This window comes from Gavia stellata, chromosome 26 (assembly GCF_030936135.1).
Source record: "Gavia stellata isolate bGavSte3 chromosome 26, bGavSte3.hap2, whole genome shotgun sequence".
NCBI lineage: Eukaryota > Metazoa > Chordata > Aves > Gaviiformes > Gaviidae > Gavia > Gavia stellata.
Window position 1 is genome coordinate 6521194 of NC_082619.1, and position 64798 is coordinate 6585991.

The window sequence follows — 64798 nt, forward strand, 5'->3', positions numbered from 1 at the left end:
AGACGAGCCCGGTTTGCTCTTGCTACCGCTAAAGGGGTGCACGGGAAAGGCTTTGCATCTCCTGCCACGCTCTGCCTTCGGGGTCCTGCCTCCCACTTCCGATGCTCTGCCATCGAGTGCCGGTGTAGTTTATCACGACTAATTAAAAACCTCATCTCAAGAGCTCTAAGCCACAGCGGGGAAGAAGTTTCCATGCCCGCCACGGCCTCATTTATCGTCCGAGCTGCTTTCCGGCAGCAGGGTGCCCCTGGAGCTCTTGTTGCCTTTGCGAATGCACATGCCACAGTCCAGCTCCACGTCGATGTCCCCAAATTTCAGCTGGCAGGACTCGTTGCAGCTGCGGGAGGGACAGTGACACCGGTCAGGGATTTGCAGGCAGCGAGAGCCATCAGCTCACCCCAAGACCCTCGGGAAGGCTGCCAAGGACCGTCTGGTCCGTGGTGGCACCGAGCCGATCCTTTCCAGCCAAGCCATGGACTAGTCCATGCTTGGACATGCATAGACACCCACTTCTCTTCTCCCATGATAGCATTGGGTCTAGGTATTGCTCTTGGTCACCCCAGCTCGTGCATGGTGCCGGCACCCCCCGGGACCCCTCTCCCCCACGTACCAGCGAGATGCAGCGGAGTTTGCTGCCAGGACGGCGAGAGCACCCGCGTAGTGCCAGCAGAAGCACATGGTAAGGAACATGAAGTTGCTGCGGTCAGTCTGATCCCAGCCCGGTCCTCCCCACGGAGGGGACAGCACAAACCCGATCTGGTTGCAGATAGAAGAGATGTTAGGCATCAGCACACATCAAGCTTTAGCATGTCCCTCCTCGCTTTTCACCAAGCTACTGCAGCCAACTATGGACTAGAGGCACAATAATCCCTAGTAACACGTGGGCCACTGCCCTCAGCACCCCCAAGCATCCTTGTCTCCCCAGACTGACACAGGGGTGCATTGCAGGAGGAGAAGGACGCTCTGCAGACCAGCCTTAGGGCTCGCAGTGCAGCCCAGCATCCCCAGAGAAAGCTGACAACCCAAAGGCTACTTTGCCAGGCTGTGCATTTCTCCCTAGACCCAAAGCTGGGTGATTATGTGAGAGGTTCCCAGATATTTCCAGCTACTTGGAACAAATAGAGGAAGAAATTGGACCTAATAAAAAGAACAAAACTCATAACTGTGGTTTCCTGTTCTTGTGGGGTCTAATTCCCATTTAGCATGCAGGTTTGTCCATGCTGCATACACTACACGTACATATCTCCACGATGACAGCTCTGGCACTAAGCCTCATTTCTTCCTAAGATATTCCAGCCAGCCTACAAGTTTATCCCCAACAGACGAGCCGTAAAGGGCAGAGCAGTCCCCCCTCCACTTGCCTCCCTGGGTGCGAAGCCCACTGCTCGGAGGAGAGCGCTGGGTACGCACTGACCTGCCAAAGCCAAGAGCCCTGGAGAAGGAAGGAGCTGGTCCTGAAGGTCTCCAGAATGATGTGGTCTCGGATGAACACCTCTAGGAGGGCACAGAGAGCTCCAGCAAAGATAGCCATGGCCAGCAGGGAATGGAGGTGCTGGTCCAGCACAGCATCGCTGTAGTCATGGAAACAGAAGAGCAAACCTGCCAAGATTCACGCTGCATTAGAAAAGGATGCTCTGGGATTTGATTATTTTTTTTCTTTTTAAAAAAAACCACATCTGAAAACTGAGGCTATGCTCCAGGTCTTGCTATGACCTGCCTGGTGGGAAGAGCCAGAGAGCAAACAGCCTGCTGTCATCACCTTCGTCTGCCCGGACCACGCAGCCCCCAGCGCCGGGGTCTGCTCTGCCTATAGATTAGCCCCATAGCTGCCGGGATCCCTGTGCCCCAGCCAGGGCCGTAGGGCTCTCGGGAGGAGCACAGCGATGGGGACCTTCAGCGCAGAAGGTGGCAGGGACCTTTGTATCAGGGTTTGTCCCTCTGTGCATCCGACCTAGATGGGGGGGACAACAACTTTTTGCAATTCCAGAGAGTGCCAGCTGCTTGTTACCAGGAGACGTGCACATCCCCAGGGCCTTGTGCATCCCCTGTGCACCTGGGGCATCCAGCCACGGCCGGATGCATATTCGGAGAGGAACAGGGAGGGGGTGACTTCGGCACGCAGCCAGCACCATTGCGCATCTGCACACCCTCCAGCTCTGTCTGCTTGCACGGCACCTCGCCAGCCTCAAAACAGCCCAGGGATTTGGGGCTGCTGCACATCGGTGGCCCTCCCAGCACTTCCCCTAACCCGTACTCCATACTCTCCCAGGCACCGCGCATGATTCACCTTCGAGGAACAGAGCCACAGACAGCGAGAGCCGATCTAAGCCAAGCGGCAGCTTGAGCGGGGAGTGCGAGACGACGTCCACGATGCCGGAAAGAAGGAAGAAGAGGTACATGGTGGTGTAGTGCCAGTGGGTGAGGTCCGCCCAGCTGTGCGTCTTGGGGCTGTACAGCTGCAGGTGGGGACCAGCAGGAACAAACTGCTCGACCAATATCCCTGGGCGGAGAGCAGAAAGGTCACCCTTTTCCTTTTACACAGGGGAAGAGACAAGCCTGCAGGAAACCTTTCTTTGCAATGGTGAAGTCGTAGTGGTATTTGCCCAGAGGAACAGCAGCAAGGTCCCATCACAGAGCGTGCCACAAGCATGTCCCCAAGCCCTCCCACACCAGCTGCAGCTGTTTCCCACTACAAAGAGCCCCAGTCCCGTGGGAGAGAGCGGCTCCAATGCCCGTAGATATCAGGGCAGAGACTCATCATCATCTCTTACCTGCTAGAGCGAAGAAAGCTTTGACTGCCCCTTCGAAGACTTCCACGCGCTGGACGCCATAGCTTGGCTGGCTCTCGGCATTGGCTTTCCGCCTGAGATACTTCAGGGGGTATCTCACAGACCACCAGAGACCAAAAATGAAGAAGAAGGTGCCCCGGAGGGCACTGCCGAGGAAACTTGTTGGCATGGGGCTTGCTTGTGGGACCTGCAAGGACAAACAGTGCCTGGGGACCGACTCAAATTATCCCCACAAGAGATGTCAGGCTGCTCACTTGCTCAGTGTCCTCGGGGAGCCGCATCCCAAAAGACCAGGTGTGCACAGCTCCGCCATCAACTGCAAACAGGTAGTACCAGAGATGCGACATCACCTTGGAGAAGCTGCCAGCATGTGCCACTCTATATATGTATACGCATATATACGTATGTGGTTGCACACATGTGATCCTCAGGACTTCATCGTGCCAGAGAAAAATACATTAGCGCCCAAGAAAGCATAACAGCTACATGCTATTAGAAGATGAACCATAACAAAGTTTTTGCTAATAAAAAGCAACATGACAATTATTTCCTCGGAACATAAACTCCCTCCAAACTAGATAATTACCAGGGCGTGAATCCAGCCGGCGTGTTCAGCAGCTCCAGCCAGCCAAGACTTTGCTGGGCCCTACCGGCTGCGCAACAGGAGGAGGAAGCAAACCAGGAACCATTACCATTTCCAAAAGGAGTCTCATGCATATTCCACACAAGCTTCGTGTCGCACGCAAGTGGTGATTTGACACAAGGGAAAGAGATTTCATCTCCAGCAGGAAGGGCTCGAAGATTAAAGGTATGAAAATTGCCTTCTTGCTAAGCCAGACCAATGCCACCGAGTACCAGAAAGGATGGAGAGGAGCAGAGGTATGGCAGCGCGACCGGCTGCCACATGCAAAGTTACGTCCTGCAAAGTATTTGAGCCCATACTCAAACTGTTGAAAAAATCCCAGAGCAGCAAGCACCGAAGGGAATAAGTGATGATCTAATTGCCTATAGCAGTGAGCTTTTGATATTACCTTGGGATGATCTTGTTTCCTCCAGCAAGACCTCTCTCCTTGCTCTCTGTATGCATCTACCACCTAAGGAGGTCTCACTCTTTCCCTCCGTACAGGCTTTCCGGTCCTTTTCTACAGCTCGGATGTGCACGGAAGAAGGCATTACTCATCCTGAAGCTACCACACCGACTTGCCCTTGCATCACAAATCACATCCTCGCTGTGTTTATAAATACCAAAGTAAATTGCAGAGGCTGGATGAACAACTCCAGCACGTTCTTCGAGTCCTCCCACACTAGAAAGTAATTAGGTACTGCAAAATAAGGGTAGGATGTGGCTTGGCAAGCGCCTTAGGTGAGGGAGAGCTCTGCAAGACGTCCCCGGTCAGGTTTTGGCTGCAGAGCTGGAGTCGGTCAAACTGGCTCAGCCCTGCGTGGGCAAGCGTGGTGTTTGGGTTTAGACACTATCGTCATCCATTGCATCTCCCAGACACAGGTAATCTGGGGAAGGCTCAAAACTGTTTACACCATGTTAAGGTTGCCTTTCAGGAGGGATGTTACTAAACAGCCTTTCAGGTAGATGAGAAACGCCCCATCCCAGGAGCTGGTTCGGGGATCGGTGATGGCTTTCTGCTCGATTTTGGATGCCTACATCAGGCTGAGACGGCTCATGCCCTGGGAGGGCCCACGTCTTTCCTTATTATAGCCTGGACACCCAGTCCAGGGCACATATCTTCCCTGCAGAGACATCCACATAAGTGACTAAGAACAAACGCTATTAAAGCACATTTAAGCAGTGCACAATTGCACGATATATAACCAAATTTTACCATTGTCCTACAGGGACTGTGACTGCAAGGGCAACAGCCTGAAGCTGGAGTCAGGCGCGAACCCTGATCAAGATACCTAGCAGGAGTGTTAATTTGACATGTTTAATTGGAGGAGAGGAGAAGAGCAGAGATATCCCGGTGCCCAGGCATCAGAAACGACAACTGACACGTCCCACCCGCAGCTCCTGAAGCTGCCCCGAGCCGTACCAGCATCCAGCTTTCCCCCAGGGATTTATCACGCCCCATCCGCTGGGCATTCCCCCTTCACCTTCGTTAGCAGCAGACCCCAACCCACTCTGTTTCAGAGCTGTTCCTGGGGTCTCCTGTCCCAACCATCCCTCTCCTCAGTGGAGTAGCCTCACTCTTCCTCTTTTTGGTGCTGGGGACCCTTTTGCTTTGTAACCTCTCGGCAGCCCAATTCAGCAAGGCTTTTGGCAGCTGTCACGAGTCCCCTTTGCTTCCCATCACCCGGACGCAGCTCTTCAGCAGCCATCACGTATATTGGGGCACCTCTCGCTTAGCAGAGGCGTCCCAAACCCACCCTTCAGTGAGGCAGAAGCTTGGATGTAGCCCACTCAAAAAACCCACCTTCTGTTATAAAACAGCCGCTATTTTGCAGAGCAACCAGACGTGTTTCCAAGCAACAGTCCACTTTGCCCAGCTCACATATTCGAGGCGCAGAAAAACAACCCCCCCACATCCACACAGCCCTTCGACCAGCCTGCCAAGCCCAAACCCGATACCTCTCACCCGCCGGCTTCCCCCAGCCCCGGCATTTGAGCCCACGTTCGCATAAAAGCTGATGAAGCTCTAAGTGAGCTGCAGCCGGGGAAGAGAGCACCGGTTGAGGAGAGGCACCCGGGTAATTTATTTTTCCTGTGAGCTAGTTTGTCTGTCAGAGGACTTGAAATACGGCTGCAGTCAGAAGTTATTACCTGAGCTGCCCTTCTCCCTCCGCAGCTTCCAGGCTGCAATGCTTTTGCTTAATCGCCATATGGGAGTTGCCTGCTCTCCTTACAGTGCCTCGCACTGACTGCTCGCAGCCTTCCCGGGCTCAGCTCGGGACGGACGGCATTTCTGCCCCATTTCCAGGCACTCTCCTCAGAGCCGTCGCAGCTCTGGGTCCGTCACCATCGATGATTTCGGCACCACGTAGGGACTTGTTCCCGCTGATGCGGGGGGATCGATGCCACCGGGAGGATGCTGTCCATGTGGACGCATGAGTATCCCCTACAAGCACCCATGGGTGCAAGCGTCAGCCTGGCAGGGACAGCAGCATCCCAGGTCAGGCAGCCTGAATGCACAGGGCAAGCTCAGCATCTGGCCATGGTCATTTGGAGGGTCTTCTCTTTGTGGATCCTCCTCCATCCTTGTTAACCAGGCACATCTCTGTTCCGCCAACAGACCTCACCCCACAGAAGAGGCACAAGCCCCCTCTCCTGCCAATCCTCTGCCACGATGCACCTCCAAAACCTGACAACCCCGCCAAAAAAGAGCTAAAGCCACAGATTGCTGGCACCACTTCCACCAGCCTCATCGGTGGCCATCATCACACTGTTTAGTGATGCCTTGCAGAGATGGACTCTCCCCACGTCCCTTCTTCCCAAGCTCAAGCAGCCACGTCCATCCCATGCACAGATGCTCACCAACGTATTTCTCTCTATGGGTAGGAGAGTTTACCTGCGACTCCTGCCTGTCCTTCTCCCAGCTCCAGATGTGGCAGCAAGGAGCGGTTATTACTCAGAAGAGGCAGATAAAGGGAGAAGCCACCACGGGGAGGTGGCCCTCAGACAGGATGTTTAGAGCCGAACATCCTGCGGGCCAGTTCAAGGCATGCTGAGTCAACCGGCTTTCACAACCTGGAACACCTCATGTCTGCTATTAAACACAAAAAAAACCCAGTGTCCTGGAGTTTGCCACAAAAATCAGGATGAGCAGCAAATTCCCGTTCCCATGGCAACCACGTGTATTCAATTATTATGTTGGGTTTTTTGGACGACTGGGGAAGGAGCCAAGAAAAGACAAGGCTGCGGTATCACCCGGCATGGCCAGGCTCTGCTGGAAGGGCTCTGAAGTCTCTGAACTGGGCTGCCAGGTACACAATAACCCTTTTAGGGGGGGTCTGACCTTATAAAAGGTGCCTGAAGGCAGGAGATTTTGGGCCAAGAGCTCCCAAACCAGAGCGGAGCCCTTCCGAGATCCATCTACCAGCCCACAGCAGCCAAGAGGAGGAGGAGGATGGCCCTCTCTCCCACAAAAGACGGGTTGGCAGGACACAGGAGCCTGTTCCCACTCCTTTTCACCTATCTAATACTCGATGCTGCCCAACACCAAGCATCCACAGACACAAGCCGCCACCAACCTGCCGCACGGCCGATGGCTGCACTCTCAGCCTTAGCACCTCGCCAGCTGCGTAGATGAGCAACACGAGCGCCTCAAGGCAAATAAATACCACGGGCCGCCCCAGTGTCCCCATCTCCTTCCAAAGCACCGAGTTGATGGTGCAGAAACACTCAGCACCGCACTCAGGAGCGCCATCCGAGCCTCCGAGGACTGCTGACAACCACTCAGTGCATTCCCAACCCGGTATTTCTCCAGGTTGCAACCACACGTACCTAACTCCTCGTGCAACCAAAAAAAACCCAGCTGGGCTGCAGGATGAGCCATGCCCAGCCCTGCCAAGAGCCACACACATGAGCCCGCGCCCCAGGGAAGCCCCAAGGCTGGAACAGCACGGAAGCAAACCAGCCTGCACAACCCTCCCCAAGGCAATGGGCTGTTCTCCAGCACAGCCCTAAAAGCCACCAAGCCATAGCCAGGAGCTCTTTTATACCCATTATCTCCGTATCAGCGGTAGCAAGTAGGAGGAAGGAGGGAAAACAAGAAGCTGGTGGTGGTGGCACGCAGCCGTGCCGTACGCCCATCGCTGCTCACCTCCAACGGTGCTCGGGGAGCAGGACGCATCGCAGAAGGCTGAGCACACACGCAAAAGGGTCCTGTAACGTCAGGGAAGCCCACGGCAGCAGAGGGGCTCCCATAAACACAGGCAGCTAAAGCTTCAGGGCCTTCCTACCACGTTAAGCCCAAGCACAGAGAGAAATGCAACCCCCATAGGCGCTCTCCCTTACAGACCTACCCCTAAAAATAATACTGCAGGAAAAGTATACCTTACTTGCTGGAAAAAGAGCAGCGGCACTGTCAGGGACCTCCTCGCAGCTCAGATTTCCTTTCTGCAGCCGCACAGCTCGACAAACCACTACCCCAAAAGGCAGCTTCGCACAAAACCGCTTCCCAAGCAGGACGAGTCAAGTCCTTGGAGAAAGTGGGAAAACACAAGCTGGGAGGGCAGCAGCTGGAGGGAGAGGGGAGGGAACGAGGTCCAGCTGAAAAGGATCAGCTCAGAGGCTGAAGGTGCCTTTTTCCACGGAGTTTAAAGGGCCGGCAAAGAGGAAAGCCCATAGAGAAAGGTTTCTATGAAGAGGGCAACTCCTATTAAAGCACCTATCAGCCAGACAGGGGAAAAAGCGGTAGGCACACAAAACGGTTGAGGAAAGGGGGTTTCTCACCTTTTACACCATCCCCACGATAAAACCAAGGACGAAACTGTGACAAGTGGTTGGGAACAACAGCCCAATGGGGGGGTACCCAGAGAAAGGATGGCAACACCCCCCCCCGGATCACAGAGCGGGTCGCTCACACCCCGTGCGTGCTAAAATCACTGCCGGCACAAATGGATGCAACTCCATTACCGATCCTTAGCTGCAAACCGCTGAGGCGTGGAGGAGTATTATGGGATTGTACCAGCACACGTCTGCCCTCCTCTTCCTCCCGGGGAGAGACTGGGGGAGGCAGATCTGTGTCCGATCCGCTCCAGCCGCTCTAATGTTCTCAAGCTAAACCCCAAACTGAATTTGATTTTTTTTTTTTCTTCTTTTTCTTTTTTCTCGGCTGTAACTGCAACATCCTCTCCCTGAAGGTTCATCATCGGCCTCAGTGCTAATGAAAAAATGCGATAATGTTTGCCTACTTCCTGGGGGTGGTGGGAGGCACAATCTAATTAAAGGTTTGCCAGCAGCTCGAGCGCTGCAGATGGATGGTTGTTCGGGAAGTGCAAAGTGTTATTATTATTATTATTATTATTATGACGAATGCTAACACCGGCTTTCATAAACAGGCAACAGAGGAGGTGAGGCAGGTGGTAGAAGCATGGGCAGGGCTTGTTCTGCTGCCTACACCATCATTTCAGCCTTACATAAAGGTGGCGGTGAAGGGTGGCAGCGGTAGATGCTATCTCTGCCCGAGAAATGAGCGGCTCGTGGACGGGCTGTGCTAGGGCTCTTGACGAAGGACTTGTCTTTCTAGCTGGAGGAAGAGCCAGCCGCCAAGATATTTGGCTGCTGGGGGGGGTGTTGCCCAGGTTCCCTCGTAAGAGGAGGTTAGATATCACCGTCGGGAGCATCAGCAGCTCCTTCCTGCCTTGGATGAGCCGGTCACTTATTTCAGGAACACCAGCAGCCCCCACCCTTGATCAACACCATCCAACAACATCAGGCTGCAGTTACACAAGACAAAAACCACCCCGGAGACATCGCCCAGGGCATTGCAGTCCTTTAAAAGCCAGCTGTGGATAAGGCTCAAATACAGCCCAGGTCCGCTGCAGCTGTACGGCCAATGGGTCCGGTACAAAGTTTCAAGCCGCTAGCTGATAATTCAATTTATATGGTGAAAAACATAATCCAGGCTTAGTGGTTGATATTAAGGTTGTGTTAAAAGCAATACTCTGTTTAGGACTGTCCTGGTATATCTATCACGTAAGAAATAAAGGTGAGGATGGCTCATGATCGCACCTCACTATGTAATAAACCATCTCTGGACCACTCAGCGTGCACCCAGCAGCCTTCGTGCCCTTGTTTGGGTACCTAAGCTGTTTGCAAATGTGGTTTTTAGCTAAAACAAAAATCCTTAATTCTCATCCAGAAATGAATACCACCCGTATTTTCTTTCATAATCACAGGCTATATCTCTCCTCCTTTCCTGACCTTCATACCTCGGGAAAGAATGTGCTCCAGAGTTGGAAAACAAATTAGCGAGCGCTCTATTGACAGTCCTGGGATGTTTGTAGGAGCGGGGAGTTAATGAGGCAGACAGAAACTATTCCAGACACCGGGTGCGACAGAGGGGAAAAGTGTTTTGTGGCCACGATGTGACAAGGGACAAAGAAAACCTCGAGGTGAAAGGAGATGGTGACTTGATTAAGGGCAGCAAAGAGAGCCGTAAAAAATTAAATCAACCCTCTCCCACCTTCAAAAGCAAGGAGTGCTTTTAAAAACCAAGGTCAGCTTTAATCTGCGTGCCCTCGGATGGCAATGACCTCGGACTTTTGGGGGTGGCAAGGAGAAGGGTGGCTGCAAGGTGACTGCAACCTCAGCCAGCCTGGAGCGTGTTCCTGCACCTCCAGCCCCAGCTTTGCCACTGCTGCTGCCCTCGTGTGGCTCTTTAATGGGAATAGGGATGTTTGGTCTGTTTGCTAAAAGAAAATAATTCAGAGCAGACCACAAATAATTCCGAGCACCACGCAAGGCCTTTTTGCTGTTCAATTAAGCTGATTTCTGTCCTGCAGCACTCGGGGTAACTCGGTTTGTCACCTTGCAAACAGGGTTTTCTCTGTGCATTAGGAAAACGCTCTCCCCGGGTTGCGTCTCATCGTAGCAGCAAGAGGAATTTGTGCAGTTTAGAAAAGCTGTTCCACTCGTCAGAAAAAAAAAAAGTACCTGCAAAATGCTCGTCGTGTTCAGCGCTTACAACTCATGAGACTTAATTGCACGGCGTTTATCAGATGGATTTAGGGAGATGCGGTACTCCGCTGCTTAATTCTCTTCACACCGAGCCTGTTTGCACCTCCCGATATCCAGCCCTGCAAAATAAACCGGCTCCGCGGTGGAAATATAGGAAAGCTGGCATTCGAGGAAAGCTGGTTAGTCTTTATAGCGCTGTTAATAAGCAATAAAGCCCAGGCTGTAGCCCCCTTAGTCTGCAACAGGCTCTTTGCACAAGGGGAACGGGTGTTAAAAGACGAGCTTTGCCTTCCCTGGGTGTGCACACACAGTCGCAGACGCTTGGACCCGCCAGCAGCTGCTTTTCTGTTCAGTCATGAGCATGAAGGCAAAAATCAGCTGCCATCCATCGCCCTCCCCGTTACGCAGCAGCGAGAAGACTCCAGTGCAGAGCATCCTTCCAGCCCCAGGGTTTGAGACATGAACAGTTGCAGTTCAGCTTGCGCTGGTGTTTATTTTTTTATATATATATGTGTATATATATTTTTAATCCTCGTACTCACTACAGGCACATTTTCCTCCTACCTAGGAGGTGACATTTCCAGTCACTTTTTTTCAAGAAATTAGCTGGCAAAGGCAGGCTAAAAACTAAATGTGTGCCTGTTTCATCCCACTTTCTAAGCTGAGGGGTTTATTTGCAATGGAAAACTGGGATGGTTTATGAATCCCCGCTGCTTAGCCATGTATCTTACAGCCCTTCAGGCTTTACAGGTCTGAGGGATGGATTTGTCTAAGCTATTATTACACACTATAATTTATCAGACTTAAATTTAAGGATATCAGCTCAGTGAGGATTTTTATTTCACATTTATTCACACTTTCAGCCTTTAAGTGAACATGAAACCTATTAACAAAACCCCCCTTTAGTTCAAGGCTTCGGTAATAAAATTTGTATTATGTACAATCAAGCCACGATGCTGCAAATTTGACATAATCTCGCATTTAACGCTCTTTTACTCTTCTTCCTTGGGATGATGCCTTGGTCCAGAGGTACGTGACCTCAGCTCGGAGGTTTCCCTGACTGCAATCGCGGCAGGTCAAAGCCTGGCTGGGCAAAGGATACTGTCCATCACTATGGGAACACCCACGGGAACCCATAGGACGAAGTGACCTCGTCACATTGAATTTCTGCACTTAATTTTGTTGCTAAAAACCACTGCAAACAGTGCTCATTTCAGAGGTGGCGATATGTGGGTACGGACGGAGGGCAGCTACCACCCATGCGCTCAATGTGCTTCCCAATAGCAGAACGGTGGCACCTCTCTTTGCTCTTCCAAAACATAAATATTTCATTCAATTATTTTTTTTTCTTCTAGAAAATGGATTTTTCACATATTTGGAGAAGGAGATTGTGCCCTCTTCACTCTTCATCAGAACCATTTAAGAAGGCGGCTTGGGAGCTCGTGTCACACTTTTGCTGCCGGACTCCGAGCCCGATGTAGGGCTCTCCGCTGCCTCTCCTGCACCTCTGGATGCAGCTGGAACACAGGAGCAACAAATCACCGTTAGCAAAACCCCCAAACTAATGCCACTAGAATGCTCAGGGGAGCCACGTGCACTTGTAAGGAATACACAGAGGGGAAGAAACTATTATAGAGGTCCTAAAACGCTGAATTTTGGGGGTTTGGGGTTTTTTTATTCTGTATAAAGTCTATTTTCTTGCATAGACCGGACCATCCCTTCTGTAGCCCATGTCTCAGCAAGCCAAGCAGCATCCCTTAGAGGCTTGCAGGCCGTAGGAGCACCCCTGAAAGTGGGATAATATTCCCTTTCCATCCCCTTGGAAAAGCCATGTCGGGGGCTGGCGATGCCTTAGCGATCAGATGGTGCTGTTGTACCTCTAATAACTCAGTGACTGTCAACGGCTTCGAAATCCTTGTGAGGGAGGGGACAAAGCGTCAGGCGGGCCTGGTAATGCTTTGCTTTCTCTATCGAATTAAAGTTTGACTTCCAGCACTCGGTGCAGAGCACAAAAAAAAAAGCGGTGTGAGTTCCAGGAGCAGCTTCGGGGACTCGGTGATTTGACTTCTCTGCTTTTAATGCCAGTGCCTCTTGCTGACACTGTTTTGCATTCTGTGCACTCGACAAATAACGTGCACCCTTGTCGCCGTGCCCTAAAACTTGCAGTGGTCACGGGCTGCTTATTCAGCTGTGACTTTGTACTCCAGGATCGGCTGGACTACATCTGTGTCTCACTCCAGCCGTCCCCAGCCCTGTCTGCCCCCACCCCGCTCCTGCCCAAATTCATGCCCCAGCCGTACCAGTAAGTGAGAGTGTAGTTTATAGCCAGGACGGCCACAGCGGCTGCCCAGTGCCAGAAGAAGCACATGGTGAGGAACATCATGTTGCTGTGGTCCTTCTCATCCCACATCGGACCTCCCCACGGCTGGAACAGCACGACCCCGATCTGGGTGGAACAAGCAATTTATTACCTTGGGGGAAAAAAAAAAAATCAAGGTCCTGAAGCCCTCCAGCACCCCTCTGTCCATCTCGGTTATCTCCATGATGCACGTGGTGACGGAGGGACTTGAGCCCTGACCAGGAGAGTGGGTTTTGCTGAGACAGTGCTGGTCTCATTAAAGTCCAGCCTTGCAGCGAGAGGCCACGCAAAGCAAGCCTGCGCCTGCTGTCTCTCTTTTTCTGTGCAATATCCAGATACATTTGTCCCTCTGCATTGCAGACTCCAGGCCATTCTTTAAAAACTCCAAATTTAGTATTTTACAAGCTTAGCACAGATTTTAATCTCTGAATTTGTGTTTGAGTTAGCGCAGCAGCCCTGGGGCTGAAAGAGAGGAGGGGAACTCGCGTTTCTCTTCGGCAGCCTAGTTTTGGGAGCGGTTATCTCCAGCTGATGTCTTTGCTTCTCCAACTACTACCAAAGCAAGCAGCTGGCCGTATTTTTACTCAGCCATTTTATTGCTTGGTGGGGTTTGCATCTTCCCACTAAACCAGAGGGAGTGCTGCAGGGTGCATTAGACACATTAAGCAATTAGTACTTGGTTGTTAGATACTGTAAAATGCTGCTCGCTCACTGCGAGCGCTCGCTTTTGCTGTTCCCCCCAGAGAAGCAATAAGCCAAGACAAACAGCTATTTCAGCAGGAGCAGTCATCAGAGATGACCTGTGATAAGTAAATTTTCATTCTGGGTTATGATCTATTTATGAAGCGAGCCAGGCAAAATTATCCTTCAGAGACGTGCGATTGATACGTGACACGTGGCTTCTTTTCCTCTTTTCCCATTGCTCTCCTACCTCAGTGCTCTGCTCCACAACGGGAGGCAGAACTGACCTGCCAGAACCACGTTCCCTGGACGATGGTGACACCGGCTCTGAACATCTCCAGGACAATGTTGTCGCGGAGGAAGACCTCCAGCATGATGCTGCAGGCCCCTGAAAAGATGGCGATGAGCAGCAGGGAGTGGATATGCTGATCCAGCATCGGGCGGTGAAGGACGTGGTAATAGAAGAGACAACCTGCCAAAATACGTACCACCCTTAGAGGAGCATTAACACCACCAACCACGACCACAGAGCCCTGGTAGAGTAAATTGCCTGCCCGCTTGCTGAATTGAGACCGGTCACCACAAAAACAAGGGACTCCACATAGCATCATCCCTCCAGGTCTCCTGGCATCCCACCATCCTGGAGGGATGAGATGCCCAACCTTGGGGCAGGAGGATCTGAGCAAGATGGGGACCAAAGGCAGAGGACAACGGAAGGGTGGTTTTCTTCCCGTGTCGGTGCCATCATCTCTTCAGATCTCCCTCCCCGCGTAGCCAGGCTCCCGCTGTGTCCTGCTTTTCTATTGCTAAACTTCACCATTTTCTTGGGAGCTGGAAAAAATAGATTTCCTTTTCTTACACGCCAAACTGTGCCTGTTGAGCTGCCCCTGCTGCTGCTTCAAAAACCACTGGGATTGGGGAAGGGAAAATAACAAGAGTTGTGCCTTCATTAAGGGGTTTTCTATACAAGCAAGACCTTCATCTCCTAGTGTCTTTTCCCTGCGTGATCCAAGAGGGGGCTGAAATCTTGGCTCGCGACTTGCAAGACAGCCTGAAGACAAAATGATATTCACGATGTGCTGAAGCTCGAATAAGTCACTTGAATTTGCCACGTGCAATGCACGTGGATGAGGATGACGATGCCTGCAATGCAATTAATGGCTCTCGGGGGGGAACACGGGGCACGAGAGCCGCTCTGTAGGTGTAAGAGAAATGCAGCATCCACCATCCATTTATCATAACGAGGAAACTCAGCCTGCTGCTTTGTACTGGGGCTGTCACCCCACAAATTCCACACCAGGCAGAGCCAGGACCAGTTCATGAGGCCCGTATTTCCCATCTTGCTACAGACTGCCCTTCCATAATACATCACCTACAACGTGTCCTATCTTCAGGGGTGTTCAGAGCAACATCTCAGACTGGCAAATTTCGGTCCCTCTCCAACTGACCCTCCAATACCCCTCCCTGAATTAAGCGCCACCTTCTACCCACCTTCAACGAACACGGCCACGGACAGCATGAGGCGATCCAGACCCCGCGGCACCGCCTGGGAGGTGTAGGTGAAGACGTCCACCACCCCGGAGAGGCCGTAGAAGAGGTACATGGTGGTGTGCTGCCAGTTCATCAGCTTCACCCAGTCGTGGTTCTCCCCACTGTAGAGGTACAAGTGTGGACCGTCCGGGACGAACTGCTCCGCCAGCATCCCTGCACGGACACGCAAACGCATGCCGTTTCTGGTGGTTTATTTGCAATGATGGCTGATGCTACTCATTGCTGCGTGGGGTTTCTGAAGCAAGAGCTGATGGTTTTGCGTTAGGGAGAAAGGACTGGATGTCACTGGAGGTGTTCAAAAAACGTGTGGACATGGCAGTTCGGGACATGGTTTAGTGGGCATGGTGGTGGTGTTGGGTTAATGGTTGGTCTTGATGATCTTACAGGTCTTTTCCAACCTTAATGATTCTGTGATTCTGTGATAAAAATCAGGCCTGCATTAATGGTAGCTCAGCTTTGGGAAGGGGTACGAGACTTGGTCTTTTCACATCAAACCCTATTAGAGATCAAGATAGGATGAACATCAAGGATGCATCCTTCCACATCTGGACTGGTTTCTCTGGAGTAAGGGCTCCAGTACAGTCATCACTACAGGCTGGGAAGTTCCCAGCATAGCTAGCAAAATATAACCCTTACCTATTAGAGCAAAGATGATTTTGATTCCCCCTTCGATGGCATCCACACGCTGGAAACAATAAATCCTGTGGGATTGCTTATTTACTTTCTGGCTGAGATACTGCAGCGGGTATTTCACAGACCACCAGAGCCCAAAGAGCAGGAAGAAACTGCCTGGAAGCGCGTGACCCTTGAAGTTCGCCATCCCGAAAACGTCCTCCGACTACAAGGCAAAGAAAAACAATGGCATTATACAACTTACACCAGTGATTTGACATAACACTGGAGAAAATGGGATTTCCCTTTCAGGGAGGACTGGAAAAGGCTTGACCAGGCACATGGGAATAGGAAAGAGCACTGGGAAACCCTCCAAGGGTGAGAGGTGGGAAAATCTGGGACTTCTCTGAGACCTTTGCCCCAAGATTAGGAAATGTCCAAAAAAGCCGGAGCCCAGACCAGTTTAGCAGAGGCCTCACACCTGCTGCAATCTGAGACACATCCCAGCCCGAACCTTGCATCCCCAGGATCCCTCCCAGCAGTAGCTCCTGCTTTTCCTACCCTTCTGCAGGTATGAGCGAGAGCATCCACTGCAGACCAGGGCAGGGTGGGCTTTTTGGGGCCAGGCAGGAGAGATAATACACAGGGAAAACAGTAAGGTCTAGGGGTAAACATCAGTGGGTTTCTTTAGCTCCTTGACCAGCCACAGAAGTGGTGTGCTATGTCCAAAATTTTTTAAATACCTGGAATTTTTTCAGCCCCTGGAGGGGGGAAAAAAAACCACCTCGCATCTATTTCGCAAAGCCAAAGCATTTTGTTAAAAATGTAGTTTCAAAAATACCCCAAAAACTGCTGGAAACAAAACATTTTGGTTCTGGGCAAAGAAACCAACTCGCTCCCTGCATCACCGCCTCCTCCCACCCCTTCTTCTCTCTCCGGAGCATCACTAAGCCGGATTTGCGCCGCGCAGAGCCCGGGGATCCCAGCCGAGCTGCTAGAGTCTCTGTGCCCCTTTGTGCCGGAGCGCACACATGGACGGTTAGTAGGAGAGCCGGGGGGACCCGTTTCCTAGGAGAATTACAGCAATTAAAGCCCAGCCGGCTCCTGTTTGCCATTTGCTGGTTTGCTTAATTAGGTGGAGAAACGATTAGCTCTTTGATGTGGGCTTGAGCATATGTTCGGGGGACTGCCTTCGTCGGTTGTGTCAGGCTGGTCAATTAGGATTTTTTTAATTGATAGCAAAGGCTGCGCCGCCGGCGCCCAGGACTTGCTCCTCCGTTCTGCAACGCTCCTCTCCGTGCCGAGCTGCGCTTCACAATGGGCAGAAACCAGCTCTCTCCTGCCGTGGATGCCGCCCATCCACACAGCAAGGGGCTGCGTAGTTTGGCGCTGGACCTGACCTCCCCATCCCAGATGCCCGCGACCCGGTTATCCTTAAACCGCCTTCCCCAGATGCATTTTGGGCTTCAGTCCCCACTCGCTGGAAATATAAACCAAAAAATGCTCTTATTCTGCTGTTGCCTGCCTTCTGCATAAAGGATAATTTGGGCGTGAGGTTGAACGTGGCTTGCTGCTGCCAGCCTTTGAGAGGGGAGAGCGGTTGCTTTGGCTTTATTAATACCTGATTTCAGGTCGGTTTGTCCCAGGGACACCTTGTTTTGCCCCGTGAAGTCCATGCCCCCGGAGCTTGGCTGTGTGCAGATACCATCTCCCAGAGGCGGCTGTCCCGGGGCAGGAAAATCCGCCGGGTTAGATCAGACCTGCTAAAGCCCTGTAGCCGCCCTGCCCGATTTGAACTGGTTTAACCAAACCAGCTAATCCAACACCTCGAAGTAAGCAAACATTGCCTCCTCGGGCAAACACCACCCCGGTGCGTGCAGCTACATGCAGCAAGGCTGACGTCCTTGCAGCTTACACCGGGTTGGTCCCGCAGTTCCTGCCTTCACCAGATACCTGTGAGCTATCGCGGTGGGTTTCACGCAAACGAATTTAGGAGGGGATTTAATCCCAGGGTGGAAAAGCTGTGCGTGGAAATATTTTCTACCACGTTGGTGAGCAGCTTTGCAGGCAGCTGTTAGCAGCACTGCAAGGCTCTGCCTTATTTCATGACTTAAAAGGAGAGATTTATTGACAGTGGGTGCATTGGGTAATTAAACACAAACCCAAAGCAAGACGCCGTTTACCAGCAACGCTAGCACAGTCCAGTGGCTTAATACAATAGTCCTTTGAAAGAGACAACCAGGGAATCAGAGCATCCACCTGTATCCCTCTCATTAAGGGAGCAGCATACCTGAGCCAGGGAGATGGCTGAGAAATCTGCATTTTCTGGGTGATCAGCGAACCCCATCGCATACACGTGAGGGTATAATACCAGGATAACGACTGAGCACAGAACTAAACCGATCCTGGAATACCACAACAAGAAGCACTGCAGCCATATCGTGCCATACTAATGCTATAACACTACCACAGCAATATATAATCACATATATAACTCCATGACCTAGCTCCAACAGTTACATTTTAAAGGCAGACGGTTAATGGGACCTGATGGTTTCCCACATGAGAGCGATGCAGTCAAAATGGGATGACCTAAAGGGTACACTGATCAATCAAAGCGGGGAAACTTAAAGGTCACTTAAATGGAGTACGTGCAACCTGGCTGGCCAGCACGTCCACCTTACAGCGCTTACGTGAGACAGGGTGAGCTCGGCAGGGCGACGGGGACTGTTTCAGGGTTGCTGCCGTCCGTACCTGCCCGATCGCTCGCTAGCAGGAAGCAGGGCGGCTTATCGGGGACGCATGACCAGCGAAACTATTTCTCCTGCTTCTCTTCCTCCTCTGAAAACATGCAAGAGGTGAGCACGGGGAGGGGGGGGGGGGAAACCAATTATGTTTTCAACTGTGAGCGCCCTGGAGCAAACAGCTCTTGTTTATCCCCAGAGCTCCAAATGCAGCGAGACTTTGCCTGCAATCAACCACACTGGGGAAAAGAAAAAGCTGACGGTCCAGCTGACGTTGGGGTTGGCAGCAACAACTGTTGTTACAGGGCATCCCTGCAAAGCATGACTTTGCCCCGATCCCTCGCCGTCTAACCTGCATGTTCGATAACGCACCCGCGTCCCTTGTAATTAACGCACTTTGCCCCCTGTTTATTACAATGCCATGCGCAGCGCCCGGCTTAATGATTTACTGTTTCATCTGCTCTTATCCCCTCCCAAAGGAGCTGGTTTCTTCTTGGTTTATAGCTAATGCACCCGACCACCCCGGGAGGCATCCGGAGGATGGCGAGGAGCCCGACCAGGCTTTCGCCTCCTCCTCTCGCCCTACCATGGCAGGCACAGATAATCTCTTTTCAGCCAAACCCTGGGCCCTTTGAGTTTTCCAAAGGTCTCGTTTGCTTTACCGAGGTGTTTTTTTGCAGAGGTTTTATCAGTGCTTCGATAACATCTCGGTCAGAGCATCACTTCCATTTTCCCCAGCTTAGAAATTACGGTCTAAAGTTCGCCGTTGGGAGCAGGTCGCAGCCATCACCCCTGCAATTAACTTTGCCCTTCGACCTCTGCAAATCAGGCAGTTCAGACACACCAGAGCTGGTTTGCTCGCCGTGGGACCTGCCGCCTGGCTCTCGGAGCGTCTGCGGGTGACGGGGACGGTCCCCGGGGAAAGGCTGACTCAGCGAAGAAGAGAAATGTCTTGGCTTGCAAAAACAACAAATAAAAGGCTGAGCTCAGGCTGAGCTGGGGAATGCCACCGAGGCGCGTATCTGGAAATAACGAAGCTATTTCCAACCCTTTTTGAGGTGGTTTGGGTCTCCTCGTGCTGAATCCGAGACAGCAGGAGAGCATCAAACCCAGACCTACGGACTGACAGCAGCTGAGGTGCGTCATCCAAAAACGCATCCTCCATCAGCCCATCTCCAACCCTCCCGCTCTCCCTGTGCATCACATCTCCCTCTGAACACCGCATCACCAACCCCACAGCCCAAACACCCCTCCAGGGATTAAAAAAGGCTGGGAGGGAAGGCAGCGTGCTCCAGCAACGGGGCGACTGGAGGAGAAGACACAGAAGTGAGATAACTGCACCTTTGCGGACAGAAAGATGGCAAAGGAGACATCCAAGAGATGTCAGAAGAAGCATCTCCTACAAATACAAGCTCTCCTGTTGCCCGCTGCCTGCCTGCACTGCCTCACTCCATTACCAGCACTGTCTTACTTGTCTGTAGAGGCACTTCTAATCATAGCAGCACTTCCATTAGCTCCCCTAGGAGTTGGATCCCTAATGCATTAATGTCAGACTAAAACCCCACTCTGAACCATTTCAGCCCATTATCGCCGGTTTTTCTTCCATCTCTGCCTCCATCTGCACCGGGGAGCGTTAATGGTGACACCGAGCAATCATGTTATTTGTTACTAATACTCGCGAGCACAGCTGTGTCTGCAAAACCAGGACAGCAACTTTTCTGCCTCTAAAGGATCCTTAGGGGTTTCAGGCTTAGGTTAAAAATTATCATCTTCACTGGAACCTATTAGGCTCAATTGCCGGGCAATATCTGAAGGACCCTCAGGTGCTGCAGGAGCTTGTACAGTGGCTGCTGACGGACAGACGCGATAGACTGAGCTAATCCAAAAAGGAAGGCCCTCTGCAATGGGAAAATTCAACGTGGAAGCTCAAACTGGGATGAAAGCTTCAAATTCGGGATGCTGGACCTGAGGTCTATTGAAGAGACACAATGGACCCACCTGAAAAGAGACACTGGGGGAGAGAGAGACCGAAATGCTGGTGATGGGGAGGTTATATTGCTCTCTGCCTGCTCCCGCTCTTCCTTATTCTGCCTCTTTTTGCCTTCTGTTTTATGTCTCTCCATCCTTGCGCTAAGCCCCGCCGTCAGGGAAGCAGCAAGAAGCAGCTCCGAGTTACAGCCCAGCAGAGAAAACTGAGAAATAAAACAAATTAGCCAAAGCCATCTTAATTACAGGGGCTCTGAGCGGGTGCTTCGTCATCTTTTCGCTTCTCTTTACAACCTGTGTTTGTTTATTTGTGGCTTTAAGGCAATGAGGTCTGACTTTAAAAATGATCTGTTTTGGGAAATGCGCGTTACCATCTTAGAAGCCATTTTTCTTCGCCTCTGCATGATGCCCAAGAGATTAAAATGCTTTCTAAAGGCAGTGGTTGCCTTTGGACTCGGCGAGCCGAGGTCTGTGCACCAAACTGCCTCCCCAGCTCTGCGCGATGGTGGAATAGTCCTGACTCCACCAACCCCTATTACCTCGCACTACCGGCACAAAAGTGACGCAAAACCCGCATTAACGCCACCAGCAATGCCGCAAAAATGGGTATTTTCCGAAGACAAGACGATTGCTCATCCTAAAATTGTCCTGATTGCCCCTCAACATGAGGCTAAGCGCTCCTCCCAGCTGCCTTTGATATCCCTCAAAGAAAACTCTCAAAGACAAGCTACTGAAGAAACCGTTTCCATTGCAATATATCCCAGATATATCCAGGTATTCACCTTAAACGTATACACCTAAGCCTGTTGAGTAACGCAAATGCACCTCCATTTCTTAGACAGCTGTGGCTGCCCCACACAAACCTCTGCAAGCGCCCTGTGCCTTGGGGATTGTCCCCTCTGCTGCAAAAGTGAGATGTCATTAGTTTTTTGATGACAGGCTGGTAGGAAGAAGGAAGAAACCCTTCCCCAGCAGTGCGCCGCTAAGGGAGACACACCATCCCGTGAGCAGGGCAGTCCCTGGGGCTCTGGTTTTCCTCCTAATCTGCACATTTTTGGGCACTGAAAGAGACTTTTTGGGGTAATTCTGCGGGGAGGGGAGGGTGGGGAGAGACTTTTCGGTTCAGCGCGCGCAGCAGCGATTTCGGTCTAGCTGGTAGGCAGAGCTTTTTGGTTTAATTTGGCGGGGAGCAGAGCAGGGAGCTGGCGAGGGCTTCTTGCAGGTGGCCCAACAAGGGGCTCAGGGGGTTTGGGGGGGGACCGCTTGTCCTCAGGCTGCCCCGCTCTCACCTCTGCCAGCCTTCAGGTCCCACCTATTGTGTTTATTTTTCAACTTCCTCCTCGGAAAGCCCCATCGCATCCCACCGCCGCAGCCCAGTCTGGCAGGGACAGCAGCAAACCCTCCTCCGCCCCATCCCACCGGGACCCCAGGACACCCCGGTGGGTTGAGGAAGGCAGAGCCCACCACCCCCAGTTTGCCCCCCACCCCCCCAGTTTGCTTTCCCAAGGGGACTGGGTCCAGGCTCGCCCACCCCAACCCCTCTCCTCCATTCCTATGGGACTGATTCAGATGCCAAATTTAGGGGTCCTCCATCCCTTCCCACCCAAAGGGTGGGCAGAGGGGGTCCCTTCCCCTCCCAGCTTTGGGGAGGGGGTTGTGTGTGAGTCCCACGCCTCGGAGTGACTTTCCCCCACCTTCCCCAGCCCCTTCCCAACACGAAGCCCCCTCCCCACACCGGCCCAGGCCAGCGGGACCTTACCTGTCCCGGCGATCCCACTGCCGTACCTGCGCCCAGGTGAGCCGGGCTCCTCCCTGCCTGCGGCACCTGCCTCCTCCCTGCCTGCCCTGCTGCTCCCAGCCTCTCCCAAACCCCGGCCGGAGGGGAGAGATGGCCCAGGACACACAAAATCCCCCCACCCCTGAGCACAGCAGCTGCTTTAATTTGCAGTTTTCTCCCCCAAAACTCATCTGCAACTTCCTGACTTGAAAACGTGGCTGTCTCAAGGCTTTTCCCCCCCAAATCCTTATTTTCTCACATTTCATTGCAATGATTAAACTTCTTTCTACCGGACTCCCCCATCACCCAGCTCGTGTGGGGACAGGGGGGCTGCCTGGGGCATTACCCCCCACCCCAGCTCCCCGCACCCCTCTGCGCAGCCCCGGCCACGAAACACCGCAGAACGGATTAATTTCTTCGAAGCACTTTATTTTCCATGCTTCCCAGGTCGTGATGGATGCCCCTCCAGGGATCCCTGCTCATAACCCATATTTCAACTCTGAACTCAAATTTTCTGACCAGGCCTCCTCTAAAACGTAGTTTATTCTTAATAATACTTTCCACTTTCATCTCCAGCCCTGCGAGTGCTTTACAAATGTTAAATAATTAAACGCCACGACACCCTTGGGAGAGAGGTAAGCGTTATTATCACTATTTGTAAGAGAAGCACTGACAGAGCCTTCTGTGCAACGTAACCCCGGGTTTAACTCACTTCTCTGGAGCAGCACAGGTACTTACATCACTGAGAGCAAATACACCTGCCACAGGGAAGTTGTAGTAAGAAAGCCGAATTTTAATGCTTTAAATATATCCACCCTGTTTTATAAATTACTTCATGGTTAGAAGTGCTGTCTGGCAATCCCCTGTCTTTTTCTTTTTTAATTATTATTTTGATTTATTAAAATCAAATCTATTCCCCTCACCCTGTCCCGCAATGTTGTTTAAACAGGTGGCTTCTTGTAAAAATAATTATCCATTAATTCATCCTCTCTCAGCACTCGGAGAGGTGGGCGCTACTGGAAGGGTGGAAGCATCCCGCAGGCATCCTGATTTTTATCGGCGATGGGGTTGGATGCCCAAACCCTGTGTGTTGTTTCAGGTGGGGCGATTCAGATTTTCCAGAGGCAAAAGCCAAGCTGCAGGCATTTCTTTTCTCTAGTTAGGCAGCTCCTCCATGAAATTGTTTCATGAACGTCCTAGGAGCCTGCTGCTATTTTAATACGTGTCCCGCAAGCCCTGGAATAAATCAGAATAAATAGGGGTGCTGCAGGCATATGGAAGGCTTTACCCCAAAAAAACCCTACACCTGAAACCGAGGTTGGGAAATAAATGAGAGGAAAATGAGTGGTGAGATGGAGGGCCTGGAAACATGAAGAATTATTTAGCTGGGGAGTTGCTGCCTCTCTGTGCAAGCTCATGACAAAAAACAGGGGATGTCCAAAAACACAACTGAAGCACCGAAAATGCCATGCAGAAATCTTGGTTAGTAGTGACGAAGTTGCTGGAGCTGGTACATAAATTCCACAGCTCCTCTCATCTTGAAAGGCTGAGTTTAGCTAAAAACCTCAACCTTTAGCTAAACCTGTCGCTGAAATGGAAATCTGCCCCTACTAAATGCTCTGCTGTGGCGTGTTGGTGTTTCTTGGCTACCAGGAAATTTGCACTGTCAAATATTTGCAGAATGAAACCATAGGGTGTGTGTGTGGGGGGGTGGATCTTACTATAAGGAAACAAAGAACCTCTCCATGTGTATTTATTGTTGTAAAGACCATCCCGGAGCTGGGGGTTAAACAGAATCTGACCTCAGCAGAACTTCTCATGTCCACGTGGTCCAGAGCAACTATTCCCCAATAAAACGTATTAAAAAAAAAAGTCCTAATTTATAACTACATTTTCACTGGGGCTCAGCCACGCCTTAAAACCCTCATAGTTCCTTAAACATCCTTGAAATCACAGGTAAAGGCTATAACTCATCTGACCTGTGTTGGGATTTTGCCCTCTCACCAGCCACGGGCCCTGGGCTACCGCTGGAGGTGGGAGTCCTGCTCCGCACACCGCACCGTGCACCCAGCCAAAAAAACAAAAAAGCCAGGGCTCAAGTCCTGATTAGCAGCTTTTCTAAGTCTTATTGCCTTCACATGAAATTGGTCCTGGAAAAAAGTCATAACCCCTGTTCTAGGAATTTTTGGGGCCCATCTCTAATTTTCCACCTCCTGATGTCTATTTTCTCCCTGCCTATCCCACGCAGAACTGCAGCCCCTAAACATATCCATAGGACCTCTGAGAGCAAACAGCAGCCTGCCGGTCTCTTTACACCAACATGCAAATCTGACCAGGAAAACAGGAGTTTGCTGCTCTGGGGAACATCTCAGGATGCCCTCTGGGAAGATATGCTCTTCGGTACCTGCAGTCTCCAAGGATGCAGTGTTAGGTACAGGCTGGAGCACGCAGTCGGAAGAGGAGGGAGCAATGAGTAAATTTGCTCGGGAAGAGCTCAGAATTAATGGGGGCAATGATGGAGTGTCAGAGCCAGGAAATTAGTTCCCTCGTTTTCGTGTGCTGGCAGAGGGGACGGGTGAAAGAGTCATCCGCCGCGGAGAGATGAGCTGCACTGGTTGCCCGCAATTTTAGAATGCAGGAAAATTGGAAAGCAAGCTGGAGAGTTGCCTGGCACACTCACCCAGACACAGATATTTATGTGGTCCCTCCCTGGGGTATCGACGCGTTTTCCAACGGAGATAATTACCCCTTGTTTTCCTTTCCCCCCTCCTGCACCTATGCGTGTGAAACCTGCCCGAAGGAGCAGTGCTGCGCAATGTAGCACTTGCCGCAGGCAATATAGCTGCGGGAAAACAGTTGCATACCTACATCCTCCCATTTTTAAATGGGCCACCTCCTACAGATGCAACAGCAAGCAGCTCTGTCCCATCAGCCTTCCCGCGACCCCTTCGAAGCATCCTCCCATCTCGGCGTTGTTCGGCGGCTGAGCACGTACCCGTCGCATGCAACCCAGCTCTGCAGCGATGCTGAAGTACCCTGCAAGAGGGGAAGGGGCCAAGACCCGCAGCTGCCTCCAAACTGCCATCAGCACGATTTACTCCTCACTGTGGGCAGCTTTAGTCCCCGCGCCGGCTGCCGTGGGGAGCAAAAAGAGCCCCGGGGCAGCGCAAACTGGGAATTATCAAAGGAGATGGTGAGGGACTCATTGAGCTCTGCTTGAAACGTGACCTAATTCTTGCAAACGCCCTGTTCCCTCGCGAAGACGTCTAGGAAGGAGTTTGCCAGATGGCAAATGGAGAAGATGAATAAATCCGCTACGGCACATCTGCAGCTGCAGAGCAAACAGTGCCCGTGCACGGCCGGACCGAAAGGGGATTGCTTTGGGGCAGAGCCTGGCAAAGAAAGCAGACAGAACTGAAAAAAAACCCCAAAGGTTTCTATTACAGCCTCCCCGCAAACAGATCTGAGACCCCGGCTGGGTAAAAACAGGCGAGAGGGGACTGGAATTAAATAAAAGCAGGGAGAGCTCAGCCACGATGTGATTCAAACTGCATCAGTCCCAGCTGGATGCCAGCACTGCAGCGTGCCTGGACAAGGCAAAAGCCTTAACAAGGGACAGAAGATCATTAAAAAGAAAATTGTGTAGCCAGATAAAAGAAATGTAAGAGAAAGCGAAGGCGGAGAGCAAGAAAACAGTGAAAGGCAGCAGAAGGGGAGATGCAGGGAGAGGTGGTGAAGGCTGGAGGTTAAAGCGATTGTACCGAAAAGGGAGCACAAAGTGGGCAAAACTCCGTGGGAAATTTTAACAGGGGCAAGCAGGGTAAAAAATAAAATAACTCACAGCTGATGCGGAGCAAAAAAAGCAGGCAGGCAAGGAAATGCTCCGTGAAACCACCTCCATCCCCGCATCGGAGAGGGGTGACACCCGCACGACCCAGCCCGGAGGGAGGTACAGGCAGCCGGTGGGCAGCTGGGCTAGGGCTGTGCCCTTGGTGTTGGCCCCTGGGAGCCAGGCAAAATTAAGTCTTCAAATCCTGGGAGCTGCCCCTTTTTATTCCCCCAGCGACCATTCTTGGCGCAACTGCAGCGCTTCTCGGCTCAATAAATTGCTGTTTTTTTCCCCCCAGGCCCTTATAGAGGGAGCTGGTGCAGGCGGAAGAAGGGCACAGCAAAAATTCTTCCCAGAGGTTTGATTTTGGGGTTTTTCCCCCCCTCCTTCAAGCTGCCATTCAGCAGGGAGTGGAGCAAGGGCACATCTCGGTGGCAGAGGGAGGAATGTCACCTCCCCAGCCCCGCAGCTGGGCTGGCCCTTGCTGTCCATACCCACCTCGCCGATTAAAGCCAACGGCATTTATGTGGGGAGTGGTTGATCTTCAACCCCCGGAGCTGGAAGAAACGTCTCTGGCTGATGGCGAGGTTATGGGGGACGTGCGGCTGCGAGAGACGGGCAGGATCGGATGTGGTGGGTAGTTTCATCTGCAAAGAGAGAGGGGAAAATTAGCTCGTGGTCTTGACATGTTAACGCTTTTTAAATCGGGTTTGGGAAGCATCATCGTTAATACTGATATTTACTTTTTCTTCTTCCCCATATTTACCATCAGTTACAATTTTTACCCGCTGTTACTCCCAGCACTCCAGCTCCAACTCTCTTTCCTGAGCAAACATTCACAATTTCTGCTAATTTTCAGCATCCTGATGGATCCTAAAAGTTACATTTCATCAAAACCCATACCTTGGGCTAGGGGACAAGAGCAAATTCAAAACCTGCTATTTATTGACCTTTAATAATAGAAATACAGCCCCAATGCGCTACAAGCCAGCATCTCCCCAAGCTCTGCAGAAGCGACCTTGGATGGGGAAGCATTTCAGCCTGCCCCGTAAATCCATGCCCATGAAGGAGGATGCTTTGGGAGGGCTGCGGGGAAAGCGGGTGCTGGGATTTTGGGGAGCACCCTTCACACCTGCCAGCTTGCAGCAGGGATTTGTGTTGTTAAATGGGAGAAGAGAGGCAGCGAGTGGCGGGGAGGGGTCCTTGTGGATGCGGGGACGAGGGGTGCGGGATGCTGCTGCTGTCCCGGCCTTGGGGACCGGCTGCCGCGCGGCGTGGCCGTACATGTTTCGGGTGTGCAGAAATGAACCCCAGGAAAATCTGGGAACACTAGGTGGAGCTGAGGGCTCGCAGAAAGGCTCCCACACCACCGCCAAGGGATGCTCAGGGGTGCCAGGGGCTGCATCCCCATTTCGGGGTTGGCTTTCCGCTCATGGAGCCCAGCTCCCAGCGAGAAACTCCTTGTGTCCCCTTGTCACAGCCCTCCCTCTGCTAAAGGCACTTTGCAGCAGGTGGGCTGCAGCACTGGTTTTAGGAAGACTAGCTCTAACCTGGTCCCTTCCCCACCTTTTCTAGGGTTGTAACCAGACATCACATCCCTGTTTTACCAATGGGGAAACTGAGGCACAAGGCGAGGCATAACCCAGGACAGTTTCCATCCCCACCCGCTGCCCCAACCCACCCGGCAGCATTGCTTTTCCAGCGAGGAGGTAGCATTGCCTTTGAGTGAGCCCTAAAACAAATGCCAAGGGGTTCAAACCATCCTTAAAAAAAATAAAAATAAGGATTGCAGCAAAGTGCCCGTTTTCAGCCACCGATCTCTTTGGTGCTGCGGCTTTTGCATGCATACACGAGTTTTCCAGCACCCTTAGCCACTCCTCTGAGAAACAAGGGGGCTGCTAATTAGGGTGAAACCCACTCAGGGCTGCCCCCCCTCTCCCCCAGCCCCCTTCACCCACTGCCTCCCATTCCTCCCCACCACTCGTGGGCTCCGGTTACGCCGCGGGTCCATAAACAGCGTCTAAAATAATTGCGCAGTTGTCACCGTTGGGTAGGGGAAGGGGGGGGACTATTTTAAAACGCCCGGCTTAGCCCAAAGGGCCGAGGGGATTGTGGCACGGCCCAGCTGTCCCCGCCGAGTGCGGGCGGGTGCTTCAAAGTACCAGGCGGGATGCCTCAGCGCCAGCCTGTCCTCATCGTTTCGGCCAGGGAAGGGAGCCAAGCTAGCCGGGGACGAGCTAATGGTGTTTTGACGTATAGTTTCAAGAGCAATTGCTGGGGCTCGGGAGATGTGGGGAGCAGCTGGAAGGGACCTGGAGGTGATGGAAGGAGGATGGGTGAAGGGCAGGGGAGAAAAGGAGGAGGTTGGGAGAGGGGTGCAGACGTGGCGAGGTTGCACATCCCATTTGACTTTAGAAATTGGGGGGAAAAACACCCAAAGCAGAGGGATGCTGCAGTGCCTCTGCTCAGGTGCTGCAAGCCCTGGATGGTTGCAGGCACAGAGACATGAGCCCAAAGGGAAGCACATCTCACCGTAGCTCTTCTCCTTGTCCCGTACCACTTCTGACAGCGACACAGCTGGTATCTCCCCTCACCGGGGCAAAACTCGGCGTCTGGAGGAGACAAGAAACACATCTCCTAATCCCACAGGACTACCAAGCTTTGACCTGCCTCGGTCATCAAGGCAAGGCTTCCCCATAGCTCCAGGCCAGAAGACAATACTTTTTATGCTGCCTATAGTGTAAGAGCTGGTGACTAAAGCATTATTGGTGAAAGAAAACCCAACCTGTCATTCCCTTTGGTTAGCGTGAGGCTGGATGGCCGGGAGACAACAAGGATGCTGTCTTCATCTTGGCCTCTTGCTTGTACTCTTGCTCCGCCTGCATGCGAGCAGGATTGCCCTCCCTCCTGATGGTCCCCCATTGCTGAGCCTGGTGAAAAGGCAATGCTCAGCTGGGGTGACTCTTCCAGGCTCTCTGCTTGATTTTTGCATCATTTCTCCTCAAACCACTGAAGCACGCTGTCTGCACACTTCCCACATTTAGATTTCCAGGGATTGTGTCTCCATCCTGGTGACCTTCCTGTCCCCTATGCGGTCCCACTGCTTTGGCCATCGAGGTGAAATTAGCCTGCCGAGTCAACCACCCCAGGAGATGAACAGCCCAATAAATAACAGACCCTCTTGTTCCTCCAAATAACCCTCCCCTCCCTTTCCCAGAAGTACTGGGCACTAGTTAGTCCTGAACTTTGATTTTTTGAGAAAAAAACCCATAATTAGCATTCTGATCAATTGGGTATTACCACTTTTCACAGCTCTCATTCATCGCTCACCTCTTGCCTGCGCAAGGTTACACACGAGGACTGAGTTAGCTCTTCCACCACCATGCGATCAAGGAAAGCGTGATTAAAAAAAGTGGTATTTCATCACATGCTCTCTTGAGGCACAAACGACGTCCATCCATCTCACACTTTGGCTCCATCAACTATTAAAAGTCTCATGCAAAGACCATCAAGGGTTTTCCCGCATATCCTATACAACAGACATATCTGGATAACCACGATGTGTTATCCCAACCTTTTGGTTAAATGGGGGGAGGCTTGGCAAACCAAAACAGGGCTTTACCTGAAGCCAGGACAAACCATTCAGGAATCACATGCCCACCTCAGAGAGGCCGAAGGCTTGGACCCCTCGCAAGGTGAACCCAGAGCGATTCCCAATGCCAGGCAAGAGCCGTCTTTCAGCAGCTGCAAGCCATTTATTAGATGGGTTTGAACGCTTCGGCAAAAGCCGAGCCTGGGGGACGGAGGCGGAGGGGGCAGACAAATGTGAAAAAAAAAAAAGAATTGTGTTAATTACCAGTCCATTTGTATGACGCGAAGCTGCCCCGGTCCGTCATCTCGTCCCTCCGAGCCGCGGTTTGTCGGGTCTTAGGCTTTCATGCCGGAGTCCCAGTGGGACCCGTGTTTCTCCGCATTGCCATAGGGACGGCAGCTGCAGCTGACTTCTCCTGTTAGAAGGGACCGCCGGCGCTCCAGAAACCATTTCAGGAGCATTTGTCGCAACAGCTTCTGCTAATCTCTCTTTCATTTGTAATTATTTTCTCGCCCAGGCGCTCCGACACCGGAGCCGTGCTCCCAGCCCGCCCCTGCAGCCATATGGGAGCGTCGTCGGCTGCGCTCAGGGATGTCATGGCGAGATAAAAAAGGATGCAGGGGCGGGAGCAGAGACGGTCTTGCAGGGAGGATGGTGGGCTTCAAACGGGCTGGGGCTCCTCCGAAGGCGATTGAAGTGGGCCGAGGGATGGAGCCGGCAGCCTTTGAGGCAGCCCGCGCCACCTCGGCCAAGAATAATTGAACAAATAGTTTATCTGGTGAACCAACAGCTGTAGGGAACAGGCGATTTCCAGAGGATTAGGGGAGAGCTGTGAAAGGGAGCTCCCACGGGAAGCCTAAAACCCTCATCTTGAATTCAACCGGCCAAGAACACATGTTGGAGCCTTTGACTTACTTTTTAAGCAACTTTTTCTGCCCCCACCCCCTTTTTTTCCAAACTACTCCACCAACCAAAAAGTTTTAGTTGTTGAAGCACAAGGCAGGAAAACAGGGTCCAGGGGAGAGACATGAATTATTTAGTGGCAGATGATTTCTAAATGGGGTTTTCCTGGTTTATTTGCATGTAATCCTGGCAGCATTATTGTAACTTTTTCCCCCAGCACTTCCATTTGGTGGGTTTTAAGTTCATAGCAGTCACCAGCAAGGCAAGGAATCAAGAGAGATGACTTGTCAAGCAAAGCTGAGCCACAGCATGAAGCCAAGATGTGCTTTACCTTGCAGCCACTTCACATTGCAGCCTCTTCGTCCTCTGCCATGGCACAAACACCCAAAACAAACACTCTACACCCAGCTGCTGTTTTGCCCGGGGTAAAGTCAGAGCAGATCTAATCCCAAACCCCTCGGCTTTTGATTGCATGTGAATAGATACAGTTAGAGATGAAGATAAGGCGCCTCGGGAGTGGGTTGCAGCTCAGCTATGGAAACTGCTTCTACCTCTTGTCCCACGGAATGCTCCAACCTCAACCTGAAGGATCATGTCGGGGAGAGATCATCCCGGCTGTGCCCCGCACCTCCCCTCCCCAAAGGCAGATGCTGCACCACCTCTGAACCAGTCCCTCCCTAAAACCTTCCTGCAAAACCATCGGCTCTCACTCAGACACAGATTACAGCTTTTTCTGGCATCGTTTGCAAGGTCAGGAGCCTTCAGTAGCCACGGCTCACATCGCTCCAAAGTCAAGTGACATGGAGGTGGCACTGTGGAGTTGGAGATGCTCAGGGAAAGCCTCTAGCACCCACTGTACCCCCTCTCAAAACACCTGCAGACCACCTCAAAACCATCTCAATCCACCTGCAGACCACCTCAAAACCATCTCAATCCACCTGCAGACACCCACAGAGGGGTGAAACCCAGTGAGCGTCACCAGGGATGAGCTCACCCTGGCCAGAGAGATGTGTCTATAAGAGCTAGGATGAGCTGCTGGCTTGACCTCCCTCTCTCTCCCTTCGCTGCAGAGTCAAGACAACCGGCTTTGATGAAACACCTCATTTTCAAACAGCCACATGAGATAAAACCCCTTTTCCCAGCCAGAGGCAAACTCTGGTCACCCATGTGGCCGGGCACGGCAGACCTTGCAAACCCAACGCCAAAATCATACCCAAGTATTCACCCCAAAACAGCCCAAGTTTGAGGTTCTCCCCATTTTCCCCCCAGCATGAAAGAGTGCCTTAGCCTAAACCACACCGTATTTAAAGATGGAGATCTGGTGGCGTCAACACACTGGTCACAGCAGGTTTCCTCCTAACCTGGTCTGCAGGAGATGGGAGGACAGAGCTGGTGGAAAGCACTAAGGTCAGCGGCACACCCCCTTCCCTTCACACCAACTCCAGATCTGTCCTCAGACTTAATTTGGATCAAGAGAGAGACGATCTAATCACTATTTTTAGAAAACTAGTCCTCGGTTGAGTATGCATTTGGCAATCCCTGCAGCTGCATCACCAGCAATGAAACCTTTGGGGATGGGTTTTGCCTAACTCCAGTCACTCAGTAAGAAAATAAACTTTTAAGCCCTTCCCTTGCCAGTACAAAACTGTTCTTTACTGCCTTTTCACCAGAGCATTATCCAGGCTAGTTCTAAATTCATAGGGAGTGAGAGCTCCCTGTAAAATTATGGCAATTTCTGATTTTTTTTTTCATTGTAGAGGGAAAAAATGTGACAATTTCTGGAGGAGAGATTTGCTGGGGGTTATTAAACCCAGTGTTTTAGGGGCAGATTTTGGCTTAGGGAGGTTATAAACCACTGACTGCTGCAAGCTGCACAATTTACTAGGAAAAACCCAAACGATTGTTCTATGCCATATTTCTCAATGATGCACAGCTCAAAATTGCCCTTTTTTTGCTCTCCTTCCCTGGCATTCAGTGAATCTGTGTTTTCTGCTGGCTCCCAGCTGGTAGGTAAAAGGGGTGAGTGTGGAGGGGCTAAAGATCCTCAAAGCCTTGGATGAGTCACTCAGCAGCTAAAAAAATTATTGTCAACTTCTAGATTTGGTGGATGGGGGGTGTGACTTCTAGAGAAAGCCAGGTTCAAGGCAGTTCTAGCAGACGTCAGTACATAAACCACAGTTCAAGTGGAAAAAAAGGAGGGGAAAAAAACCCCTTCTAAATTATGGGCTGACGAGAACTTAACAAAAGGAGTCTCATTTGTTGGGGGTTTTTTTGGTTTTTTGGTTGTTTTTTTTATTTTTTTTTTTTTAAGTACCATTCAATCATTCCACTCACTGGAGAGACCTTAAATTGAATCTCAGCCCTAGAAAATGCATTACTTACTGCTGAATTGATGTCACTGCCAAAGAATTTTCTCTCGGCTTAAGCTGTCTGCAGCAACACGCCAGTGGCACGTTCGAGACGTTTCCCTATTTGTGGAGCGAAATTCCTTGTGCTGGTTCTTCACTTTTCCCCTTTCGCCCCATTCTTATTTAATTCCTTTTCGAGGGTGGGATGCGCTCAACTAGAGTTGAGCGGACCAAATGAAGCAGCAGTTCGCTGCAGATTTCTGCCGTCAATGGGAAACGTTCGCACATCCCACCCGGGTTTTGCCCGCAGCATCAAGGATTCACCTCCAGATCCACCGTGGGCATCGCAACGTCTCCCCTCTAACTGACCATCCATTGCACGAGCGGGATTTAGACAAGCATTAAAATCACAATGAAGATTCAACATCTACCAGCGGTTTGAACCGGAGCCTCTGCAACCCAGGAGCTGTTTGTCTCTTGAGTTTCGAGGCAGGTACATCGGTGACAAACACATTATCAGCGATGGAGCCTATCACTACGGCTGGCACGGAGGCGCACACCTTGTTTGCATTGCCAGGCTGCAGTTCCCAGGCCATAGGGTGCAATCGCTGGAGCTCCTCTGCAAAGGTGGCTGCTCCAGGTCACCGCTCAGGCACGCTGGCGTGATGTCACGCATTGCAGTATCATCATCTGCAGTATATTACGGGGCCATTAGATGTCTCTGTGAGCTGCGATAGAAGCTGGGATGGAATCACACCTGGTAACAAACAGAGACAAAGCCGGGACTGGAGCGCAGCAGGAGCCCGGCTGGCTGCATCCCCAACTCTTTTCTGGTCCAGAAGGACATAAACTCACTTAACACATAACATCAAAGCTTCACGGGCGGGCCAACAAGTCTGCAATACATAAAACATGTATTATATACGTGCACGGTAGAGCCAGCTCTTTGGGCAGACTGATACTCTTTAAAGGCTTCAGTTTAAAGCAACCTCAGCTTTGCTTGGGCTTCAGTAGAAATTAAGCGTCCTCATTATTTAACAAGCCCAAATCTTAATTTCTTTGTTTCTCATTGCAGGTTTTTCCCGCCTTCCCATCCTGGTACCCAAACCACAGTAATGTCCCTTGCTTTTACCTTCCCCCCTTTATTTGCTGCCAAAAGGCAGGCAAAAAGGTCACCAGGACTCTACTCACTACTAGTTTTTCCTTAGCCCTTGAGACTCCTTATTTTCTTTTCTTCTTGACAGAGCTTTCAAATCAGGACTTTTCCACATGGGTTATTGGTTTCTGTGGCTGTAATGGCTTTGCTTTTCCCCTTTTTGCACAAAGCGAGCAGAGAACAGCTTTTTACTATTTGAATGCAAAGCCATCTCAATCTCTTGGGCAACGGTTTCACCCAGGCTTCATTAAAAAGCTACAAATCAGCAGGTTCTTATTTGGAACTTTGTGCTGCCAAAATTGTCAGACAGAAAAAACCACCACAACTCCACAATTTGCCTACGAGACCTATATGAACCCAGCATGGGGACCAGAACCTTTCTGATTATTAAAACTGATTAATTAACTAACTTCAACTTAAGGAGAAAAGGAAACACATTTGCACCAAGAGATCCCACAAAGCAGTTGAGAGGTACTAAATTACCTTTCTGAGTACTTTCAAGCTTACTGAGATCTGGAAAAAAACCAACTCCAGGCAGCAAGTTCCGGCACAGAGGTGGGGAAAGGGGCTGCATCCCTGCAAACTGGGGCTCCCCTTCCAGCCCCTGGCTCCCCAGAGGTCTTCTCCATCACCTCCCTGGGCAGTTTTCACCCAGGACAGGGACACAACTAGCTGCCTGCCAGGTTTTCTCAGCTCCACGCTTCAGCTTTTCCTAGCAGTAGAGCTGACCCTGTTAATAGGAAAGGCAGACTGCAGCTGACTCACATTTTATTAGGTGCTGCCACAGAGGGGTTTCACCTGAAGGTACTTGGAAACACCAAGGCCCATTGGCCACACTCAGGTCTCTTCCCGTCATGCATCTCCCATCCCCTCCAAGCCTTGCTGCCCTGGCTCATAGAAAAACCGTGAGATGGGCTAAACCAGCTGATAGCCTGGGATTATTTAATACGTTTTCATCCTGGTAGGAGATAGGGGGTTCACTTGTGACACTGTCTGGTTTTTATAACACTCCTCTCACCCACCCCTGCTTGAACTTTACGAGGACCCATCAGATCTGTCTTCACTCCGGTCGTTTTCCGAATCTCCCGAGCCCCAAAGCCTTGCAGTTCATGGCCATTAAACAGGCTCAGCGTGGAGGTACCCGCAGGAGTGCCAAGGGAGAAGCTCTGAAGAGCAAATATGCAAAAACCATAAAGGAAACTACATCCTAGTGAAATCAGTAGGATTTACGATCACACTGGCATGTAAGCACCTGGTATCTGGCCCTGAATACGTATTTTAAGTATCGCACTGAATATAGGAAATGTGCTGAACCATTTCTATAGTGCCCTGGGCTCTTTTTACGGGTTCATTGCCTGAAGCCAGATCAATAAAATTGTGCAGTAAGGGGCTCTCAACCTACTTTTGGGAATGCTGCTTGAAGCCAGGGCTTTGCAAACCTTTCTTCCCTTCTCTAAGGAGGACAAATGCACCTAGCCAGCATTTTTGCCAACCCTTTCCCTCCCATCTTATTTCACAACCCCTCTGTCTCCCTCCTATCATCCTCCCTCCCTGCACGTACAATTGCTGATGTCTTCCCAACCAGATGCACACCTGCAGGAAAAGTTGGCATCTTCTCTTTCCAAGCTGTCATAGAGTCAAATAGTTTATGAGCCTATTGATGACAGATAAATTAATTGCAGAAAATACGAATGACTTAATATTTTGTGTGCTAATATCTTTTTTTTTCCTTCCTTTAAATCCACGTCACTGTATAAGATATATCTCAGGCTATTTGGGTCGTGTTCAGATTCCCATGTCTCACCATCTACTTAAGGTGGCAGAATCACAGAATCACTAAGGTTGGAAAAGACCTTTAAGATCATCAAGTCCAACCATTAACCCAACACCACCATGCCCACTAAACCATGTCCCGAAGATACCGTGTGGCTTGTGAGCTGCTGGATTCGATATTTTAAGAATGCAACACAACTTTTCTGGAAAGGTGCTTATTGACCTTAACTCAGCCTGAACTAAGGAGGGCAGTAGCAGGGACTTCTGGAGAAGATTTTCACTGGGTACGAAAGCACACCCAAATCCCACGGCAGTCACCGGTACCCAGATTCATCCCACCCTGCTTAACCACAGGGCTCAGGCTCTCTTTGTAGATGTCAGACAGAGGAGGTAATTCAAACTACCCTGATCATCTCTGGCAACAGTAGTCTTTCTTCGCTGGCTGCATGGAGGGGAAAAAAAAGCTTTTAAAGGCTGAGCCCTATACAAAACATGGGAGAATCCACAGCTTTTATGGCTCATCCCCCTGTGACACTCTCCTGTGATGGATGAGATGAGTGTGGAATTGCTCCACGACTGGATCTCTAGTTCAAGCCCTGGAGAGTTGTGGGGATTTGTCAGGTTTTGGTTCATCCCCCATCATCGGGCAAATGCTTGCAGACCCAGAAAGAGCCCAAATTATGTATGAGGATGACCTGGATGTGGATGTTGTAAGCCCAGGTTGAATCTGGCCACAGATGCCCTGTCATTTATGCACGTATCAATGACTAACCCATTACTACTCAGATAGAGATCTCTAGTCAATATATTAGATCATCCCCTGATATTGATCCAACAAGCTTCAATTATCTACTTAGATTTAAATGAATTTCAGTTTGTAAATTGAGGACAATCATCTGACTGTTTTATGCAACAGAGTAAGCAGCAGGATTGATAAGCAGTCTAGAAAATATGACATGTAAAGGGAGACTGAGTAAGACAGGGTTGCTCAGTTGAGAAAAGGGGGGTCAGAGAGGGAGGAATAATTAAAGCCTTGCAAAAATATTTAAGCGAGGTAGTGAAATAGCCTCTGTTCACTCTCAATAGGATGAGTAAGGAATGAAGTAGAACTGGAACAAAGGGGTTCAGGCTGACCTTTAGGCAACATCTAAAGATGATGAAAAACCAGGAGAGATTCCTTACAGAAATATGGAATTTGGGTCATTGATGGTTTATAAGGACAGGAGAGACAAAAGTGTCAAACATGGATTAGACAGAGTTGTCTCTGCCTTTGCACCTTGAGGGGGCAGGTAGGTTAGACGGTGTTTCAAGGTTGCTCTCCGACCCTGCTTTCTAGACTTGCTAGACAACATTTGGGCACAACACTGTCAATACTGGGACTGAAGTGGATGTTTATAGCCAGACATGTGCTTAACTGGTCTGCAGATCTTGCACTGCTAAAGTCAATGGCAGATATTATGAGAGCAGCCCTCCTCTTTCTTTTAATCAGTCAATAAAGTACAATAATGCAGTAAGAGTGCTGCCTAGAAGTAAGAGCTAGGATTAAGACTGGTGACATTGACTCTGCCCCCAAATCTTTACTTGACTTTAGAAGAAGTTCTGAAACCGAATTACCTAAATAACAGACACACAGCAATGTGCTTGGTCTGTAAACCTGATTCGTTATTTGAGATGGATGAGGTCACCCTGCCATTTGCATCGCACCCATTAGGGATGGGATGCTTTATGAGCAGCCAGAAGATGAGATTGCCGCTCCCACACACCAAGACAAGATCGTGGATTCTGCGGTGCTACGCAAAGGTGGATTCTGCTGCCTGAGATCGTCGTCGGCTCTGTTATTGGTGGGTTTCACCCCAAATTCTGCCACTGATTCCTATGGCCCTTGTAAAATCACTTCACTTCTCCCACTTTACAGATTGGAGGTGCATTATAAAGCACAGCACGGCCGGCTCCTGGGCTGGGCTGCACTTTGGCAACACTATCTGGGCTGAAAGTAATGTCATTGCTCTGCATTTGCAATAGATTTTTGCTCAGTGTGGTAATGCACCACGGGTAAATTCCACAATTTTGTTGCGATGACTGTTAATCGGGTCTGCGTTTTTCCAGGGGAATAATTGTTTAAACAAGAAGGAGCAGGTTCCTCCCCACTTGCTATTTAGCCTCTAGGATGTCAACAGAAAACAAGTCCCAAGTGGCAGAGGCCATAGCACAAGCCAAGCAAACGTAGCAAGGTCTCTGCCCCGCTTCCAGGGAGGACAATTTGTTCTGGTAGAAATGTACTGACCTTAGCGGGGGTTCGTTTTGATTTACGCTGGGGTGATCTGGAGGAAAATATGAGTTCCAGCCTCTAAAGCCATTCCACCTTAATGTAAAATAAATAAAGAAAAGCTTTGAAATCTGATGAGAACGAAGCCAATGGAAGAGAATCTGGAGAACTGTACTGTAGAAGACACCCTCGCTATAAAAAGTGACTTTTGATAATTGCTGGAAAAGTGCCGGAGTGTATTTTGGGAGAGATGGAAAAAAAAAGTAAAAATTAATCTATGACCTAATGTTTCTGGAACCCATCCACCAACCTGGGTGCCCTGTGGCTGTTTAATTTTTTTATCTGCCTTTCCAACAGGCATTTCACAATCTAGATTGTTTTGTGTGCGAAGCAGAAAGAGCAAGGCTGAGCCCTTCCAAGGGCCCTCTCTGGTCTCTGCCTTGAATGGCTCTTATTCAGGCGAAGAGCAGATAACACCTCTGCAGCCAGTTCATCATCGACTGTAACAGCCTGAACACCTCATTGGAATGGAGCCATGAAGAAGGGCGATAATTAAATTGAGATGTAATGAGATGGATGGTCTGTAGTTTTACTGCTACTACTCTAACTGCTATTGCCTCTATTGTAAAACAGCAATAAAAGAAGAAAAATTCCAAAGGCAAAGCATGAGTAATGAGTAAATGCAGTTATTTATGCTAGCATATGTCATTTCTGCTACGTTTTAATATATAAATATATCTGAGATGATTCTGTGAAGTCTGTGTCTCGATGAAGTTTCCTAGACCTGTTTTCCCCGTGGGGAATGATGCTGTGATCTCTCGGCTCCTACCGGGAAATGCTGCTGCCTCTGTGCGGTATGTGGCGCAGGATCATGATCTGAGTCTCTCGAGGACAAAAAATGAAGCAGGATTAGCAGTAAGATGTAAGTGGTAAGAGATAAAGTAATTAACCACTGGATCAAGAGTTCATGTAGCGCGAGGTATTTTTGCCAGTTTACCAGACAAGTCTTCTCTTCGAACAATTATAAATGAACCCAAAGTTATTGGATTAATGTAGGAATTAATATTTTTTCTTGCTGGACTGGGCTTAGCAAGAAGCTGGTCTAGATGATGATTACATTTGCTTCTGGACGTAAAATCAATGTGACTCTATGAGGCACTTACTGCACGCTGGATTGCAAAGCCATCTGCAATTTGGGGAGGTCGATGCACTTTTAGAAAAAAAATAACTTGTGCACTTTTGCTTTCAAAACTTTAAGCCGTCTGACTTCTGTTGGCCAAGAAATATCTATAAACTGCTGGTCCAAGTAACTACCTTGTCTATAACCTACTGGTCCAAATACCTGCTTCTCTGCTGTCCGAGGACCCTGTTTGGAGGAGGGAGAGTGACCCACCCTGGGTGCCCGGTGGCTGTGACCGCTCTCGCCCTCTTTGCCCTGGAAAAGGACACGCATCTCCCTAACACATTCCTGCTATAGGATGAGGACGGTGCTTGAATTCATCCCATGGGATAGACGTTTCTACCATCGCATCTGTGCTCTGAACCAGCCTCAGCCCCTCGTGATATTGCTTTGCAGAGTTCTCTCAAGGGGAAACTCTGCCTTAGGGTTAGGGGCGTAACGAGGCTGATGGGGTTTTGGTGCACGGGGTGACACGAAGCATCTTTAACGCCTGGTGCCGGGGCTGCACTGCTCTGTGATTCCCGTGGGGCTGGGGGACACTGGGACCATCCAGCTGAATTTGTGGCAAGCCTCTCGGTGGTGCTAGGCTTCGGGACCTGATCCCTAGACATCTGTAAGCGTTCGGTCCGGACATGTGCGGAGATAGTTTGGAGCATGAATCTTTACCTTGTAACCTCCCGGCCTCCCCCGTCACGCCCTTTCGGCTCAGACTCTAGCTCTGCCATGTGAGCCCACATTTTCCATTTGATTTTACAGCCTGGAGGGCTGTTTGTACAAGATTGGCCGGTAGGGATGTTAGCAGATTACGAATCAAAGGGAAGGAATTTGCTCCAGAAAATGCAATGGCAGTGATGGCTCCCACTGAAGCCTTCATCAGACGTAATTAAACAAAGCTTCATATTAGGAAAATGCTTGTACTTGCTAGCTCCCCTAGGCTGAACTGGCTCTTGTTTCCCCATCAGTTAACTCTTTCGAGGACAATTTGTGCACGAACAACCATTGAATCCCCCCCAGCAAAGCAAAGCAAGTTGCCGTCCTCAGCCCAGGCAGGGCAGCAAGTTCACCCCTCCGGTCTCCCACACGAAATGGGAGCAACAGCACCAGTTAACGCAAGACCACAGGAGCCTGAAATAGCAGGTTTCATGACACTCTTCAGCTCCGTGACACCAGTAAAGCAACAGCAGTGATGGCCATTTCGGCCACCACCAGTGGCTAAGACCATAGGGGACACAAGACCCCAAAAGCCTAACTCTCTGTAATCCATGGAAAGCAGCCAGAGCATGAACTATTAGGTGCAAAAGTCACATTTTCCAGCTTACCGGCAGTCACAGTTTCTCTCTGCAGTTCCATGTTTTTCCCCGTTAAATGGGGGCAGTAGCTCATTGCTACAGCAAGCTGTTCTCCTCAACCGTGAGCTCAAGGGGAAGGCAGAAGCTTCAGGCGAAGCAATTTGTGTTGTGAGAGAGGCAGGAGCGCTCAGGGATGATTTATGAATGCCGTGTGCTCTCCTGGTGAACGGGATGCTCAGCATCTGCACACCGCTGAGAGGAAAAATAAGCTGGGAGAAAACACGACATCTCAAAGTCACTCCGCAGCAAACACTTGAGGGTTGTCAGAGATGCTGCTGAGAAGCTTTTAGGGCTTCCCATTTCCCTCATCAGCCTGCAAAGTTTGAGGCTGAAAGGGTGAAGGTTGGAGGATACAGAACATCAAAAGGACAATAGCATTTACAGAAGAAGAGCAGGGACCAGAGATACTTTGGGGAGCAGGCTGGGACCAGGGTAGCCCTGGAGCATTGAAAGAAGTTGACAGGCAGTGAGAGCAAGTCCTTTTCCCTCCTGTGAAATACTTTTTTCTCTAAACATTTATTTTAAATGTGCTTATTTTTAAGGAAATCGTACTTTCCTGCCAGTGCTCCTTGCTGGTGATGGATCTGGTAGCATCAGGGTTGCTGTGGTATAGGACCGGGGCTAGGAGTTGGAGAAATAAGCAGCAATGGGCTGCAAATGTGAAGCCCAAATAAGCCCCTGGTTCGAGCTGGGGCTTGTGAGGGGGATTAGGTTATGTGACAAGAGCGGACTGGCCTTGGTAGTCCTTGGGAGGGGGTGTCTGGTCCTGCGTTCCCAGCTGAGCCCCCGTGTCCCTATTTGTGTCCCCACTGAAGGAGAGGCAGGTTGCAGGTCAGGTCATTGGTGCATGAGCAGCCAACAGAGCAGAGCAAGTCCTTAATTCATTGCAGGCTTGTCTAGGACCTCTGAGTCATTTCACCTCATCCCCCTCCACGATTCTTCTACTTTTTTGATGGTGGAAAAGCATTTTCAATCTAAGAACTACTTTGCCTTTCGCCTGAGTCTGCATGTAGCATTCCCAAGATTTTTCTATTTAATACTCACCTGGTGCTTCCTTGGAGCCAGTGGGTGAACTACAGCCCCTTTCGCATTCATCGCTGAATTTTCAAGATGTCTCAGAGGCGACGCAGCCTCCTGGCAACACCAAACATGGGGACATGTTCCATTTTCGGCGGTGCCACTGACGTACTGGGTGGTCTGGGGCAAACCGTGTAACCTCTTTGTGACTCTATTTACCAGTCTACACACCAACGAGCACAGCCTTTACCTCATCAGGGGTTGAGTGGCTTAATTATTCCCAGGCGGATGGATGCTGCATAAGCGCAAAGTGTTACGATGACTAAATCTTCCTGGAGGTGCCTCTAATATCTCTGATTAGTTTGTTTATCCCCCAGATTCTGTACCATGGGCATGACAAAAATTACAAGAAGCATGTTTAAGCAGGGGCACGGATGCTGTGCCAGATACCTCCAGGTCAGAGGGAAACAGATGATGGAAAACCAATTAATTTTTTTACAGCAAGAGAAATAGCTACAGGATTAAGAAACATTAATTATTTATTGAACTGCTGCCTTTGCAGGAAAAAGAGTTTATACATAACTATATCTATATATATAAAATAATCACTCGTCGTACACAAAAGGATAATAACTTTGGTAATCTGAGCTCCTGTTTTGATACTGCTCTTTTCTCAGAGGTCAATTAAAATAATAAGAGCAAAAATACTTAGGAGCCTCAGGAAGAAAAACACTATCACAATCATGTCAGGGGTTTGAGTTATTGAATATTTAGCCCATGGTACATGGAGGCCTGGTTCTGGTCTCCCTGGTACGAATTGCTGTACTTCTGTCTGTCCCAGTAAAGTGAATTTATTTTAGCTGTGGATCTGCCCTGAGATGCAGGTGAGCTCCAGCATCAGCGATGGGGAAGAGCTCAAGAGCCGTTGAGCTACAGCAGCTTAGCAAGCTACCATCGGCCAGCTGCAACGCAGGCACCGGCTGCACGCACCTCTGGCCCAGGGCAATTGCAGGATTAAATATCTTTGCTGAAGCCACCTTCCTGCTGGTAACGCACTCAACCTTGGTAATTCAGTACTGCAAAAACCTGATTGCCTCTGATTCCCTGCCTGGATGTACCTTGAGATGCCACTGGTGTCTTCCACAGAGCTGTGCTGAGGACTTTGCAATGGGGTAACTGCTCTGGTTCATGGCACATGTGAAGTCCACAAGGTCTTCTCATCGCTGGGCAAGAAATTGCATTTTTCATGGGCTTTGATTATGGGAAACTTGTTTTTGGCTTCAATGTTCTTGAGAGGTGCACCTCATTTCCCTCGCATGCATACATGGACACACAAACACTCCACTGGCATTCAAAACAAGGAAACTCAGACAAAACAACTGTTTCCTGTTTTGCCTGGAAATCAGAAAAAAACCCCAATAAACAATTTTGTACAAGCAGAGAGGTTGGAAACCGAGTGCTGTAGCTGAGCGAGTCTTTAGCCAGATTTGTGGAGGACACCAAGGCTCTTGCTGCAGGAGCGGTGGGATCTCCTGGTCCCCTGCGCGATGCTTTGCAGATCCTGAGCTTACAACCCTTGTCTCCCGTCGCCCTGGGGATAAGGTCCAGGGTCGCTGGATGAGTCCTGCCTAAGTATCTGGGATAGCATTAGCTGCGCAAGGCAGATCCTTTGGGATCCCGCTGGTATCCTTGCCTGGTATATCTAGGTACAATCCTCAAAATGCAAACTCAGAGGGACACGAGAAGCAGAATATGTTTTAATGCAGCTCCAGACTGGAGTTTGCATGCACGCCCGGGGACAAGGGGCCCTCCAAGCTCCGTCACTGGCGGAGCATTTCCCATGAACGGCCCCGTCCGCAAGAGACCGAGCAGCGGAGCCACGCCGGGGCCGTCGCAGCAGCGACTGGGAACAAGGCAGAGGCGAACAGCAAGCCCATACAGGCCTCCAGCGAGCGCACCCAAGCACGTTTCATCTGCGGAGGGGCCCTCACCCATTAGGGCCTCTCAGGCTATGTGGCAAGATTTCTTTTATCAGGTGGCTGGTGGATTCGGAGGCTCTTCCCCACTGGAGCTATTCCCCATGCAGGAAAGGGATGGAAATGATGCCCCGATGAGAAATTGCAGCTGTGTCCCTTAAAGCTGGGCCTGAACTTAACCCTTGGGTCTAAACAGCTACTGAACTTCTGGGAAGTGAAAAGGGATGTCTTGCAACATGTGCAGCCCGGGAGATTGATTGGCAATGGTATTTCACAGCTGGCTCCATCCACCGCTCAACTAGATTCCTGAGTCCCAACACCCTCCGGCTTCTCAGGGCCGGTGCAGCTCTGGCTTTTACCCCCAGCCCTCGGGCCAGGCTTCATTATTTCTTGCTGCAAGTTCCTCCTTGGATTAGGAGGTTTTTGGAGCGCAGCCTGATCTCGAACGTTTGCTGAGCCCCAGCGCGTTGTGTACGCAGCCTCGAACAGCCAGACTAAGGTTACCTCTTCAGTCCAAACAGCGAGTCAACGGGTGGCACTTTGCATGATCGCATCCCGTGGGAGAATAGTACATCAACCAAGTTCAATGTCCAGGGCTGACCTGTTTATAGATAAATAATTCAGTCGCAGAAAACTGTTTTTGTCTCATGCAAGAGAGGAAAAATTTCCGCAGATTTCCTGGTCCGGGGACCCAGTGGGGCCACTTCAGACAGCTCAGTGCTCAGAAGAGCTCACGTCTCTGCTGAGACCTATTTGCTATGTTTTCAACCCAAAATCCCAACCTCTGCATCCTTCCTCACCGTCCTCAGCCCTGCCCACACAGCCCCTGCCACGGGCAGGAGGCTTCTCTTTCTACTGCTCTTTTACTGCCTAAAAGGGCTCAACTGATCCTCCCATTGACCCTGATTATTTTTGGCCAACAGTGGTTTTAGCAGGATCGTTTAATCCAAAAGCGACACAATCATTTGTGCAGTCACGTCAGTAATTATCAATACAGAACAGCAGTAATTATAAACCAGGCACAATAATTATGCACTTTCCCCTCGTGATTTGAAATGGCAGAGAACAACCGTGTTTGCTTGTTCAAGCCGAAGCCCACAGCATCTCCAGTTGTTGATGCTGAGGATGAAGGTTTGGCAGTTGGAGCAAAGCTAAACACTTCGGCTAACTTGGGAACAAACTTGGCTCCTGGATTTTGTTCCCTGTTCTGCCACTCACCTTGGAAGTCAGGCCCACGTTTTGGCATGGCGTCTCTGACCACAGGAGCTTCGGGTTTCTTTCCGCTCCAATCAGGATGTGCAAGAGCCAAGGAAATGCCCTGAATCTCTTAATCTGGTTTTTTGGAGCCACATGGAGATGGTTTGATTTGAGCTTGGTTCAAGTTTGCGGCAAAGTTGCCAGGAGGGGTGGAGGGAGGGGGAAGATAAAACAGGAGGAACTTCCTATGGCTCTTCTCCATGAATCTTCCTATCTCTGTCTTCATTTCCCTAGCAATTATGCAGCAACAGAGGTTTTCGTCTGAAGTTTTTTTAATCCCAGCAAGGCTTGGCCACTGCCGAGAGCGGGGCTGCCCTGAGCGTGCAAGTCCCTGAGGCCACCCGCCTGTCACCAGCTGTTGCACCTAGTCTTTGCAATTCATAGCACAAAGTCTTCCAGCAAGGGACGACGTGACCAATGTGTTTTCAAATGCGGTCACTACGAGGCAGGGAGCCCACCCATCTCCAAACCAACCGACCATGCCAAGCTCCAAACATCTCCTGCTAATGAGGTCTGGGCAAAGTCCACCCCGTGCAGTTTGCCATGGCCAACAAAAAATCCAACAAGAAGCGTTTTGTATCACCATGAGGCTGCTCTGGGTTATCCCAACAGCCACATAGGGAAGTCACAAGACTCCCATTGGACTTTCGGGGGGGAAAAGGGGAGAGACCAGGAAGGCTGTGTCCCATGAGAACAAGCAGGTAAATGTCAAACTATTTTTTCTGCCTACTGAGAAGGATTAATTTCCTAGGTTTCCCCTGCAGGGAGAAGCGAGTCAGTCAGAGCAGCCCTGGTCTTGATACAGTGGCACAATCCTGGGGCTTCCAAGAAAAAAGAGACAAAAGTTTGATTCATAAAAGCCTGGGGAAGGAGCAGGGGGGTGCGGGAGGAGATGATAATAATAATAATAATAAAAATGCCTGGGGGTGATTTCATAACATTAATAGGTAATGTAGTCAATTATGTAGGCTTATTTTATTTCAGCAAAGTGCAGGTGGTGAGCTACATCTCATCGCAGGTGCTTTTCCAATTAGCTGTACGTATTCTAGGTGAATAAATGGCCGAGTGCCAAACCTCCGTGCCACTAGCAACAGACTAATCCAAACTAATCCGGAGGACTCATCTTGCTTCATGTTAAAGCACCTAGAGTCTATTTTATTTATTATCTCCTGAAAGATCTCTCCTCATCTTGGAAAAACAAGGAGGACTATTTCACATCGGAGGCCATAAATACACTTCACTCGGCGTTCGGTAAGGGCTGGAAGACTATATCGCTGCTTAAATTCAACTGCTTATTACCATTATGTAATAGCAGATGAATATCCTGTACTGCATTTGCTAAATGTTTTCTTTTAATAATCAACTCATATCCACATAATGGGCCAGCTTATGCAATCGGCTGCCTTATGAGCTCTTCAGGGAGACATCTGTTTTTCAGCATTGTTAATTACCAGCCTCGGATCATTAAAATGTATTTATTTACTTTTGTTATTACAACTGGGCGAGCCCTATTGCTTAGGAAAGTGGCAGGCTGATAAGACCGCCTAGTGTAGGCATGGTGTAGGCAGGAATTATATGAGATAGCCCCCCCACACACACATACCTGCATCTACCAGACACTTTGGTTTTAACGTGAAGCCTGGCTCCTCCTAAAGCGCCTGATGATGATGTAGGTATGGAGCAGACGGGCAGGAGAAATGGAGGACTACCATCCCTGGTGACATAGTTGTTCATTTTAAGTTCAACCCGAGTGAAATCCAAGACCTCATTTGCAGAAACATGTATGTTCAGCCCTGTCAGATGGATTTCATGGGGCATCATCACCAATCTTGTGACTGCTGGAGGTCAGACGCTGGGCATCCTCGCGACAGCAGAGCAATGCTGAGGGCTCAGCAGCTCCCTGGTAATTTGACCTGAACGAAGGGCCAAAAGTGCCCAGTTTTAACCTGATGCAGGGAACTTTACAATCCACCCACATCTTTGAATATTCTTTGCCAGACCTATGGTGTTTCTTAGCAAGATCTTTGGGGAAAGGAATTTTTTCTTTCCAGTTTTCCAAAGGGGCTGACTTACCCTATGGTGAAGAAAGATGCCGACAGAGGCTCTTGGAGGTCCTCAGGTCCCTAATTCCCATTAATTTCACTGACAACTCAGCCCCTTACACTGTGGACTTGCACAATGTTGCTCACCAAAACCCCTTAAGTCCTCTTTCTTTTGGGGTTTACCCAAGCAGATCCCCAGCAGCTCCACCCAGCTGCACCCAATTTGCTTTGGACACTCCTGGAAGCCCCATCACTTCTTGGGGAACCCTTTAAAACAACCTCTTCAGGTTTCCGAAATGATGACCCCAGGAGCTCGCTGGGGTTGGGGGGAAGAGGAGCCTGCCAGGATGAGAGCTGCCTGACATCATCCGGATCCGGTCCAGGACCATCAGACACCTGCTGAGCCTCCCAGTGTAATTCCACGGCAGCTGCTGCCCTAACCCACAAGTGCACAAGCGGGAACATGAGTTGTTTGGATCGCTTGCCTCCAACATTGTTCTCCGGAGTGTTTGAAAAAGGCCTAATGAAATGTGACTCAGAAATAACTGACAAGTGCCAGCCTCACCTTCTTATTGTTTCATCAAAATGGGAAAGACAGTGAAGGAGAAGAGTCAACCTTCTCCATAAGATCTGCTGTCCCGACTTGCCTGCAACTTGCAGGCTGAGTGAAATGTTGACACAGGGTTGACATCTCAGCTTGATTTATGGAGAGCTTGAACAGGGGGGGTGGGGGGGGAGAGGAATTAAACATTATAAATCAATGAGTAACATCCATAACCCTGAAGTGCTTGTTGTAAACAATACAAAACACCGGCCTAATTTTTATACGTGTAATTTATGACGAGCAATTCCTTCCAAATGAGAAAATTTAAAAGGAAAAAACCGTCACTTGTTAGAATATCATTAACTCAATCAGAGGAGAACTAAGCCAGCCATTGTTCCTAATGGTGGAAAGTTTCATGGGAGCTAATTGCTCCTGTGTGGTGCCTCCTAACGTGTTTTCATCCAGCCAAGAGGAGACGGAGAACCACGGCTGGAGGTGAGAGCGGGTGACGGGCACAGCCGGACCCTCAGTGCTGCCAAGTCCTCGGCGCAGCCCTCGCTACCACCCCACCCTGGATGGAAACCTGCTTCCAGGTGTGAAGCTGGCTTTATCCCAGCATCTCCCAGCTTCCTCTTCTCACCAGGGACTTATTTAGAGCCTGGAGCAGAGAAATTTGGCCGGCTAATGATCCAGTCTCTTCGGCAGTGGGCAGCAAAGGTCTCAGGGCAATACCAGGTCAGCTACCTCCCAGCAAAACCTGATTACTGTGGGTAAGCGAAGGGGGTTAAACAGGTTCCCAAAGTCAGGAGTGATGCCCAGACTGATAGTCAGGGAGTATTTTGTGGCTGGAGTTGAAGCTACACCGTGCAGCTCACCAAACCCTGATCCTCTCTGCTGACATAGGTATTAAAACTCCCGTGGCGAGGAGATGGCATAAAGTCAACCCAGAAATCCCGATGTTATTTCTGCCTGCCTTGTCGCTCACCATCAGCCAAAAATTCTCCCTCTAGTATTCCCCACCTCCGGTGCTCAAAGCTGGTAGATCAGAGCTGCAAACAGCACCGTGGAGAAACAAAACCAAACCTATTTCCCATGTTGTGCAAGCACAGAATAAGAAATGGCCCCTTCCCGTCCCGAAGATCTTGCAGTGCAAATCGGAAAGCGAGAGAGGTGAGAGAAAAGACATGTTTTTACACTGACCATCATGCCAGGCCTAAGCCAGAGGCAGATGCCCAGGCAGTTACTCTCCCAGCTGTGGTTTAAACCAATCTGTTTTAATTTGTGCCAAAACAGATCAGGATTGCACGCCCCAGCGCCTCGGACGGCGGATGGGACAGAGCATCTTCGTACTCTACACCTAGCCCCGAAAAACCATGCCCGCTTACACCACGGCCAGATTCAAGTGACCTGGTTTGCAGAAACGCGTGGCAGAAGCAGGAATCAAATCCCCAATTGAAATCGCAACCCGGAGCCTTGCTCACAAGAGCCTCTTTGTGTTTATCCCCAGCGTTTTCGCAGCAGATCTCGTCTCTCTGGGCACGCTGTTTGCCTTTAGGTGATTAACAGATTCCAGAGCGCTTGGGGACGGAAAGTTCTTCATAAATAAATAAATGGATCTAACAGAGACGTAATGAGACTGTAATTAATTAACGTTTGCAGAATGCCGTGAGAGGCACGACGAAAAGCGCCTGCAAAATGCGGGGTATTACTGCGGAAAATGTATTATTGTTGGCACACCGGGGAGCATTAGCGAAGCTCTTTGCTTGCTATCTGCTTACCTTCCGTGCTGTTTCACAATTGTTATTCCTCCTGAAGGGAAGCGGGGTGCTTAACCTGATGATTTGCATGCCAGCAAACTGCTCTTTCATTAAGGGAGGTAATGACTGAGCTCCGCGAGGGCACCGAGCAGGGCGGGCGGTGCTGGGGCACGGAGCTTGCACGACGCGCTGGGTGTGCAAATCTCGCCCCGGATGGAGATGCAGCGAGTGCAAGAGGGGAGATCTACGAGCTCGGATGCACGGCAGGATCTGGCCTTGACTCCAGGATAAATATGCTGTCAGAACAGGGCTCTTCCACTTTCAAATTTGTGCTCAGGAGAGCAAAAAATGCCTTACCAGGGAGTGCTTGGCCATTACTACTCTTTGCTAGAGATGCCTTCACCTCCAAATCTTGCAAAGGGCCTTCAAGCAGCAAATTCAACACCAAGTTTTAGGGGTTTGGCCCTCCTGTCCCTGAATCCCTGTTTAATTCTTGCAAGTTGCAAACATTTAAAGCCTTTTACTGAGATCCCAATAGTTTTGACAGCCCCACAATCAGACGGGAGGTCTAATGATTCTCAAATGCAGGGCAGAAGACTGTATAGGTTATCTAAGCAGATAATCATGATTCGGCTAATAATGATTGAATATTGAGGTGAGGGGAAAAAATACGCTCTGCAGACTCGTGTTCAGCTGCACTGAGCATTTGTTCCTTTACACAGCTGGAGAATCTGTCCTTGTGCAATTCACAGGCACACACATATTGCAAAGTTAAGATTAAAGATTTCCTACAAACAGCTAAGACTAAATATTTCTTTCACCAGGAATACTTGGAGAGTGGATGAAAGTACCCTTAGCAATTACACAGGCAAGCTGTAGGCTATCGCTTTACATGCTACACAAATACACATATATGCATCAGCACTGAAGGAGGGGACAACTGTAACCTTCAGAGAGTAGGAAAAGCGAAATAAATCAGAGGGAAGGAATTGAGACAGCAAGTTGCATTATAGACACTTCGCAGATTGAGCAATGACATTTGTTTTTCTGGTAAGCTCTTAAACGCTTTGAAAGAGGTGAAACACGATCCATCTACAACATAAGCTTAGAGTCATCGACTCTAAAGCCATCCTCTCAATTACACTTACAAACAGCGTTTTCCTGTACAGAATTAGGAGGAATCCCCATAATCCCTTGCCCATTGTAGCGCAGCAATGATATGGCGTGCAGCCGTGCCCCTGCAGCGCGTCTCATGCGTGCAGGGTGGGGGACCGCTCGGATGAGGGCACCACAAGGAAACAACCTGAGATGGCACCAGAAATGCTGTAGCACGAGCAGGCAAAAGAGGGAAAACTCTGCTCCAAGAGATGCCGCTGACCATGGGAGCCTTATCATGTCCCCTTGCTGGATATCGGGGAGCCCCATGTGCCAGCTTGATCACACTCTGCTGACCTTCATCCCTGCTCCTCAAAGCGTGCCAATATTGGGAAGGGATAAGCAGGAAGGCAAGGAGGAACCCACCTAGCTGAACTAAAGCACAGTGGGCTGCTAAAGCCTTTACCAAGTTGCAAAGCCTTCGGTTCATCTTCCCACCGCTGGTAAGATGGGAAGTGGGCAGATGTACTGGGGAGGGAGCAGAGGAGCTCAACAGAAATGGTCAGAGGACCAGGGAACATGAACTACGTGAAGAAATGGAAGAAACTCATTGCTACTCATTCTCAGATTCAGACCTTGAAGCTGTAACAAACCCAGCACCACAACCTCTTCTGCCAGAAGAGATCTCATTCTGGCTGCCACGGCAAAGATTGAAAAGGGAACCACAAAACCTAAGAGCTGCAACAGCTTGGTGGCCTCCATGACTCAAATGACGGATTAGGACGTGTAACATACTGGTGGAGGACAGACCTGCTGCGTCCGGCCAGCCTGTCCCCTGGGACAGCAATGCAACCCCTGAGTCAACATCTGAAACAGCTTCATGGAGACCTGCGTGGCCATCTAGATCTTTTACCCATGAACAGTCTCTTGCCTAAATTTCTCCTTGCAAAGCAGCTTCCCACACGGGTCTCGCGTCTCACCTACCCAAACAAGACTGGTTTTGGCAGGCTAGCCCCAGGAGGGAGAGTGGAAGACAGCTTGATTGCCAATATCTAATCATAATTGGGGATCCAGAAAACTACTTATCTTAGGAATTGCTTAATAATGCGCTTAGTGTGTGAAGGATTATCACTGCGTATAATTAAATACAGAGAGTTACACGGAGGGAGATAAGGATCCTGTGCAAACGGACGAGAAGGAAGGTAATTGAGATTTAAGCTTCTGCTCTGCCAGCTTCTCACCTAGATCATTGTGAGCTGTCTCAACATGCGTGCCTGGAGAGAGAAGAGCTTGGAAAGTGGGAAGGGAGAGGGGGGGAAGCCAGCCACGGGCACGTCACTCACTCCTGCCCTATTTGTCCCCGCTCCTCTGTTTCCACGAGTGGTGCCCACAAAATCCGCAGGAAGCCCTGGAGTGCAACCGGGGAATCAGTGCAAAGGAACAATTAAGCCCTGGGGTGTAAATTACTTAGCGCTGCGGCAGAACAATTAAGCTCTGTGAGCTATTTCATCCAGCACTATAGCGGAGTGAAGAGGGAAAGCGCGGGCGAGGTGACACACGCAGAGGGGACAAGTCGTGCCCGACCCAGGAGGGCACCTCAGGCTGCTGCCTCCAACAGCCCCAGCTTCGTGCTTTGGCTCAAGGGACAAAAGCCTCTGTTGCAATATTGAAAACATCCCAAGGATTTGCACAGAAGGTTATTGCCAACCTCTTGCTGAGCGTTTCAGGGGCTGCTAACTGGTAAGGGGGGGGTGACGTGTGACAGCCCAACTCTGGCCGGCTCCTGCTGCCTTTGCTGCCTGGTTGCAGGAGGTTTAGCATCCCTTCTGCTTCCTAAGGAGAGGGGGAATGCCACCAGGACTGTATCCGATTTATTTTGCTGCTCTTCTGGCAGGGGACACAGAGCAAACAAGAAAAAGGGAAAGGAAAAGAGCAGGAAAATGGAGGAGAATACAAATGAGAGTAGAGGTCCCAGCATGACATTTCTGCCACAAAATTACCTACATTTCAGCAGTAGAGCTGCCAGTGCTCATGCTAGCGCTGCTCAGCTCACGGCAGAAAGGGGTTTTCTTCATGCCCTGCTTCCTGGGGTTACATGAGCATTAGCAGCACTATTATTTATTATGTTTATCGTGGAACCCATAAAGCCGTACTCACAGATGCTCTTGTGCCAAGCACTGAAAAAACACAATGCCAGACAAGCAAACCTCTCTACAGAGAGCAAGCACGTACAGAGCGGACAGCCTTTGCATAGGCAAGGAGGAGAGAGGCTGCAAACAGATGAAAGGAGAAAGGTATTGCCCGCAACTATTTTCCAGTCTTTTGTGCCCATGAAAAAAAAAAAAATTAGAAAAATGTGCCTGAGATAGCACAGGGAGCAGCGGGAATCCAGGAAAGAACCTGAAATTTATTTCTCCCAAGCCCTATATTCTCTGCACCTACTGAGTCTCAGTCGACGCATCCTAATTACAGCATCCAGCTCCAGCGTCATAAATCAAGGTGGGCAGTGAACCCGAGAGAAAAGCTCCGTTCAAACATAAGATGCTCTTGGCCAGCCTCCCCCCGGGAGCATGTCGAAAGCCAGAGGATGGTTCACCTTTTCCTCACCCAAGGATACTAAAAGAATAAGCAAATGAAAAATTCAAGGGAAGAGGAAAATGGTTCAAGGCCCCTTGGCAAGGCAAGCAGTAAGCAAGCAGCAGGCTCTGTACCAACCAACACATCAAGAAACAAGACAAAGGTCTAACAGAGGAAGAGGAAAATATTTATTTGCCCTTTTTTTTTTTTTCTAGAGTCCTTTTCCCTTTCAGCCAAATAATATTTATCCCATGTGGCTTTGACAGTCATCTAGAAACCACACAAAGCCTATTTGTTCCCGTTCGCCTCCCGGGCAGGAGGACCGGTGGAGCAGCTCTGAAGAACGAGGGTGAAAACAAACGACCCGGCTCCACTACCTAAAAGGGGAGAAGAGGAAAAGCAGCCTGGAGCTGGGCAGAGGGGCCAGACCCCTGCAAGGGAGGAAACAGGAGACTTTCAGAGCCAGGAATTAGGAGAAGAGCGCAGAGTCTGTACCCTGGGAATGGGATTAAAAGGGCCATTTATCCCTCTGTGCTTTTTGGGAAGGCAAAGAGTTTCCATCTCGGCTCCCGGGAACTAGCTGGAAACATCTCTGTTGGGAACAACTCTGATTCTGCCTTTGGGCAGGGAGTTGATGCTCCACATCCCTTCCATGCCAGTCCCCTATAATTCGGTACAGCATAGCACCCCTCCTGACACAAAAGGACCTACATTGCACTCAAAACCCACTCCCGAGCCATCAACTAAAATTTGGCTGTAAACATCGTTGGGACACGATTTCACTTGCACAACAGATTCCCAGGTCTTTTTAACGCTGGACTTTAAGCCCTGTTAAATTGCAAGGATCTGCAAGAAATCTTGAGTGACGACGTTGGCTCCTTCCAACCATGCATTTAGGACACAATAAATTTGGTCTGAACTTAAACTTCCTCCCACGGGGAGCTCTGCGAGCCAAAAAGCACTTTTAAGACAAGTTCACAGTGGTGTAATGGATCTGTGACTAAAGCGATGGTTTTTAGGTAAGCCTTAATCCTTAATAAATTACAGATAATCTGTACATAAATGGGTTATAAAGACTATCTGGATACTTTTAATAACTAAATGGCTGAGAGAAGAGGAAAGAAGAGATGAAAAGACCAATTAGATATAAATTTAAATAGGAGACCAGCTTAGCAACCCCTAGAAATGCTCATTTTATTTTGGGAAATGCTGGCCTGATGGAATTGAAATGCTCCGTGGGAAGAGGACAGCTTTTTTTAAAGCATGGGAGAGTTTGGAGGTGGACAGAAGGAAATAAGGAACCGGCTTAGACTTGAAGCTTTTTCTTTTTGTGGGGAAAAAAAAAAGATCATGTTAGGAAAGTTGAGCATTTTGAAGCGTTCTGGATTGATCCTTTTTCAAAATTTGAGGCGTTTCTTATTTCAATGGCTTTAAAAAAAAGTTAAGGCTAATGGCAAAACAGATTTATCAACAAGGATTTCTGCTTGAAAAAGGAATCTTTTGGTGAAAAACAAAAAAGGCTGTCAACATTGAGCATTTTTTTTTTTTTGGAAGGACATTTTCTCTCCTTTTTTTTCATTGAAATTGCTCCGTAGTTCTCAAATGCAGCATATTTTGATTATCCCAGACACTTAGCCTTCCTGTATCAGGTGGGATGTCTAGAGCATAGATGGTCACGGGGCCATTTGCCCCAGCAAACACCCACGTGTGTAAGCAAAGGTTTTCCATTCGTTAATCCACCCCAAAGCCCCTCTGCACGGAGGGGGATTTACTGTAGCCTGGGCAGTAAGGGGTTTGCAGGATTTGGAATGTGCCACTCAACGCCGGACTTTCACCCTCGGCATCCCGGGCACCGGTCTGGTCCCGCGAGGGCTTTGCCTGCCTCGCTGCATCCGAAACCTCAAGTATCGCCAAGGCCCTGTATCAACTAGGTTGGTCACCCCATCTTTCTGCAATGGAAATGTTGCTCAGGGCCATTGACATCTACCCATCCAAGACCGGTAGGAAAATAAGCACAAGATTTGCAAAAGCACCAGAATTTCCCCTTCTTGAACACTGTATCACGCCCCTGAACATTGCTTTAAAATCTGACCCTTTCCCTACGTCTTGTAAATCACTTTTTCTCTAACAGGCTGCCCCTCCTGCCACTGCCAGGGGTGCAAACAAAACCAGGGGGGAGCCCGCAACCAACACGGGCATCGAGGCTGCGAGGAAGGGCAGAATCAGGGCCCCCCCCCCAAGTTTAATCTTTCATGACCCGCTGGTACATTTTAGCAGGTGATGGATCCGGGGGCAGATAATTCTGCTTGCTGGTTAATTAATCCAGCGTTACAAGAGCAATGAGAGTCTAATGACCGTTCTTAATCCCCCTGCAATAACATTGCATACCGCATTTCAAAGCGGGCCACCTGTTGGGGTGCAGCCGGGGTATTTAGGATCGCAGTGGCTACTGGTTATTAGTGCCATAACCACTGCTGATATTTTATTAGCCATAATTTGATACGTTATCTGCCTCGTACACTCGATCTAAGCCTGAAATATTGTTTTACAACATTAATTAAAAGCATCGACACTGAATGCTTGGTTCACATGCTCCGATGTCGTTTACGGGTTACATTTAATTACCTGACAACTGTGATTTACCACATCTACCTGGTAGGTACCCTGTGTATTTAAATCAATTAATGTTTGGTGGCTTTAGTATGTCTTACCGGGGAAGGAGGGAGAGTTTCTCATGAACAATTAAACTCCAGACACACACACACACACAAAAAAAAAGAGAAGTCAGAAATTTCAGGCATCTAAACTGCAAACAAGATAATGTGACCTGGGCAGAGTCACACAACAGCTGTTTGCAGATCATTGCTTTATTAAGGATCCTAGTGACTTTTCGTGGAAGATTTAACTAATTAGTTGAGCAGGCCCTCAATAAACTAGACACTAAGTTATGTTTAGCTTTAATTACACAGAAGTCCTGTTGGCCCATTCACTTGCTGAAAGTCAGACATGTGCTTAAGTGTTTTGCTGAATTAGGGTCAATATAAATACACATCTCTTGTAAGCATCTAGGAAGCTGCACTGATATTAATTTAATGAACTCAGTGGTTCAGAGAGATTTGCAGCCGGGGAAAGAAATGTCCAGAAAAATAATAAGGACAAGTAAGAGGAGGAAAAAAACCAGCTGGAGCCTCGGTTCAGAAGGGGCACTGTGACAGGCATCTCCTTTTGCTGCTCCTGTTCCCTTTAGCAGGATAACACGCTCGTTTGGGTTGAGGGGCAGCTTGTTCTGGCACTCTGCCCTGGTGCAGTAAGATCCCTGCTCCAGGGAGGGAAGGCTATTGCAGAGGGCCCTCCAGGGTGGAGAATTTCACCAGATGTCCTCTTACCAGCTTTGTCCCAGCATACCCCTCTTCTGCATCATAACATCCTCCTCGTCCTTCTCCTTCCCCTTTCCCACCTCGTCCCCACCGCAGGCTCCGTGTTGTCCCAGTCACTGTCTCTCCCCACCACTGCTGCCTGCTCCTCTTACCGTCTCCAGTCCAGCCCTCTTCCTCCACCATTGCAATTTTAAGTGCAGAGCTCTCTCTCCCACTCCAAACCCCAACTCCTCTTTCCAGTCCAGCCTCCTCCATCTCATACCCTATTTGCAATTCGCTCCTTCTAATTTGCACCCAACTCTTTCCTTCCCTGGAAGCCTCGGGAGCTCCTCGGAGCAAGTAGGTCACATCCAGCTTCAGAAGTCTCTCCTTTCCACCCCCAGCTGCAGGGTTACCCTGGATCCTGCTCTTTTTCAGAGGTGCAGTGTCCTAAATCCAGCCAGGACAGGAGTACTGGGTTCCCCCTGCCACTGCAGATGCCTCTCCTCTTCCACCCACTATCTCCAAAGGAACCCCTTGTGCTGTACTACTCTCTGATCCCTCCTCCTGCTCAAAATCCCAGATTGTCTCACATTTCTTCTCATTTTCCTTTCTTCAGACCCAAATCTCTCCCCATCCGCCCTACACCAGATGACCTTCCCAGCAGTTCCTCCCCTTGCATTTACCTTCAGCTGCTCTCAGGCTCACACTTACCTCCTCTCCTTGATTTTTCCCAATTATTTCCCCCATCAGCACAAGCATGCCCTAATTTATAGCTCTTGGCCTTCCCAGATCCCACCCATACCCAGTTGCTTCTCGTCAAAAAAACTCATCGAATATGCTTTTGGCACTTGCTGGCCCAGCTCCTCTTCTCCTCCACTGTCTAGTTTGTCTTCTGCCATTTGCCCTCCCTTCTCCTTACACAGAGTATTTCAACCCCATTGAATCAACATTTCTCAAAACAAAGAGGGCCAGTATTCAGGTGGAAACTTTCTTTAAAACATGAATGTCTTCTACTCTTGAGATGAATACGCATTACCGAATTGTTTCCCAGCTACTCTGTTTATGTAACCTTGAAGCTATTTTGTACGATCCTTTAGTTTTGACAGCTTAAGATTTGTTATGAACTAATATTTTAAAATCAAAATAACTCAGAGGTACAAGAGATTGTTAAAGATTGCCCAGACAATCTGTGCAGGGAGTAACACTGAGAAGCAAACTTTATTATTTTTTTTAAAGGAAAGGCTTTTTCTGGGTTACCTTGTCTTCAACTCAGGAGATGTTTGAGGAAAGTAAACCCACTCCCTTTCCAATTTGATGGCCTTTAGGAAGTTGAAAATATACACATGGATACACACTTATTGTCTTTCTACCTGGCATTTCTATGTGAATAAAGGGCTTTCAGCCAAAACCAACCAGATAAAATCTTTCAGGAACTTTTACAATGTCACATACTTGTGCAAATTGCCAGCGTGTTTATAGCAACAGGCACCACAACAGACCTCTATGCTTTCAATTAGGCCAAGCAGATCAAGCAACCTCCTCCGTCTGTTTATGTGTGCGTATTTGCATGTGGCATCGTGCGAGAGATTACCCCGCCAAAGCACGTAAGTGCTTGGAAGGGGTGGGGAAATCACTGCTCTCCACTGACCCTCCTGCCCTTAGACCCCGAATGGACCACGAACACATCTGCAGGAGCGCACTGGTCTGCGCAAGGGGATGGAGCCCAGCACGGTGGTCATAACAAATCAAACATGACGATTTCAGGTCCTTTTGTAGCAAGACCCTGAGCTCCTTCACCAATTCCTGCCGATCTGCATGAAGGAGATTAAACAATACTTAATCACCTCGCTGAAGGTGCTGTGAACTGTCAAAGACCTGGAAGTCCTAGAGCGTAAGATTCAGCGTGAGAAGGAAATACTATTATGCATGACGATGTGTAACCATCTTGGTGAGAAGTTGCTTAACACTGGATATGGAGAAATTAGCTTCCAAGTTGCGGTAAGGTAAAGGGGAAAAAGACACTCTTATTCTGGAATGCAAATGTTCCTACCAAAATAATTATTCCAGAATAGCTAATCTGATAAATACCCAACAGCAGACAACTTTTGTGTACTGGAAGGAAGGAGTTTCATGATTTTTAGGGATTATTTCTAGGCATGTTGTTGGCTGTTTTGCCAGATGGTGCCTAAAATGGTGAGCTTCCATCTACCTGGGCCAGACAGAAATATAAATAACGTCTGTGAGGATAAGACGGAAGTGATTAATTTGAGTTCTCATTCACAGAAAAACAGGCTGGAAGGATAAGGCCAAAACATTTTTAACCATAAAAACCTTCCCACCAGCAGTGGGCTTTTTACCAAATGTATTGATTTCTTCAAGGAATAAATTGTCTGCTTTCATGTTTCCATTTCTCAATGGAAATTATTTTCCAAGAAGCCAAGTAGAGTCTAGTTTCTTCTCAATGGACAAGTCCTTTTCCCTTTGCACCTTTCAGCAAGGCAGGAGGTGCAACCTTCACCGGCCGGGGGTGAGTGCTGCAGATGCAGATGTCTATGGACAGGTAAAATGAGTCCCTGGGCAGTGCAGGGTGATGGACAGCTCAGTGCCACGCTTTAAAATGGGATGGGAAAGTGTCCGGACCACAGGGGAGCCTGGGAAAGACGAGCATGATTTATTGTGCTAAATCACACAAATAAAAATAAGTAAGTGACTCAAGCATGTGCTTGCCTTAGCAGGGGTCAGCACAGCCGCGAGACACATCCCTCTTCCCACCTGGTGGAAAACCGCCCCGGGGGATCCTCCCAGGATCCAGTTACTGATCTGGGGAACATCACTTAAGCCAATGTATTTCATTTCCAGTCCCTTGGGATTCCAGATGAACAATCAAAGGGGTGAAAAGGGAAACTCCACCCAAGTTTGTATTTCACAGGATAAGAGGCGCATTATCAAGTGACAGTGAAACGAGCCCGAGGCGCAGCAAGTGCCGATAGAGTGCCTACGTAGCCACGAGTTTTGATTAATTATCGCAGTATAGTTTTATACCTCTCTCCAGCAATCATTGAATTAACTGCATGCACCAGGTAGAGGAGGTGCTCTTGGCTGAGAGGGAAGGTGGCAAAGATCCCCCGCTCCCAGCCTGAAAACTTGCTGAAAAACCCTTTGCAAATGGAGATAATTTTTGAAGGGCTATGTTAAATGGGTTTTAAACAATAACTAAGTGGGGACGGGCTATGCATACGCAGCTCAGCCAGAACTGCCATTAAAAGAAGAAGAAATGATTCACTCCATCACCTTTCGAAGCGACGCTGTCTTGTTGTGGGAGGATAGGAGAAAGTACCAACTGCCCACTCGCCAAACCCCGCTCTCCTTACTCAGAGGAAATTTTTATATTGCCACCCACACAAATTCAAACACCCGTGACTCATCTCCACAGATAATGAGATCAGCTTTAAAGCGACGAGATTTTGAATACAATAAAGATTGCCTCCTAAGTTCTTCACTCATAGAAGGCACTTTTTCCAGCTTTTCCCACCTACTCCAAGAGGTGGAAATGTCCCCATTTATTTCCATCTCCACCTCTCCCGGGAACAGAGGCTCTCAGGAGATCCCATGACTCCTAGAGCCAGGGTTTTTTGGACAAACACCACCTATCCTCGACATACAGCAAAAAAAAATCACAGGAGCTGGCAAAGCCCTCGCGTTGGTGGGAGCGCTGCCCGAGCAGGAACCGAGAGATCTGGCCCATGATCAGCTCCATCTCGAGATGTTTCACTCGTTCCTGGCTCTCCTCCCACTGCTCCATTCTCAGCTCAAACCCGGCAGTGGAGGACAGAGAGAGGATTTAACACCTGAATACGCCTCCTATCCTCGGCAGCTGCCATTGCAGGGCAGGATCAGGCTATGAGTCATGGACCTCTCTGGATTTCAGACAAGAAGATAATTCCCAGAGGGATTTTGATGCTCAGCTTCAAGTTTAGGGTCTCTCACCCACTCTGTGGTTGGGTTGTGGTTTTTTTTTTTTACATTACCCCTTTGGGCTCAGGGTTCCAATTACTCCTTTTCATTCCTCTTTTCTTTAATGATTTGGAAATATTTGAGTGACAGATCTTTTATTAAAACATTGTTATCAGAAGGCATCCAAGAACGGGCAGGGCTAGCGCTCCACTCAGGGTTTCCATGCCTCAGGGTGAGCGAAGCTCTTCCTGACTCTCGCCTGGCCTCCGACGAGCAGAGGTTTGGCATGCAGGCTTGGGTAAAGAAGACAGAAGAACACGATTGTCCCAAAAGATTGGTAGGAAAACGAATGCCCATTACACCAAAGACATTAATTGGGGTGGCAAAGGAGACACCCTTCAAGAGCTTCTTCCCATCCCACTCCTGGTAGGAGAGCCATGATCAAGAAGGACACGGTGTGGCTTGTCTCTTTCCTTGTCCACTCGGTGACCGTCCACACAGCAAGGATCTGTGTCCTCTCCTCTTGCACTAATGCTTGAGGCACCCAAGCTAAACCCAGAGGTGGTTGTGTCTTAGACCCTTGCTTTGTAGCACAGATTCGCCTAAGTAATTTTTTCTTGCTTCACCTTCTCTCCTCCTGCTTTGCCCATTGAGACTGCAAGTTCCCTGGGACAAGAAGCATGTAAGGGTCCATCAGCTGCTGGTACGATAGTTAGTGCCGTGATGGCATCTTCTGACACACGCACTGCACATGGAAGTCTATGGCTTATATTCTGTGGGAGGTCAAATTAATTGCTCAAGGATTTGACGGAAAAAAATGAGCTTTTACACATCCATCCTTTTTTCCCCCCACTAAGTGCGTATTTTTTCATTTTTCTTTAAAGATCATTCTAAAATGAGACTTGGAGCACTGGGGCCAGAACCTGACATATTTCTGTTTAAAAGGGCCTCAGCAGGGGTTGCTATTGGGTGGCTGTGTGTGGATGTGGCATTGTGGGACATGGTTTAATGGGCATGGTGGTGTTAGTTGATGGCTGGACTTGATGATCTTACAGGTCTTTTCCAACCATAGTGATTCTGTGATTCTCAAAGCTCTCCCATCTTCCACAGCACATTCTGTCTGCCATTTCCCAGGAAGTGGGCAAAAAGAGTTCAGCTGCTGTCCCCAGCTTGCCTCACCCAGAGGATTTTGGGTTTTGGGATGGTGGGATTGTGTGCCAAACACCAACTGCTCTTTGTCAGAGCACACACTTGACAACGGCACCGCTTTCCTGTCCTCCCAGGCTGATGTGGTTTCTGCCCAGGTAAGTCAACATCACACCCAATAGTTGTGGGGAAAAAAAAAAGCCCAATTTGCTCTCCCTTGCCTACCCATGAAGCAATTCCAACTATTTAATGGACTAAACGAGCCTGAAAGCCACAAGGAGCAACTGCGGTGAGAGGAAACGAGTATTTCACAGCTGGACGCTTTTGGCGGGTCACTTGCCGGTTTTGGCACGGAGGGGCATCGCCGGCATCCGGGGGCTTAGCCATGCCATCCCTCTGCTGCTCCCGTGAGGCAGGAGATTGAGAGAGGGGAATTTCTGATTTTCTAATTATGCTTACTGAAAATCTCACTCTTACTGAAATTGGATGGATGTTGGGCAGCTTTGCTCGAGGCACGGGGCTGAGCCCCTTTCCTAGAGGCTACCTATCTTTCAGGAGATGAGGTTTTTGGGAAGCCAACATGCATCTTCACCGATGAAAGATATGAGCAGAAGAATTCCACCTGACGTGCAGGGACAGACCTCGCCGAGGGCCCCAGGGCTATGCACGCCCCCATCGCCATGCCAGGGGGTGCCAAGCATTAGCATGGCTCCATCCCACTTACATGCTCCCCAGTGCATGTTCTTAAATCCTTTTTTCCAAAACAAAAATTATTATCGGGCCTTTCACCTCCGTTGTTTTGCTTGGCTGGGTCACTTCTGTTTATTGTTCATCGCCATGCTCGTCTCTGCTCGTTGGAGAGGGGCTATGCCAGTGGGGAGGTGCGGGACAGGAGAGAAGGGTCTGGACGTGCAGGATGCGGCACTGCCTGCTCGAGGCTCTGCTTGCGACCCGAAAGGGTGGGAAAAATTCAGCCAAAACTTTGTTTTGACAGAGGACTCAGTTTCCCTTGCAGCCCCAGCAACTGTTGCATCATCATTATTATTATTATTGTTATTATTATTATTGCTACTATTATTACTATTATTACTATATTATTATTACTACTATTATTTTGTACTGAAATACCCAGCAACAAACACATTAGGATTTTGCTTTTGCCTCACCTTGTTTTCCCAACAGAAAAATGTGTATTTATTTTTGAGGGGAACTCATGAACTAAGCAAACAACAGGGCAAAAGCCCCCGAAACCTTTCAGAGTGGGGTGAAGCGAGCTGGATGGGAAGGAGCCCGGGAAGGGGCTGGGAGCAAGGTGGTAACAAAAGTGCTTGGGCTGGAGGGTTTGAACCCGAGCAAGAGATATTAGGGGAGAAATACAAATAGAGAGGGGCAGAAAATAAATGAGAAGCACCTCTCCGGCACCCCTGCTCACCCATGAAACTGGAGGAGCAAAGCAATGTACGCCACGTGTGCCGAGGGACAGGGGAGGAGAGGAAAACTGACGGCATCACCAGCTCGGTGAGATCTTCAGGAAAAAAACAAATGACCTTTTGTACTGTCTGGGGAGAGACTCTTCCATCATCTTTATGGATTTCCACCTTCGGCAACAGCTAAATAGCCTTGCATATCTACCGTCAAGACACTAACAGCCATGCCGTAAATCTTAAGCCTAAACTATCATTATTCGCCCAAGAAAATGAATGGCTTGCTCCTCACATGAAAAAAGAGCACAGCTTCTGAAAGAGGAGACCCCTCTCGGGCTGGGCATCCTCCCCGGCTGCATTTCGGGCTCGCTCCTACTTGTCGGTGGGATGAGGGCTTCTTGCGGATTCGGCTTTCAGAAACATCCAGGAAAATGTGCTGCTTTCTATTTTTTGAAACTGATATTATCTTGCTATTATCTGTGGTTTGAAAGAGCGACTCAGGTTGGGAAGCGATGCTAGGCGGTCAGGTCTCAGTCGCTCATCTGCAAAATGGACTTGGATCAACTCGCTTGGAATAAACATTGAAGATTATTGGGGTCCCAGTAATGACAATAACTGGGGTTCGAGCTCATTGATACAGCCAGAAAACATGTCCAGAGCTTGTTTTCCCCACCTCCCGCCCCCACGAAGGACACACAGCCCAGGTACAGGCTGGAGCCAGCCCCTCGTGTTGGCTCTGGGGCAGCTGCAATGCGATTTAATTCCTCCCCTCTCATTACCGCTTCCTTAGCCGGGGTGCCTGCGAGCCCTAAGGGAGAGCAGGGGATGAGGGGAAACATTAGTTTCTTAACAAATTCTTGTGTCATCTTTTTGACAGCACCTTTAAGCGCTGAATGACACTCAGGAATGATGTGGCTTAACCTCAAGAGTTCAAGCGAGGGAGCATTTCCCCTGCCAAGGAACAGCAGTAATCGCTGGAGAAGAAATCCATTCCAGCCCTCCCTGCCAGCAGCCACCGATCGCTTTTAACCCACGTGGCAGGGACACGTCCAAAGAGCCCTGCTCCCTCCGGGCTGGGCCATTATGCGAATGGTAAGAGCTGGGTACGATTGCGATTTGGAAGAGCGTTGGGATATTTGCGAATAAAGGGGATATAACGTATCATGCAAAATCCCCACCTTTCAGCGGAGGTGGCGTGACTGACACTCTTAATCTACTACGAATGGAAAATAAGAGGGGTTAATGCAAAGCACGGGGAAGGTGAGCAGAAGCGGGGTGATTTCGGCAGCATCTGCATTCCCGCGGGATGCAGGCTGTGCACGAAGGGCGCCTGGCTCGCTGCGCTGGCCCATTGGGCGAGGAGTTGGATGCGAAGGCTTTCCCACAGCGCTTCCTTTCCACGCTTACTATCTGGAGACCAAGAAAAAGCCACGGTGTTAAATCCCAGGGATTAAAGGTTTAACATGACCAAGAAGAAGAAGCCTGGAGAGCATTAATTAATGTTTATATGTGGTTTCTACCTTCTCTTCCCTTTTTCTTCACCCTTTGTCTCCTTCAAAAGATAATAGGTGGGAACAGCTTTTTCTGCCAATGCCAGGCTTCGCTGGCTAAGACTCTTCTTTCTCCTCTCCAAAACGTATGTAGCAATTTAATGCACGGGCTCATGATTCATGTGGCTTTCCCAGTGTTTACCTGCAATTAAGCCTACCATTGTTCCCCAGCATTGGCCTTTTCTTGTGGGTTACATTCTCCACGTGATGATCCCCATCCCAGTCCCGCAGCCCTAGCCTGGGAAACACTCGGCATCGCTGCCTCCGCCGCTGGAGAACATGCTTGGCCTCCCTCCTCCCCAAAACGCAGAGGTAAATAACTTCCCATCGATGCGGCATTAAGAGCAGACACCGCTACAAATTCCCACCCTCGCTGACTTCTCGGGAGCTGGTGTGCGTAACGCTGACCTTCCTTTCTAACTCCTTTGGGTCAAAGCTATTCCTTGTTCGTGGGATGAGCCTCTGGCAGGGAGGACAGAAGATGAAATACCTAATCCGCAGCCAGATACTCAGAGGGTATAAATGGCTCCCTGCTGATTTATGTCAGCTGAAAACACGGCTCGACTACGTCT

At 49.6% G+C, this 64798-nt stretch overlaps 2 protein-coding genes across 3 annotated transcripts; both read right to left on the minus strand.

Moving 5' to 3' along the window:
- Nucleotides 1–207: 207 nt before the first annotated feature.
- Nucleotides 208–2982, minus strand: LOC104254602 (transmembrane protein 45B). The gene is made up of 5 exons (XM_009808422.2): nt 2772–2982; nt 2288–2500; nt 1415–1599; nt 611–756; nt 208–337 (listed from the first exon to the last, which is right to left on the minus strand). Exons 1-5 carry the CDS (start codon nt 2956–2958, stop codon nt 208–210), a joined length of 861 nt encoding a protein of 286 aa, XP_009806724.1. The 5' UTR covers nt 2959–2982.
- An 8839-nt stretch (nt 2983–11821) lies between these two features.
- On the minus strand, nt 11822–20430 carry LOC104254603 (transmembrane protein 45B). 2 transcript variants are annotated; one of them, XM_009808423.2, is made up of 6 exons: nt 20368–20430; nt 15650–15851; nt 14954–15166; nt 13750–13934; nt 12723–12868; nt 11822–11939 (listed from the first exon to the last, which is right to left on the minus strand). In XM_009808423.2, the coding sequence occupies exons 2-6, from the start codon at nt 15831–15833 to the stop codon at nt 11822–11824; spliced, it is 846 nt and encodes a 281-aa protein (XP_009806725.1). In that variant the 5' UTR covers nt 15834–15851; nt 20368–20430. The 2 variants fall into 2 exon arrangements, with proteins under 2 accessions (XP_009806725.1, XP_059685731.1); XM_059829748.1 differs by lacking the exon at nt 20368–20430 and having other exon boundaries at nt 11822–11945; nt 12726–12868; nt 15650–15833.
- Between the last annotated feature and the right edge of the window lie 44368 nt (nt 20431–64798).

What these genes read in the sequence shown, in the direction of transcription:
- LOC104254602 (XM_009808422.2), bottom strand. Translation starts at nt 2,958, where the DNA reads ATGCCAACAAGTTTCCTCGGCAGTGCCCTCCGGGGCACCTTCTTCTTC. An exon ending in AGCTTTCTTCGCTCTAGCAG is followed by an intron (nt 2,501 to 2,771) that starts GTAAGAGATGAT and finishes CTCTCCGCCCAG; the next exon opens with GGATATTGGTCGAGCAGTTT. An exon ending in AACTCCGCTGCATCTCGCTG is followed by an intron (nt 338 to 610) that starts GTACGTGGGGGA and finishes TCCCTCCCGCAG; the next exon opens with CTGCAACGAGTCCTGCCAGC.
- LOC104254603 (XM_059829748.1), bottom strand. Translation starts at nt 15,833, where the DNA reads ATGGCGAACTTCAAGGGTCACGCGCTTCCAGGCAGTTTCTTCCTGCTC. An exon ending in AATCATCTTTGCTCTAATAG is followed by an intron (nt 15,167 to 15,649) that starts GTAAGGGTTATA and finishes GTGTCCGTGCAG; the next exon opens with GGATGCTGGCGGAGCAGTTC. An exon ending in ATAAACTACACTCTCACTTA is followed by an intron (nt 11,946 to 12,725) that starts CTGGTACGGCTG and finishes GTTGCTCCTGTG; the next exon opens with TTCCAGCTGCATCCAGAGGT.